Raw genomic sequence first — 72089 nt, 5'->3', positions numbered from 1 at the left:
TACACTAAAAATTGTTCCAATGACTCCATAAGTGGCTAAAAGCATGAATAGGACAATAATGGAGCATGCAAGGAGGATGTAGTTGCATGTTGGGATGCCCTTAAACATGTGGGAAAAGGTTGTAAATATTGTTGTTTATTTAATTAATAGAGGTCCCTCTACTCCTTTGGGTTGCAGTATCTAAGAAGAAGCATGGACAAGCAAGAAGGTGAGATATTCTTTTCTAAGAACCTTTGGTTATGAAGGTTTTGCACATGTAGATTATGGAAATAGTACCAAGCTAGAATATGTATCAAATCAATGTGTATTTGTTGGATGTGAAATTGATGAATTTGGCTATAGACTTTGGGATTTTGAAAATCATACATTTGTAAGAAGTAATTATGTCATATTCAATAAGAAAGTGTTGTACAAAGATCTATTGTAGTAGCATGAGAAGAAAGAAAATTATTATGTAGTGATACATGATATTCCATAAGGTGATGTGTCAGTGGTCCCTTGTGATGTGCAACAACAACAACAACAACAAATACTATAAATTTCAATGAATGTTTGATGGTCAACAAGACTAAGTAGACCTCCTGAAAGATTGTATCCTTCATTGTATTTTATTTTATTAACAGATACAGGTAAACCAAAATGTTATGATGAATTTATGAAGTTAGATACCAAGGTTCAATGGGAGCATGGAATGAAATAATAAATAGTCCCCATGCTGAAAAATTAGACTTGGGCATTATGTAAGTTGCCTTTAGGTAAAAGGGCTTTACATAATAAATGGGTTTATAGGATGAAAGAGGAGGATGGAGGTGATAAAATATTTAAAGTCAAGTTAGTTGTAAAGGGATTTGCACACCAAAAAGGCATTGACCTTGATGATGTATTTTCTCTAGTTATTAAAATGACTTATATGTGCATTGTTTTAAGTACTGTGGCTATTGAAATTTTTTATTTGGAACATCTTGATGTTAAAAAAAAAATTCTTCATCATGATGTGGATAATGAGATATATATGGAACAACCACAGGGATTCAAGGTCAAAGGTGAGGAGACTTTTATTTGCAAATTGAAGAAAAGTTTAAATGGCTTAAAGCAAGCACCTTAGAAATGGTATATTAAAGTTGATAGTTGTATAAATTAGCGTAGATAAAACCGATTCCATTAGGCCATTGTGTTAATATTAAGAGGTCGAATGATAATTGTAGTGCCTGCCCCTAGTTTACATTTTCTAGTTACATTGTTGTTATCATTGCAGAACTCTTTTAAGCCAGTTTTATGTTGATGGTTAGTAGCATTATTTTGAGACTATCAGATATTGTGTTTCAAATCCAGTTGATAAATGATGAGATTACTTGGACTCTACATTTCATGTATGCATGATGATTATTACATTATTCTCAGTGACTGATAATGTTTAGCTAGATGGATTATTATATGTGTTGTCTTATGGATACTTACCCCATACTGCATATGTATGGTGTGCGTGTTTATTTTTCTTTATGTATGGCATTTCTAATGTGGTTAAGGAAGGGAGTCATAGTCACCTACTAGTCGGGATCTACACGATGCACCACTTCCAGCCATTGCCTATTTAGCTTAGCATATATATATTATGTATGTACATGCATGGTCTTTATGTAGGTTGCAAGTATCGGGTATCGACTTCCTGAATTGCCAGGATGAGCATACCCTATCGCATTATCTCAATGGTAAGAGAGGGAAGATAAATTCTCAAGTCCAAATCCTAAACCCTTAAACCATTTGGGACAAGTATCTGAGTTGTTTTACCTTTCGAATGCGTCAGATGACGTAATTCGTGATTTTAACCCCTTAGACTGATTTTGTATGGATTTTTCTATGATGGGTTTTCATATTTAACTTTGGAGGTCTTTGGTGAATTTTCTATTAATTAAATCTAAATTAAAATATTTAATTATTTGGGAAAAATTAATATGATATTATGATATTTTGATTTTTTGATTTTAATTAATTAAATGGGAAATTAAATAATTAAAAGAATTAAATAAAAATAATTAAATAATAATAATAATAATAAGAAATAATAATAATAATAATAATAATAAAAGAGAATAAAAATAAAAGTCATAAGTCTACCTAGGAGTATGCACACCTCTTTTATGCACGTGTGTCTACAACACAGGAGTTAGCGCACAAATTAAGCACATGGTGTCTACAACCTTATCATTCTCGTGACTCATCTAGAAGGTTAGAAAGGGCTTGTGCTTAGTTGTCAACAGTTATCTTATCTTCTGGTTGTTTCTAGAGACATTCTAGGTGCTTCCTGAGAGGTCCTTATATTCAAGCACTCCTAGTAGCTCGATGTGCATTTTTGGTGGAGCCGTGAACGTTGGAGAAGGAAGGGACTTTGCTCTGCAAATTTTGAGGAGTAGTGAATTAGCATTAGTGTCTAGGTAGACACTCGTGATTTTCGCATATACTATTTCACTCCTTTTTACTTCCTGTCTTCTTCGTGTCTTCTGAATGCTTTCTGAGGAATTCTTGAGATGAATGTTTTCAGTTGTATACATTCCTGTTGTGAATATTTAATTTTCTATACGGAAAAGAAAACCACAACATGTGTATAGCTCTCTCTAGTAGATAGGAGAAATTTATTAGGATAGGGTGTAAATGTTATGGATAAATCTTCTCAAAAGGAATAAATAGATAAATTTTAATAAAAGGAGGACACGTTGTATTCATGTCTAAGATTTGAGCTTGATCTTGATATATATATATATAAACCCTTTAAAAATAAAATTTGGTTGTGCAATTTTGTAATTTAAATTATAAATAAAAGAATTTATATTAAAAATACATTACTGTGGAAAAAGCTTTAAACTTGGTCAAGGGTCTCTATAAAATAAAATTATTTATAAAAATAAAAATGTTTTATTAAAAATAAAAATTTAATTGGGAGGGATGAACCCATACCCCAGTGACTCCACGGGATGGCAGAGTACCTATTGTCGTAGGTACTACAATGACAAGGGTACTTTGTACTCACTGTCACCGCAGGCCCTGCAACAGCAAGGTACTACGTACCGTGGCAGCGACCTGCGAATCACAGGTAAAGTGTGTAATTTTATATTATTGTTATTGTTATGTTATAAATCAATTATTCATATTTTGATTTTTAATTGTAATGTTATTAAGAATTATTATTATTAAATATTAATATTTTTTAAATATTAATTATTATATATTTTTAATATTATTAATTATTAATTATTATATTTATTATAAATGAAATTTATTAAGAGTTTTTCTTACTTTTAATAAATAATTATCTCATAGTAACTTAATTGTTAGATTATTAATATAAATTTAATTCAATTGCTTAATTGAATTTAATTTGTTCTAGGATGAAGGATAGATAATAATGAGGAAAAATTTGTAATCCCTCATATTAAAAAAAAAAAAAGTGTCCTAGTGAAACACGATGGGGGTTATTTTCTATATACGTATATATAATTTATCCTTTGGACACTTTAAAAAATTGTTTCAAATGAGTTAGGAAGGGAAAAATCTTTAACCTATTGAAACTAATACATGGGTTAGTTATAAGGAAAATAGACAATGTTCCTTCACTTGATGTCTAACTCTAAGATGGAAAATTGAAACCCCATACTTAACTCAACTATGAGATTTTAACGAACCAAAACATGTGCTTACATTTTGTGTTCTCGCTATGCTATATGTTTTGGGTTTTTTGGGTTGACTAGATTATTGACCAGTTATAAGACGTCTACCAGAGGCTCGAGGGTTATGAGATGTGATGTCATGCTGATATTTTATTTAATCTCAATTTTTTTAAAATCCAACCATGGTAATGCGATGGCATGCTCTATGATGTGTGTGGTTTACTGATTGTTATTGCTTTCCAGTCTTCTTGTGTAAGCTGCGGTATATGTATGTGAGATACTTGACTTAACCACTTTTGAGTCATTGATCAGTTATACATTTGCATTACTTTCCAGTCACCTTGATGGGACTGAAGTGTTTGTTTGATCTTGATGATTTCATGTATGACTTGACCATTTTGGAAGTCTTTGATCAGTATTATTTGAGATATTTTTTGGTTGCTCGTTGAGAACTGATGGATATTGTGATTTATCATTTGACGCTTTTTCAGTTGCTTGTAGAGAACTAATATGATATTATGATTAGCTTTATGATGCTTTCTAGTTGCTTGTATAGGATTGAGGTGATTATATGATTTTGTGATTTCATGAGCTTAGGGTAGGTTATCTACATGTAGTGCCAGGAAGTGGCTTGCAAAGGGGGTCAGGGCCCTAATAATTGTATGTTCTCGCCTATGCCTCGAGTACTAGTACAGACTAGGATGGGAGTAGAGAGAATGTTTGGTTGCGACCTTGCATTCCGTAGTATACCTTGTTAGTATGAGAGGATACTAGTGGCTGCATAGGGATCACAAGGGGGGCGAGGTCTATTGAGAAACTACCATGGTAACTCTAGCGTGATTCGTGTGATGACACTTTCCCACTTACATAGTAGGTTCCCTACGTGTCTTGTGTGCCTCTAGGTATAGATGTCAGTCTATGTTGGAACCTTTGAATTAGTATACTTTTAGGATTCCTGGGCTTAGAGAGTATTTGAGCTATGTGATTTGATATATTGTTTGGGATTTGAGACTATCTCCTTAGCACGGTGGGAGTGGGCCATTTAGGTTCCACATGGTCAGGTGGTAGTGCTTTTTCACTCTTACCATTTGAGATCCATCTGAGACACCGTGACTGGAGCATTCTTTGTTGACATTTACCTTCATTCTGTTATTGGATCATTATGATGGACACGTATCCTTATATTGATGATTAGCATGTGATGGATGATTTTATCTACTTGTAGATTCATCTTATGCTTTATTTTTGCATGTTAGATTTCTTTATGCATATGTCGTAGCATGTTAGATTTCTTTCTGCATATGGTGTAGTATGTTTTAGGAGTGACATTCCTACTATGATAATACCGATGATCTCTTCGGTGACTTGGGATGTTACGTGTAAAGGGATGGTTGGGGCCCATGATGATCTAATGATGCTATTGACGGTTGAGAGGAACCGCGCACCTAGTTAATTATATTTTATGATATATGGTTATCTTTTACGATGGATACTATATCTTTTATGATGATGGATGTCTTATGTATGGTATATGGTTTCATTTACTTTATTGCACTTGCATCATGGATTAGAATAGGATGATGTACTTTATTTTCACATATGTATATTCTTCTAAGCCTTTCATACCTTGTGATATGTACAGTGGATGATTAAGCATTCTGAAAATTAATTTGTTACGAAACATTTGGAACAAATGTATATTGCTTTAAGGACATTGGACTTCTCATTATTCTTTCATATGGATGTGGTATTTGATGGACTTAGTATTAGTTAATTTAAATGTGATTCAGTGTTATGGGATCCTTAAGGAATGTAACTTGTTATGTATGTTTATGTATACTTTCAGTTGAATAGATGTTATTGCTTCCGCTACTATGTGTTTTATGTGAATGGTTTAATTGTCATGTTTCATTATTTTAAAAAAATGCTACCAAACTTAGAGAAACTTTAGGTTAATTCTTTTGGATCCCTTGGCGGGGTGTTACAATAATAGCTACATTATTTTATGTTTATATATTAATGATATGCTTGTGGAGGGGTCTAACATGGATCATATTAATGGATTGAAACAATAGTTAGCACATTAATTTTCAATGAAGGATTTGGGGGAAGCAAAAAATCCTTGGTATGATAGTTTGCAAATATAGGAAGAACCAAAAATTGACTCTATCTTAGGTTGATTATGTTGAAAAGGCCTTGCAGAGATTTGATATGGATAATACAAAAGTTGTCAGCACACTTTTGCCTAGTCATTTGAAAGTGACAAAGGACATGTTTCCAAAGACAAAAGAGAAAGAAGATAAAATGTCTAAGGTACATTATCCTTCAATTGTAGGTAGTTTAATATATGTCATGGTTTGTATTGGACCAAATATTGCACATGTGGTGGGATTCGTTAGTAGGTATATGATTCATCATGGAATGGAGCATTGGAATGAAATCAAATGGATTCTTAGATACTTGAGGGGTACATTTAATAAATATTTATATTTGGAGGTTCTACTATTGATTTAAAAGGTTATGTTGACTTTGATTTGGAAAGGGATCTAGATAACAAGAAGAGTACTATAGGATATGTATTTATTATTGGTGGGACAATGGTGAGTTGGATTTCTTGATTACAGAAGATGAATGTTTTATCCACTACAAAGGAAGCATATGTTGTTGCTACATAGATGACCAAGGAGGTGATATGGAAACAATGTTTCATAGAAGAGTTGGCACACTCACAAACTAAAAATTATCTATATAGAGATAGCTACAATGTCATTTATCTTTCCAAGAATTATACTTTCAATTCCAAGACAAAATACATATAGTTGTGGTATGATTTCATCCAGTCATTTTCGGATGATGGACAATTAAAGATGGAAAAGATACATATAGATTAAAATACAATAGATATATTTATAAATTAAATGGCAAGGGAGAAGCTGAAATTCTCTTCAACTTTGATTAGTCTTCTAGATTGAAAATAATAAATGAACAATAGAGTCTAGGGAGCATCAATCTAGTTGGAAATTCAAGGGTAGCAGTGTGTCTACAAGATCGGTCTCCAAGTGGGAGGCAATTTAGTGTAGAGCTTGATGAATTCCCAAGTGGGAGATTATTGATTTGTGGTGACTGATGAGACAAGTACATTGCACACTTTTCACTTTTCATAAGTTTTAGGGTTTAGGGCCTCGCCCCCCAAAAAATGGTTAACTCATCAAGCATTATCGAGTTGACTCGTCAACCATTTTCCAAGGTTGAGTCATCGAGTATGTTTAGGGTTAAATTTTTAAGTCAACATAAGTCATTTAATATTGGCTTAGGGTGAGGTTTTCTAAAGTGGATTTTATAGCTTCTTGCAGCAATATTGAGTTGTAAGAGAGATTGAAGATTGCAACAGGTTGAAGTTAGTGGATAATAATATTGGACTTGTTGTTTGGTGGATGTAGCCAAAGGATTGGGTAAGCCATGTTAAATATTTGTGTCTTATGTTTATTTAAGTGCACTTTATTCCATTGTGATATTGGATATATTTTTATTAAATTGTTATTTTATGTCTAACTACTCCTAACAAAGGCTTCCTACATGTATTTTTCTCATGTTTGGATATTTGTGCTCTATTTTTAATGTCAAAAAATGATAGTCCTTTTGTATGTGTTGTAGTCAAGATAAGTATATTAAATTATTTCGAGAGATATGATTGAATTATTAATGGAATCTTAGGATCCATTCAAGAAGAAGTAATGCACAAGAATATGGAGTGGATATGACTTCGAAAAGGCTTATTTCAAAATAAACAAATGCATTGGTCTCAATGGAGAATAATGAAATATTAAAAACTATCTTAACTTATTGAGCTTCTCTTAGTTTCAAGAATAGTTTAATATTCTCTACTTAATAGGGCTAACCACATGAAGGTGGAAGCTCATTTTCCTCCCCCTGCTAATATCAATCCAAATTCCTCATTACCATCTTTCATTCTTGAAGCATCTTCATCCAACATTAGGGATCCATGTGCTTTCTCTCTTTACTGGAATTGGGTGTGGAAAATTTTCTTATCTTCATTTCAATATGCCACTCAATTATGTAGTGTACGCAATCGATGAAAAGAAATCTCTGCACCCAACTCCAATATTCAAGAGAAAGGACATTGGTCCCCTTTGGATAAGGATTTTACACAATTAAAATATGATATCCTATTATTTCTCCCTAAAAATAATTTCCAAGGTATCGTATACACTCTAACCTATGATCTATGAAGGTGATTTGTAACTCTTTGTGAGATGTCTAATATGTGTTACGATGGATGTATGAGTTACATGTTTGAAGAGATTACAAGATTACAAGATCCTAGGAATGACTCATTTTGGATGAGAATTATGCATTGTAAGGAATTTATTCTTAGGTACAAATAGTAGGATACCGTCTTTTTGTCTTGAAGCATCTTTGTCCAATATTATGAATCCATTTGCTTTCTCTCTTTAGTTGAATTGGGTGTGTTGGAATTGTGTTGCGAATATACCACTCAATTATGTGGTGTACTCAATCAGTGCAATACAACCTCAAGACTCAAATCAATTTAACATAAAGGAATTTGATCCCCTTTGAATAAGGATGTTTCACAAAAAAGATGGTTTTCCAAGCCAAGGTTTTCCTCAGACTATATTTCAATCATTAGATTAAGAAAACATTGATTTAAAAAAGCTATTGGCACACAAATACAATTCTATCTTACCATATTACACTAAAAAACTCAAAGATATTTTGGGAAAATTGTTTAGGTTGGGAAGAGTAGATGAGAAAGTGGGGAACTCGCACACTAAACCATGCTCATTGAAGGGGTCTGATGCAAGAACAACTAATCATATTGAGAAAAAGGGTCGCAATAAGGTCATTATTTTACCATTGCAATTTAACTGGTCTAATACATGTGTATTCAATATATTTTGATCTATTTGTAAGGCCATGAGCCATTTTGGTCAAAGTTGTCGAAAGATTGCTCAAGTTGTCAACTAGATCCTTGAATAGGTCCATATGGTCAATAATTACAAAATGACCCATGAAAAGGTGACAAACATGTACAATGAAATTAAATGTCCATGATGAGGTATTAGAAAGGTTATATGCAACTTTTAAATTTATCTTGACAAATATGTAAAAGTTGGTCATAAAAAGTTACAATTGCAACATTGCAAAGTGCAAGACTTTTCAAGTTGCCAAAAAGGTTTATGTTGGTCCACAAGGTGGTTACAAGTTGTAAACTTCCAAATACCTTATGAAAGGTTGTACATGGTTGATTTAAAGGAGAGGTATTTAGTTGGAGACATGCATAGTTGCAAACTAGAGACACCTCAAATTGTCAAATAATGGTTCCTATAGGAATAGGAGGTAATAGTCATGCATTTTGGATAATACCTTCATTGTATAAGTTTAGGAAGTCAAGGAAGGAAGGATGGATCCCATCCAAAATTAGTGTAATGTACTCATACAATTTTAATAAGAAATTTTTGTGTTTGAGTGTAACTTTTTTCTAATTATTATTTTTAATTATCACGTTCATCTGGAATTAATTGCATTGTTGAATGGATTGAAATGGTTGTTATAAGGATTTGATAAGTGGAATAATGAACAAATTTTCATTTTCAATGATCTAGACATATAGATATGAAGAGTAGACAAAGATTTATTGATTTTCTTGTGATGAGAAGAGTCATAGTTGTTGAGTTGACAACTTAGTTGTCAAGTTGACAACTTAGTTGTCAAGTTGACAACACGATATGCCTTAACTAATAAGTCTATCAATATTTATTGTTGGTTTAAGACTAGTTTTAGTTATTTCAAAGGGTAGTTTTAGGAAGTTACTCGACCTTGGATCAATGAAAGGTTTTATAAAGCATGTAAAAACTTGATCCAAAGAAGTGGTGGTCAAAGTAAGAAGGTTTTGATCAATAGAATAGTATGGATTTTCCTATAAATTGTGTACATTACATACCACAATCATTTTATCAAATATTTTTTGCAACCAAATGTTTTTTTTTTGGGTCATTAAGAATACTGGTGAACTATCATAGTGAGGAAGAAATAGTGATGGAGTTTGTAAAAGGGCTTGTCAACACAAGGCGTGGTTAGTATATGTTAAGTACTGGTTAGAAAGGCATCTTGGAATATTGAGAGTGGTTGACAATGGTTGGGGGTCTAAGAAAGACCAGTGAATTAGTTTGCAGTAGAGATTTGTTTAAACTATCACAATAGGATAATTATAAGGTGAGTTTTTTGTCTAATTAGAAAAAGTTGCATTTAAGGAAATGTGTGTGTGCGTGAAGAGTATGGATAGGACCTTGTGTGTGTATGGATGGTGTCTCAATGCATGGGATGGATGGGACACAATGATATAGTGTTTACATAAGTGGATATTTTCATTGACTATCATAAGGAGAGTGGACATTTAATATGGTTTGTGAATCAAGTGGGGAGTCAAGCTATTGGGTGTTTTATAATCCAATGCAATATGGAAAGGCTCTTCTCATAGTAGAGTGTAAGGAGGACCTAAGGCAAGTGATGATCCAATCTAGAGTCTATGAGTGAAAGGATAGTAGTTTCATATAGTCATCATGAATAAAAGTTGATTAAAAATATGATCAAGGGTTGTGTAGTCAATAAATGGGTATGTGGGGCATAGTGAACATAGGTGTAATTGACCATTAGAAGGCCTTAAAGTGTGAGATTGGATAGTGGATCTAGGATTTGATCCTATTGATGAAGTTTATAGGGTGTTCTTAAAAAAAAATATAATGGAATGTCCTAATGAGATTGGCTTGGGGTCCACCATTGCTCTATATCAATTAAGTTAGAATGCCTTTGGAATTGGTTTAGGAGCAGTAGGAGGTCATAGAACACAAAGGGTCACCATGAGGCCCACGTGAAAGATATATGAAGATATTAATTTTATAAGGTATATATGGCTATTTTAAGATGTAATCATGGCTAATAAGACTATTTGAATTCATGTTGAGACATTATAATCATTTTTGAAAAATGTTGTTATGTTGAGCAACCTAAGCCTAATAGGCTATGTAAGGGATTAAGGAAGTATGTTAAGGGTTCGATCAGTCATTTATTCTTATAATTTATTTCAACAATAAAATTGATTTAATAAGGATGGTACTTAAGTATTTGATGCGATAGAGTCAAAAAGTTGTTAAGTTGACAACTTTAGTTGTCTAGTTGACAAAATTGTCAAAGATGGAACCAACCAAGATTGGTTGGATGGGTAGTTAGGGGAGTTTTCACTGGTTCCAGAGAAGATGATGACTCCAAAATATGTGATGTGATTAATTGAAATAATCTAATATTAATAAAATTTTGGGTTCTTGCATTTTTCTTTATTTTTTCACAACAGTAAATTTGATTACAAACATTTATTTCATGTCATATCTTTGTTACATGGCTCTTAAACTTTTTAGATTCTATGGAGATATGAATCTACTTTAATTTTTCTTTTGAATAACTCAATTTCATTAGATATTGAGCAAGATATTCTATTTTTGGTGATTGGGTTTAAAACCCTTTAAGTAACCAAAAAGTTAATAAAAATGTAATATCTTCATATATAACATGAATAAAGCCCAAAAAAATAGTTGATAGATGGGGTTCAACATGTATTTTATCCTCTCAAAGTTGCAGGTCAGTATGCAATAGGCTTGCATGTGTTTTGATGGAGGGATCAATTGTAAAACTTGTCTCAGAATTGATAGAATTGGGATAACGATAAGTATTTGAGACTTTGTCTACATAAAGTTATTGGAAAAATAATTAATGCTCATGAAAGGAATATTGGAGAGTCTAGATGATGTCTAAGTGTTTGGAAGAGGATGTCTACCCAAGATATGATTGGGTTAATGACTATCTATAGAGGTAACCCATTATATTGTTTTGACAGTAATGAATGCTAAACTGTGGTATTGGTCAAGTTTTGCAATTGGATAAGGGTAATAGGTATTGGGAATAGTGTGGGAAAAGTAGAGATTATTGTGAGGGTTAGAATCCCAAGGGCTAGGGGTTTTATTGAAGGTAATACCTATATGTAATGACTAAGGGGATGGACAAATAATATTCCTTTTGATGATAGAGTTAGCGAGTACATTATAGAAGCCTTGGTGTAGGAACATCAAGACTTGGATGGTACACCTAAGGGGTCACATGGATGACCTTAAGTATTTGAAGGCTACAATGACCTATAAGGTCCTAAACCATTGTATTTGTGGCCATTAGTTCCAACAAGTTGTAATTTGAGTCAAGTTGAGTCAATATATTCAATATTGCTAATGTGTAAGACCTCTCCTCATATGTAATTATTTAAAAATGAAATTCTTTGTTAAATCCTTTATAGGATATTTGAATGGATATGAAGTAACATTTTATGGTTTAGGTTTCCTAATGGAAATTGAGATCAGTTGATATGTTCATGTTTTAATAATTCGTGATTCAAGACTTACTACATTATCTCAACTATTTAAACATTAATTTGCACTAATGATGATACAATGTGTTTCACCTTATGATGTTGATGTTGATTATGGTACCTTGATGATTAGGTTATATGCATTCAAATAGTTCAATATGCCCTATTGATGATGTTTATGATGTTTAGGTATATGCATCCTTAACGATGATTATTCTAGTATTTTAATTCGAATTGATAAATATGGTATGTTATATTGATTATGCAATTACTGATGATTAAATGTGTGCAACAATGAGAAAGGATTATTTAAATGAAAGTCTGATATTTTGATCAATGTGATTATGAAACTTGGTTTAAATATATGAATATGATGTTATCGAACTACGAATGTGCGAATTGAGTGTGTAGGATTATTAACCAAGTAATTTATTGGAGAATCGATAATTAGCCCTATGTTCAATCTATGAAACTAAGGTTGAGTCTAATGAAAAGACACAGACTTCATTGTTTAGTATTTTATTTGTCACCCAGTCAGTTTTGGTTCTCCATGGTTATCTTGATGTAAATTTGCAGATTGTGTGGTTGATACCTTGATATGGAGCCAAACTGGATTCTGAGTTTTGGTGTTCTTGAGTCAAATGTTATGGAGAAATATCCTCAGGAAAATGATCCTAATGTAAAACTCATTGTTAACTTTATATTTGTAATGATAATGATATTGAGTTTTCTTTCCTGATTGAGTCTTTGAATCAAATTCTTATATATATATATATATATATATATATATATATATATATATATATAAGGAGGAAATATATATATTGACTTAAATGTTGAAGCTTCCTTCCTAAATTACTTGATGTAAAATGTTCCAATCGTGGGAGAAAGAAAAGAATGTAAATTTCATGTTCCTAGTGTTCTCATTTAGTTACTAAATCCAATTACAGATAGGACCCTATGGTTCTTGATTAATCCAATGTACATTCTAATACATGTATTTAATTGTTCATTTTAAACTTAAACATGGTGGAATAGACCCACTTAATAAACCCCTAAGTGCAAGAAGAATTAGAAGAACTAATATATTTAATCTGTGGATCTCCTGGTTGTTGAATTGATAATCTAATTCCTAAAAAATTAAATGGGGCATATCAAGCTTTTATTATCCTTATGCACTTCTCAATTCTTATAAATTCAAAAGTTATGTCAATGCTATCTAGGAAAGAAAATAAAGAAAGCAAGAGAAAGTTCCTCAAAATGCATACTTCCTATACATTTCTAGGAGAACACATTTGCTCCCTAGGAAATGAATGGGAAAATAATATTGCTTTCAAAAGTGGAACCATTGAATATTCTCTAACATATTTCCCTCTTAACAAAATAAATATATTGGAAAAATGAATAAATTTAACCTGGGCATATACCCCTTAATTAATCAATATTCAAAAGAATTATGACATGATGACATAGAGAAATATATATATATATATATATATATATATATATATATATATATATATATATATATATATAAGCAACTTGAAGGGAGGTGAGTGGGCCCTACACCACCCATCACCCTCAATCATCCTAAAATCCATACAAGTATCCATATACATGTAAAAAGGTCAAAGAAAAATAAATTTAAAATAAATAAATTCAAACACTCAAAACTTTATCCTAAACTAACCACCCTCCTAACTTCCACCTACGCATCCCCTCCTTCATATTTAAAGCCCAAGTGAGATGGCCGCAGGTGTGGTAGGAAATTTTAAATGAGATTTTTTCTTGCAAAAAAAAAAAGAGTTAAGGAACTTTAATGCATTACCTTTTCAAACCAATCACCCTTCCTTATGTTGCATTCAACTTACATGCCCTGTCAAGCATACCTTGTATGGGGGAGCACTCACAACACTTGGACAGAGAGCCCAGCCTTGGGGAGAACCCAGTGAGGATGACGTCAGCTTGGCAAGAGGTCAAGTGGGTGGGTGCTTAGGTAGTTAGTTGTCGGAAGATTAGTGGTTGTTTAGGAAATTAGTAGTTAAGATAGTAGGATTTTGAAGTTAGTAAAGTTTTTTTATTATTATTATTACTTGTTTTTAAATTCTTAGGTTGTGGGCAGTATTTAATATGGACTATTCATGTGTTAAAAAAGATGAGTAGACTAATGAATTATTAGATTGAAATGTTAGTTGGTAAGTAAGACTTAAGAGATTTTTAGGATTGATTAAATGGAAGTTAGCAATTAGTGCTTAAGTTTTATTAAGTAGTTCTTGCTTGTGTTATTCGGATTGGTATTTTATGATTGTAATTAGAATTTAGAAGTTTAATAAAGTTTAATAAGAGTTATTGGTCTTTAGATATTTAGTGAGGTGATAGAGTTAAATAGTGTTGAAAGAAAAGTAAAGTAACTTATGTTTTCTATGTTTGAATAGATGTATATGTATACATGGTAGAGATTTATTTTATTTATTTTTCATTATACTATTCTTATTAAAAATTTGTTTGATTATAATTTTATTGTACATTAAAGTTTTGGTTAGATGGTATCATTAGGTTAGCAAGTGCTTCTATAATAATCAAAAGTGTTATAGGTTAGAACTTGACTAAACACTTGATAGTTGTGTTAGGATTAAGTTAGATGATTAATTGTAAGTCACAGTCAAGCTTATGATTAGTATTTAATATTTTAATTGGTTCTATTGGGTCATGTTGATAATCAGTATCAACTATTAAGGTGAGAGATCAGCTCAGTAAAAAGTGCAAAATTAGTTCCCCCTTAGGGGATTGAACTATTGTCATGATATGGGTGTTAAGCGTTGAACCAACCTATTATAGCTTATTTAAATAATCAAATAAAATATTTTGAAAAGTATTATAGAAAAGTAAAGTTGACTTAGTCAAAAATTAGAGTTTATTCAACCAACCTGGTTAACTCGAACAAGGTGTTCTGGTAGCACCTTGAGTTGAGTGTTTCGAACTCTTACAGTATGTTGCGATGTCAACTCTACCTCTTAATGAAATGTAAATGAAACTCACTTTTAATTCTTTATCATCTTTCCATAACATAATTAATGTAGCATGTATTAACTTAGTGGATTATTAATCTTTAAAATAAATAAAAAATGTTGGTGTGTTTTTGCCCTGAATTTATGGGCATGACATAATGCGAGGCAAAAAGACCTAGAAGGGTCACCATGTTATAGGGTAATAGTTTGTAGTTTTTGAAGGGTTTTAAGGGGTGAAATAAGACCTCTTAGGTCATTCATAATGTAATAAGTTAAAAAAACATACTATATAAGCAATCTTCTTAATATGAGAAAGAATGGCCTTAAGGGCTAAATGGTAGGTTACTAAGTAGCATGAAGGCTTTTAGAAATAAGCATGTTGTAGGGTTTTAATAAGACCATTAGCAAGGTGTAATAGGATGAAAAGGTTCATTGTTGTCAAGTTGACAACTTGATAACATAATATTCCTTAAGCAATAAATATGTCAATAGTTACAATCAGTTTGGGAATGGTTTTAGTAGGTTCAAAGAGTAGTTAGGAAGTTTGTTGATCAATAATCAATGAAAAAGACTTTGTAAAGGATGTCAAAAGCCAATCCAAAGAATTGGTGGTCAATGTAAGAAGATTTGTCTTAATAAAATTGTGTGTTATGTCTTGCAAATTGTGTTCTTTGCATATAACAATCATCATTTTTGAGTAATTTTATGCAACCAAATGTTATTACTTTGAAAGATCATCATTGAGGACTGATAGTAGCATGTATTAGGTCCATTTTGGATTTTGAAAGAACTCATTTGGTTAAGTTTAGTGAAGGTTGTCATTATTTGAATCAAAACTGTTTAATCCCCACCTAAGGTTAAAAGAGAAAAAGCAAAATGTGATTTCTTTTTGTTTGCACGTGACAATAACCTCCACTCTTGGACAAGATGTTGGAGATTGTATATATTAAATATAGAGAAAATCCGATATAAAAACTTTTTTTTAATTTTTTTTTAAAAGTCCACAAAAATATACATAGACTTGTAAAAAACTTACCAAAAACCCTTTTATGATCTGCTCTCACCTCCTAGCATTGTCCTTGCCCCCTATTCTCCACTGCAGTTTACAATGGACATGCACAAGCAGATAATAAATAATAAATAAATAAAAATTGCATGCCACGTGACTTATCTACACAGAGATGATTTGATTTTTTTTTTCCACAAAGGCCTTATCAAGCCTTATCAGTCATGTCTTCTTTTAAAAAAATTGCATGCATTCATCAGAATTGTGATGATGCATTGGCTTCACAATTCCAACAAATGTAGGCAAATGTTTTTTTTTTTAATACATAAAAAGTATTGTTCGTTGGAAATTGTTGTTAGAATTAAACCAAATGTATTAGTGGGAGATACCAAAGATAGAAGCATACAAGATTTATTATCTAATAACATGAAAGAATGACTCAAAATTTATTAACATTATTTTAGGATATAAAATACTTATTTTTTATTGTCTAATATTGTAACCCTCAAACAATTCTTCCACTAAACTAAGTCTCCCTTGTTTGTGCACAAGAGAATATGAACAAAAAGGTTAGAGAACTTGGGAATGTGGCATGATGATCCTCGGTAAGTAGCAACACAACCAAAATACAGAGCATTTGATAGCAACTTCTATTCAGATTAACCATCATCTCAATGATCTCTGCCCAAATTTTGGCCATATGAAATAATAAGTATTGCCAAAATATATATATTCAAATGTTGGATGAATGCCTCTTGATTATCCCTTGAATATACATAAAACTAAGAAAAGAAAAATCATTAGCAACCTGATGGTCAACCATAATATATGTGATACTTTCTTAATCAAATATTGACAAATAAACTTTACTCCCAACTATGTACAAAATATAGTACTTCTCATCAATGGTCAAATTAAAATATTCAATATACTTGTAAGCTTCAATCAACAACAAATATATTAATCGGCATGATGTCTCCAATAATAAGTGAATCAACCTACTTTAGTGTTATTGTTGCTATGAATATAATTAGGTTAGATTTCTTTTCTCTTGACCTCCATTGGAAGACCAAGAATGTATTATTTGGCAATTTCAAGCAATATCTTCACTCCAATCAATATCACTTGCTAATGTACTTATATGTGGGAGCTTTGCTCCCTAATTTTATATAATTTTTGTTAGGAAATTGTCAGTCCCATTTGTTAAAATTTATTTCCGACTATTAGAACTATTTTCAAACTATTTGAATTATTTCTCATGTTTTCGTTTATTTATGTATATTCTTGTACCACATAAATTATAGAAATAAATTAGAATTGTAGAAATGTTTTAATTCTATCTGTTTCCCTTTCTATTTCCATTAGATTTATTGTATCACAATCCTTTATTCCTCAAATTTTTAACACTTATTTTTTGTGATCATCATTGTCAAGGAAAATGTCAAATGCATTAAGATCATTGTAAGGGTTTTTTTATTATTAGAATTTATTTCTATGTTTTTTAATATGAATTACAATGTTGGTTATCTTTAGAGCTAAGAGAAAATGAATCTCAATTATTTTAATTGACAAGAAAGTTTTGTTTTTATATGTGCGGCAAAGAGATTGTATTATGAACAAGTATAGATATAGTGGAGCAATACTTATAGTAGTCGGTTGTATTGTTACTTGATTAAGTGAACTATCTCCTTTTGAATATTGTTCTTCATTCTTACTATTGCCAAGTTCTTAAAATATAGAAAATAATACATCCTTGTACTGAAATTTTTTTATTGAAAATAAATATGGCAAAAAATCTAGTTTTGGATTTCACCAGATTTTGATATTGAATGAGGCCTCTCTTCTTGAATTTTTTCCTTATCAAACGGTTTGCATGCATGCATATTTTATTTAATTCTCAACATATTTATATTTAATAGATTATATGTGATTAGATTAAAGAAAATACAAATATACAAACATCCCATTTGTTTCTTACACTAAAATTTGTCAAAAAATATTAAGAGTAGATTTATGCTTGTGTTTGACTCATGCAAATAGTAATATTACATATCAATTTACATTTAAAGATAACAATATAATTTATATAGAAAAAATCTTTGAAGCTCTAATTATATTGAAAATTCTTATCATTCCAGATAAAATTTATAGATCATAATATTCAAGATAAAATCAAACAAAAGCTATAATTAAACAAAAATTTATTACAAATTGAAGAACAAGGTACAATATTAAGAATGATTTTTTTATTGCTTGTTCCTCAAAATGTTCAATTTTAAAAAAATAGACAAGTAAAAACATAACTATGAGTATGATATATGTTGAATTAAAATTAATTAATGTTCTTCTCAAATAATTCATCTTTCATTGTGTGATGTCTACTAGTTGTTTTGGATGCACACATGCTCCTAAAAAAGGTTAGGTAAGTTGATCAAGAACATGCAAGCTATATCCTAAATCTTTGGTATGGTATAAAAATCATTACTATTTACATTTTACTTTCAAAACAAATAAAGCTTAGGTAAACTTTCTATTTTTATTAATTTGAGAAAATTCTCTTTCAATAAGAAAATGTTAATACATTATATTAATATTATATTATTTAAATTCAATAGTATTATTTGATATTAATTATAGTATTTTTTTTTTATAAAATGTTAATAATACTATTATAACCCTAATTCTAAACAAAAATTAATTTATCAATAATATTATTTTTTAGATTATATTAAACTAGTATAGAAATATTATTTTTAGAACACAAGATATTATATTTTAATTAAATTTATTTATATTTTTTAGTCCATAGAGATAGTTTATGGTTAAAAATGAAAGTGGACAAATTTTGCATTAATCAATATTATGTATAAGATTAAATAAATCATATTTCTTCAAATTATCAAATAATAGTTAGCAATATTAACAATAAAAAAATTACGCATTCCTAAAAATATTCAATTTTTTTTTTTAAAAAGTAAAAATAGACAAGTTAACCTAATTATAAATATTATATATGTTGAATTGAAATAATTTATGTTCTCAAAGATCTCATCTTTCATTGTGTGAGAGTGTTAATGGTTATTTTGGATACATGCATGCTCCTATAAAAACTTGGGTAAGTTGATCGGCAACATGCAAACCATAATACCATAAAAATTTTGTATAATATAAAATTATTTATATTTCCAATTTACTTTAAAAACAATGAAAATTTAGGTAAACTTTCTATTTTTTAAGTTTTTATTTTGACAAAATTCTGAAGAATCGTGTTTTCTCCTTCAAATAATAATAATATGAAATACTTTTTAAAAAGGTTTAGAAGGAACCCTGTTTTGGATGGTCCATACTCCATTATATTCTTATATGCTATTATATTACTATATAATAAATAATATTATATTGTTATTGTAATCTCAACTATAATTTTGGTGTAACTTGTTGGTAAACTGATTTGTCATTATGTTAATGAAATAGAACCTGTTTGCCCTATGAATAGTGACAACTGTACCAATAATTAGATAGATTGAAGTTTGATCAATATCAAGCTACAACATTCCTCTACATTCGAGAGGCGCATCTCCCTTGTATGATAGGTCTATTTGTGATTTTTGTGTACTTTTCACCTGAAAGCACAAATGGACAAAAAGCATAAAAGTAGATAAAGTGAATAGTAGAACCATTGATAGACCTACACATATAGAATCAAACTTCTGTAGTGGGTAATTGGTAACAAGGATATTTTGAGAAGATAAGTATAATGATGACAATAAAACACAGATAACAAACCTTGACATACGTAAAGATATGTTATTTCAATATATTCATAACAAGGTACCATGAAATGAATATGTTTTTGTGAAAAATAACTATTGCAATTATTGATTATTAATCTCCTATCTTGAAAAATTATTTAACCATCAAAAACTAATTCACAGCCAAATATTGAAAAACAACACAATTAAAACTTCACAAATATTTTGCGGAAAGAAATTTGAACATGATGACACAATATTTTCAGATAAAATTGCCCCTAGAAAAACCCCTAAGGGAAAACTAGTTCTTCATATGAGGAATTATATTAATCTTCAACAATATAAGAGTTACAAAAGAATTTCTTGCCTCTCACTGGTAGAACTTTGAAAAACTCCCAATATTTCCCGTTGATATCCCTCACTGCTATCCCAACATTATCACTACACCCTCGCTCCCACTGCAAGATTATTTGCTTTCATTGTGAATACATTTTCTATCACTACAAATGATTTCACAAAACTTGATCAACCACTTAATCTACTAAAACTACAAATATATTTACTATTACTACAAACGTGTCCTGACTTTATCTCTGAACTTGATGATTACAAATGCCCTCTAGCCCCCCTTTTATAATACTCTAGTTGAAAAGAAAACAAAGGTTGACATTGGCTAAGATAAAATAAATCTTAACAACCATAATTAAATTGGTTATAAGCATTTAATAATTAAACAAGGTTCTCGATAAAATAAATAATTATTTAATTAGGGCTAGACAACTTTCTTGGTACAAAAATTGACACTTCCTCTTAGTGAGTAAGTTGTTATGCATGACACCCAACTTATCCCTAAAGAAGATGAATTTAGCCTTCCCCAATGCCTTTGTCAAAATATTTGCTACCTTCTCATCTGTAGGTATGTATTGTACATGAACAACCTTTCTCTATACATAATTTTTTATGAAGTGATATCTGATGTCTATATGTTTAGACCTATCATGAAACATTGGATTCTCAGACAACTTGATGCAACTCCGATTGTCACAATGTATCATACTAGTTTCAACTCTCTCAAGAAACAAGGCTACTAGCAACTTCTAAATCCATATAGCTTCACATGTTGGCATTCTAGCTGTTATGTATTCTTCTTCTGCTGAACTCAAAGCCACAAACTTATGCTTCCTACTAAACCAAGAAACAACTCCTAATCTCATATTGAAACAACACCCTGAAGTGCTTCTTTTGTCTTTCGTACTGCCCAATCTGCATCAATATAGCCCATCAACCTTATACCTTCACCTCAAACATATATGATCCCATACTCAACTTGATGTTGTACATCCTCCTAATAGTTGGAAGGCTCATTGTCTATCAACTAACTAACTAATGCCACATAGTCATTGAACTTGGTTTATTGTCTCTGTTGTCTAGTACTCTTCCTAGGAGATCCCACAAACTCTTGAGTATCCCTTTGTGTCTCTTGAACCTCACAATTCCTACTGCCAAATGTAGAGGATGAAACATCAACCTCTAAGTCTTCTAGATGTATTTCTTGTTGCTCCATACATTGTGAATCTTCAGCACCTGAGTCTATGCTAGTACTAGTAACTATACTTGAGTTTTGTTTCCCTTGACTAGGTCTTGGAGCTTATGTTGGCTACTCACTCTGATCATCTACTAGAAAATCTCTAGACCTTCTAAATGCCTTGTCCTCCATGAACTTAAATATCACACCTGACTATAATTATTTTGGTCCTTGGAATAAAACTCATATATCCCTTTGAAGTTTCACTATACCCAACAAAGTACCCCCTCTCTTTGGTACATGTATCACCTAGAATATGACAATATGCCAAACTCCCGAATATTCTAAAGTGACCAGCATCTTGTTTCTTTCCTATGAAAGCTTCCTCTAGTGTCATCTTTCCTATCACCTTGTGTAGAATCCTTTTTTGAATGTAAAGTGATGTACTACACACCTCTTCCCATAAGTAACGGGGCATGTTTTGGTCATGTAGCATAGCTCTTCCTACCTCTAATATAGAACGGTTCTTCCTCTTAAAAATTTCATTTTGTTGTGGATTGTAAGGAGCAATCCACTCTCTCTTGATTCCTTCCCTGGTACAAAACTCTTGGAAGACATTTTCTTTGTACTCACCATCATTGTCTGACCAAAGAACCGTTATCTTCCTTCCTATTGCATTCTCCACAAGAGCCTTAAACTCTTGGAATCAATTGAAAAACTCATCCTTGGTCTTCAAGAAGTATATCCAGGTCTTCCTAGAGAAATTATCAATAAAACATATCCTCTTAGAGAATTTTTTGACATCAATGCACATACATCTAAATGTACTAGATCAGGAACACCCTCAAATTTTTTATCACTCCTTAGAAAAGATGCTTTTGCAAAATTTCCCAATACACATACTTTACTTACATCATCATGCTTAGTGCTCACCTCTAGAATACCTATCACTGTCTCACGAAGCAATATAAGTGCTCTATTATGAATATGGCCCATCCTCCTATGTCATAGCTCTTCAAGATCTCTAGGATTATTGTTTCTTATGAGTGCCTTAGGAGTATCAAATTGCAACCTATAAAGGTGACCACTCCTAACTCCAATAGTTATGGGAGATTTCCAATCCTTATGCTTAAAACACACAAATCCCTCTGAAGAGTACATTATACCACTTATCCTAAAGAACAAATATAGAAATCAAATTCATGCCTAAGCCTAGCACATGCAACACATCATGAAGTGGAATTATCATTCCATTCTCCCCTTGAAATTGAACAGTCCCTTTCCCAACTAGGTTGAGTTTGGACAAGTTTCCCTTAGAAATTTGGATATTGGTTTTGACCTTCTTATAACTCAAGAAGTACTCTCTAACTCCTCTCATATGAAATGGTGCCCCACTATATATATACCAAACACACTGCAAGTTTGAGCTAACCATACAAGCTATGAGTGCAAACTTGCCTTCCATTCTACTAAAGAGATCTTCTACACTTGTTGAAGTTGCTACCTACTTCTTTGCCTTCTTCCTTTGTGGGAAATCACTGACATAGTGACCATACTTGTGAAAAAAAAACACTTGACCTTAGAAAGGTCGTTATTCTTCTTCTCACTTTTTGAATTTGGTCTTTTGCTAGACCCCTTCTTTGCTTTCCCTTTTCCTGCTAGGGAAACGTTTTCCTATTCCACATCATTTTTCTAACTCTTGTTGGCTTGACAAGACATTTTAAACTCCTCCTCAGTGAAATTAGTTCATAGTCAACCCCAACTTGGTAAGGTGTCTTGTCCATTGACAACTTGAACAAAGATACTCCACTTCTTAGAAAACCTATTTAGGGTTATTCTCACTAGCTTGTCATCGCTAGAGCTATCTCCAGTAGCTTCTAACTCATCCTTGAAAAGTCTAAGCCCGGTGAGGTAACTTGTGACATCTTCTCCCTAGTTCATCTAGTTATTCTTCAACTCCTCTCTAAGAATCATCTTCTTGTTGGTGGTAGCATTCTGGTACATACAGATTCAAAATGGCATCCCACATCTTCTTTGTTGTGTCTAGCTTCGAGATATGTGGAACAATATATCCTTGACACCATCAAGGATTATCCTCCTCGCCTTGGCGTTGTCCTTCTTATACATTGCAAGTTGTGTCGCATCTATAGGTATAGGTACAGCACTAGTAACATAATCCTTAATACAATTCTCTTCCAACAATAAAAAAAAGTTTAGTCTTCCAGACACCAAAATTCGAGGCACCATCCAATCTATCCTAATCTCTCAAACCAATTGAAGCCATCTCAAGGGATTAAAGCAATAATAAATCTAAAGAGATCAAAGTAGGTTTTAATAAACCCTTAATTTCTTTCTTAGGGCACAACTTCTTTAGCCCCAACATTGCTCTAATACAATGTGAAAAATAACTATTGCAATCACTAATTATTAATCTCCTATCTTGAATGATTATTTAACTGTCAAAAACTAATTCACGTCCAAGTATTGAATAACAACACAATTGCAACTTCACAAATATTCTACGGAAAGAAATTTGAACATGATGACACGATCTTTTCGAACAAAATTGTCCCTAGAAAAACCCTTAAGGGAAACCCAGGTCTTCATATGAGGAATTATATTAATCTTCATCAATACAAGAGTTACAAAAGAATTCCTTGCCTCTCATTGGGAGAACTCCGACAAACTCCCAATATCTCCCGCTGATATCCCCCACTACTATCCCAACACTAACTCTGCGCCCTCGCTCCCACTACAACATTATTCTCTTTCACTACAAATGCATTTGCTATCATTGTAAATGATTTCACAAAACATGATCTACTAACACTACAAATACATTTTCTATTACTACAAATGTGTCTTCGAGAATTGATCTCCAAACTTGATGATTATGAATGCCCCCTAGCCCCCCTTTTATACTACCCTCATTGAAAAGAAAACAACGACCAATATTGATTGAGATAAAATAAATCGTAACAACCATAATTAAATTGGTTGTAAGCATTTAATAATTAAACAATTATTTAATCAACCAAGGTTCTTGGTAAAATAAATAATTATTTAATTAGGGGTGGACAACTTTCTCGCTACAAAAATTTATAATTTTTCCAAATAGGAAGACCATAAGATTGCATCAGTACAAAAGAGATCACTAACTCAACATATGAGAAGCGAGTGACTCAATAAACAATGAACACATTCTGACATACGACTGAAATACTTTTTCATTAATTTCTTGAAGATATACAAATCCAAGAACATCCAATGCATAATGCGAATCTAAAAGTTCCTTTACAAAATTCTCCAGCAGTTCCCCTGCACAATCCTTAACTTTTTACAAAATATAGCTTGAAAATATCATGTTTTAAGGATAAGGTTGAATAGGTAATGTGGTTGAAGTGGTCACTCATTCCTCCCTTTCTGTGAACAGTGAAGAAGACAAACTCGAGCTTGTGTTAAGTTGGTGAATACAATATTCTTCTTTTCTATTATCCTTTTCTATAGCCATTGCAATAATAGCTTAAGCTAAGAAGAAATATATATGCTACGCTTTTAAGATAATGGTAAAGTATGTTGATTTGACTTCTCTGTAGGCACATTTTGAAATGAGACAAATATTCATCATAGTAAATATAAATAATTCCCTCATTCATATTCATTGATCCCCTTCATGATGGCTATCCCAATATTAATTGTCCAAAATCCATTTTCAAAGGAGATCATTTTCTTTCTTTTTCACATCAAAATATGAAGGTTTGGAATCTCACCATAAGTACTCACCTAAGATATTGTCCATAATTAACCACTCATCTTGATCTTTAAGCACTCTATGAGGAGGGTCAACTGTAACTTCATTCTTTGTATGTTAAACTTTCAATATAAAGCCCGTTTGGTTGCAGGCATAGGAATGGAGAATAGGGATGCAATGTTGGGAATAGGAATGGCTATTCCAATAACAACTATTTTTTGGAATGGGTGTAAGCCCATTTTAGAGGTAAAAATGGAATTATGTATTCCTATTCCCTATTCCATTTGACGAACCAAATGAAAAATACAAAATGTATTCCTATTTCAGCAACCAAACGGGTCCTTATTGTCTTCATCCAAATACCAGAAGCAAACACACACTTACTAACCTCAGCTCCTAAATGGACACGCATCTTTAACATCATTATATACTTTCCATTGTGGCACAACTGTGGAGGATATTTGCACGATGTATTGGAGTTTAATTCAATATAAACCAATTTCATTTCTTTTAAAAGACACGTTCATATCTGATGAATTGAATCCAATCCTCCATCTTTGTAAAGATCTCTCATTTTTATAGATTTGATATGTTTCTTGTACAAAAACATGTGCTATTTATGGCCACCTACTTGATCACATCTAGGCATCTTTTAGCTACAACTTTACACTAATACGTATGGATCTGGTTGGCATTTACATATAATGATTATGAAATCATGTTTCCTTTTGGAAATTTGGTCAATTATTTCACACGTTGATATCCACTCTTGTGTGCATTGGTCGTGAACTTCTCCATCCATGTTTCCCTCTATTCGATCTATGCATTTCATGCCTAGTCTTTGTGCTTCTATATTCCACATGCATATTTAGCTAGGCATGTCTAGTTATGCACCATGATTCCATATTTTAAAGCATATGGTGTTGGGTGGTTCTATGCACTCCCACACTTCCACAATGACCCATGGCTCCTATAGGCGGAAGACCATCTGATAAGCATACATTAAATGATAAAGAGTTTTGATTAAACAGTGAAATAGTACTCTGCGGATATTCCTTATACAGTTGTCATGTCTTCATGAATCCAACAGTCCCTATTTGCACTTTAGCAATTATTTCTCTTATGTCCAACAACTCGCTACCCTTCTTATATCCCTTACAGACTTTAAAACTACACTTTTCCCCACCGATGCCTTAAGGATTATCTGTTTGGTGAAACGCAACAAGCAAGTGTTTTGGCCTTCTCTTGAATGATGTCTGATATGTCTTGGCTCGTCATCTTCAAACCATCAATTCCATTTCTATTTGCACGTTGAAAATATATAAGAAAAATGTGCAATAGTGTGGCGACTTTCTGCCAGAGGGAATGGATGTGTTTGTTTCAGAATCCATTATCAATATATATATTTCCCATCTCACAGACGCCTCTTTTTTATAGGTAATTTAATTAATATTATGTGTTAATCGAAAGTAGATTTGAATCCAAGATCTCTTTCGATGAGAAGCTCACACTTTATCGATGCTTTGTAGGCTTTTGCTGTAATGTCCCCATTTTAGCAGTTGACCAAGTGTGTGTGCATTAGCCTTGTTCTACATGGTCCCGAGGGCTAACGAAGGGTTTAATGGAACCCTGGAGTGTTTTGGCCTAGTCATTTCCAGTTTGGGCTAAAACGAAGTTGATTTACTTAGTTTCAAGCATACTTACTATTTTTAGTAAACCGGCAGGACACAGTGCAGGTCAATTTTGGTGATTGGATTCGATACTCCTCGGTGAGAGCTTTCCGATGAGCTATCACTCGCATTATTCGGAGTCCGATTGCTAATACATTTTAATGCCTGAAGTTTTATTAAAGTAATGTCTAATTTAATTGTAAAATATTAAAGTGTTACTTTAATATTTATTTTATGGTGATGTGTACCCAAGGGAGACATAAGGGGTATTTTAATATATGTTTTATATATTACACATCTTTTATCCCACATTGCCCATATGAGTTGAGCGGGCCCTTGGAAATAGAATAAAAGGAAGCATTTGTGGCTTCATTAAGCAGGTTGAATATGAGAAGAAATTGGTGTGTGAGTTGTAGCTCCATTCTTAGCATTTGAGGACGTCTATCCTCTTTTGTAACATTCTAGACGTCATTCCCTTGGGGTTTGGCCATTGGAATTCTTTTTTATTGACTTCATTATCAGGTAGTTTAGTTGCATTTCCGGCTACAGGCAGATTTGGTATTTTTCTCATACCTTCTTCACTACTTGTCCGATGCTTATGCCGCTTTGAGGAAATGGTATTATGAAGGTAGTGGACTGATTGAAGGACAACATATTGTAGCAGCAAGTTTGAAAGCATGGGCTGGAGTATTATGTCAATACTGTTGAAGTAATTAGTGAGTTGATAAATCTACCATGTATTTGGTTTTGTGATTGCTGAAAATAACATTTTATTAGCAGCAGTTCATTTCCACTTTGCATATTATTGTAGTTTCTTTCTTGTTTATGTTGTATGATACCAATTCCATGCACGAAACACAACAAACAAATAAACGTTTGATTTTCGGAGTTATAAGGGGTTTAAAATATTAAACGAAGAAATAAGAAGTTGAATGCAAACTGTTTGACATAATTCCTTTCAGAATTTGGAACAGCCGGATAGAGGGAAAAAGTGTTTGATGAAATGTCAAAACACTAAAATCGGAAATAAGTAAAAAACACAGGCTAAGCATTTATATTTGAGCATGCGACAGGGGTCTTATAATTTCCGCGATACCAAAGCAAGACAAAATAGGATTTCAGACTTGCAAAGCAAACAATCTAGTACGTCCGTGCAGGTGGACATTGAATCCAACCATACAGACACAGAGGAGATATTTTTTTATCAGGACAATAATATGGGTGATCGAGATGACAGGAATACAGGATTAGGCGGAGGCGAAAATGCTGGTCTAGATCAGGGGGAGGTACTATTCAGACAGCTACTGGATACATTAGAGCAGGGGCAGCGTATGCAGCAGGAGCAGAATAGGCGAATGGACATGATGTTGCAACTCATGGCTAGACAGATGGGTGTCAATATTAATCTAGGTGATGCCAACAACATAAACGATAACAACGAGGGAAACAACAACAACGGGGTTAACAATAACCATGGAGACCAAGTCAACAACAATGGTCCTCAGAATAACATTAATGGTAATAATGGACACGGCAACAATGGGAATGAGGCTGATAACTTTAGACACGTTGCACTCCCAGCACGGACTGCAAGCTCGAGACCTCTTCTACCCACTTTTCCACCCAGAGATCCGGTTCAACCAGTAAATGAACCACAGATTATCGAGTTACAGGATCAGTTTAGGAGGGACTGGGAGGCTAGTGGACCGGAGTTTCAGGCGGATATTTCTCTTAGAGATTATATGGACTTGAGGATGAGACACATGCCTAAAGCAGGAGGGAGGAATCAAAACTTTGAGCTGAGGAAGAAAGTTGGAAAACTTTCTTTACCTTATTATGATGCTTCAGGGAAGATGACTGCACGAGCTTGGGTGCAGAAGGTAGATACATACTTGCAGCTAAATCCTATGCCTGAGGAGGAGGCTATCAAGTATGCGGCTATGCACTTGGATGGCGTTGCACATGAATGGTGGCATCATGGCATGGTGACTTTGGGGCATAATCAAATTACATCCTATGAGGAATTCACCGAAACATTGATTGGGAGATTTGACACTAAGGAACCCGAGTTACATTTCAAGGAGCTAGCACAGTTAAAACAGTCAGGTTTTGTGGATGCTTACATTGCCGAGTTTCAGCGCTTGTCTGTACTTGTTACTAATATCTCTCCTAGGAGATTGGTGGTGTTATTTTGTGATGGTCTTGCTGATCCATTACGAAGTTGGGTGAAGGGACATGATCCACTCACCTTAGCTGAAGCAACTAAAAAGGCATGAGATTTAGCCCCTTCAGTATACAAAGGAAAAAACCATTCAACAGATTCTTCCTACCGCAAGGACAAAGACAAAAAACCGTTTCAAAAAGAGTATAGCAAACCCAAAGAAGGATCAAAAGGACTAGACAATGAAACCTTGAATGAACTTTGAAAGAAGAAGCTGTGCTTCCATTATAGAGAGCCTTGGGACTTATCTCATAAATGTTCTCTCAAGGCTAAGGCAAATCAAATGGAGTATTTTTCAGCAGAAGAGTCAGAGTCAAAAGGGGAGGATCAACACTCCAATTCAAATGAGGGTAACACTATAGAGGAGAGCAACATTCTTAAGGATGATAGATCGTTGGCATGCTTGACAAGGGCCCAAAAGGCAATCACATTTAAGGTCAGGGGTACTATCCAGGGGCAGAAAGTGATATCTCTTATTGACACTAGGGCTACACATAACTTCATAGATGCACAGTTGGTAGCCAGGAGAGGGTTACAGACAGAGGAGCATGATGGGTTTAGAGTCATGGTGGCTAACAGTGATAAGTTATTATGCACTCGGAAGATATCTAATCTTCGCATCAAGTTTGGAGATGGCTACGAGTTGGAGGATGAGTTCTATGTTGTGGACATGGGAGATTATGATGTCATCCTCAGCATGACATGGATGGCTTCACTAGTTGAGTTCACACTCAATCTAGCAAAATTGGAGATGAGATTCTAGCATGAGGGCAGAATTGTGGTACTTAGAGGACTTTCAGATGGAGGTTGCAGAGTAGTGTCCTTGAGGAGAATGCAGAGACTTTTTCGTCATGATGACATAGAGTGGGCGGCAGAGTGCTACATTATGCCAACTTCACCAAAGCCACAAGAAAAGAGTCATCCACCAGATATCCAGAAGATACTTGATAGACACACTAAAGTATTTAGCAATATTCCTCATGGGGTTCCTCCTGACAGAGGGATGGAACATGTTATTGAGCTCAAGGAGGGAGCCAAACCAGTTATGATTACTCCCTATCGTCATCCTAAGAAACACAAGGATGAGATAGAGAAGGCGATTAAGGATTTGTTGGAGATGGAGCATATCAGGCCCAGTAAGAGCCCCTTTGCTTTGGCAGTAGTATTGGTAAAGAAGAAGGATGGGACGATGCGCATGTGCATCGATTACAGGGCACTGAATAAGAAAACAATTAAAAACAGGTATCCCATTCCTAGGATTGATGAGCTGATTGATGAGTTGCATGAGGCATGCTTCTTCACCAAAATTGATTTGCGATCCGGATACCATCAGATCAGGATGAGAGCAAAGGACATTGAGAAAACAGCCTTCCGATATCACTATGGCCACTTTGAGTTCATGGTTATGCCATTTGGTCTAACCAATGCACCTGCTACATTTCAAAGTTGTATGAACCAGGTATTTAGGAAGCAGCTGAGGAGATTTGTCTTGATCTTCTTTGATGACATCTTGGTCTTCAGTAAGACCTGGGAGGAGCACTTACATCATCTAGAGGAGGTGTTATCTATTCTGGAGAGAGAGTCATTGTATGCCAAGGAATCTAAATGTGAGTTTGGCATGACCGAGCTCCTTTACCTTGGGCATATCATTAGTGCAGATGGCGTTCGGGTTGATTCCGAAAAGATTAGAGCTATTGTAGAGTGGCCTACTCCCACAAACCTTACACAGCTTAAGGGATTCTTTGGTTTATGTGGTTTTTATAGGAGGTTTGTTAAGGGATTCTCACAGATTGCTACACCCTTGACAGATCTTACCAGGAAAGGAGCCTTTGTGTGGACAGGGGCAGCACAGAGATGTTTTGAGCATTTCAAGCAGGTAATGTCTTCATGTCCATTTCTAGCTCTACCGAATTTCACGAAGCCTTTTGAGCTTCATTGTGATGCATCAGGTGATGGGATTGGAGCAGTATTGATGCAGGAGAAGCATCCCATTGCATTCGAGAGTAGGAAGCTCCGGGGAGTTGAGAAAATTTATTCTATCTATGACCGGGAGATGTTGGCCATAATGCATGCATTGGCCAAATTTCGATCATATTTGGTAGGTGGACGTTTTGTGATCAAGACTGATCACAACAGTATTAAATACTTCATGAGCCAGCGTGATCTTAATGACCGGCAACAAAAATGGGTGACTAAATTGCAGGCTTATGACTTTGACATAGAGTTTGTCAAAGGCAAGAAAAATGTGGTGGCTGATGCCTTATCTCGGAGACCTCACTTATGTGTTCTGGCAGAGATTTCAAGAGATTGGAAAGATCGGATTATAGCAAAGTATGTCGGAGATGCTTGGGCTTCTGGATTGATTTTAGGTACCATACAGGATGATCGCTATGAGGTGATAGATGGGTTGATTAGAGTTCAGGACAGGGTTTATTTGATTCCATCATCACATTTGAGAGAGGCAATACTAAAGGCATTTCATGATGCACCACAGCTGAACATTCGGGGGTCTTCAAGACCTACAAGCAGATCCGAGAGCAGTTTTCATGGAAAGGGCTCAAGGATGATGTTCAAAGTTATGTTAGGGAGTGTGTGATTTGTCAACAGAATAAGGGAGAGCACACATTTCCTGCAGGTTTATTAGAGCCCTTACCCATTCCTGATAGGAAATGGAAAAGTATTTCGATGGACTTCATCACTGGTTTACCGCGAGTGCAGGGAAGGGATTGCATCTATGTGGTGGTGGACCGCTTGACGAAGTTTGCTCACTTCTTTGCTATTCCGTCCACTTACACAGCAGCACAGGTGGCAGATCTTTTCTTTAGAGAGATATTCAAGTTACATGGGCTGCCCAGATTCATTGTCAGCGACCGGGATAGTAAGTTTATGAGTGTTTTTTGGCAAGAGTTGTTTAGGTTGTGTGGTACAAATCTTACACCTAGCACTAGTTATCATCCGCAAACAGATGGGCAAACAGAGATTGTGAATAAATGGGCGGAAGGATATTTGAGGAACTATGTAACTACACAACAAAAGGCTTGGATCAGATGGTTGCATATGGGAGAGTATTGTTATAACACCACTTATCATATGTCCATCAAGATGACTCCTTTCATGGCACTCTATGGTTATGAAGCACCTAGCTTCATGGATTCAGTTTTGGGGGACAATAGAGTGCCCAAAGCCAAAAACTTATTGCAGGATAGTCAGGACATCCTGAAAATGCTCAAAGAGAATATACAACAGGCCCAGAATCAACAGAAATTGTATGCTGATCAGCATCGAATAGAGTGTAGCTTCAAGGTAGGGGATATGGTTTACTTGAGGCTACAACCATATAGACAGTCATCGCTCAAGAAGAGCGAAGCTGAAAAGTTGAAACTTAGATTTTATGGTCCCTACAGGGTGATTCGCAAAGTGGGCAAAGTCGCCTATGAGCTTGAGCTTCCAAAGGGCAATCGAGTGCACAATGTGTTTCATGTGTCTAGGCTTAAGAAAGCCATTGGTCAGAGTGTAGTGCCTTTTGCAGATTTACCCCCTTTGGATGAGGAGGGGAAGCTTGTGTTAGTACCCGAGGCTATTCTGGACACCAGAGAGAGGAAGCTTAGAAACAGGATAGTGAAGGAGTATTTGGTCAGATGGAAAGACTTGCCAGAGGAAGATTCTACATGGGAGAGTGAGCAGGTTATTCAGCAGGCTGGACTGAGATTGCTTGAGGACAAGCAATTTCAAGGGGGGCGGACTGTAATGTCCCCATTTTAGCAGTTGACCAAGTGTGTGTGCGTTAGCCTTGTTCTACATGGTCCCGAGGGCTAACGAAGGGTTTAATGGGAGCCTGGAGTGTTTTGGCCTAGTCATTTCCAATTTGGGCCAAAATGAAGTTGATTTACTCAATTTCAGGCATACTTACTATTTTTAGTAAGTCGGAAGGACACAGTGCAGGTCAATTTTGGTGATTGGATTCGATACTCCTCGGTGAGAGCTTTTCGATGAGCTATCACTCGCATTATTCGGAGTCCAATTGCTAATACATTTTAATGCCTGAAGTTTTATTAAAGTAATGTCTAATTTAATTGTAAAATATTAAAGTGTTACTTTAATATTTATTTTATGGTGATGTGTACCCAAGGGAGACATAAGGGGTATTTTAATATATGTTTTATATATTACACATCTTTTATCCCACATTGCCCATATGAGTTGAGTGGACCCTTGGAAATAGAATAAAAGGAAGCATTTGTGGCTTCATTAGGTAGGTTGAATATGAGAAGAAATTGGTGTGTGAGTTGCAGCTCCATTCTTGGCATTTGAGGATGTCTATCCTCTCTTGTAACATTCTAGACGTCATTCCCTTGGGGTTTGGCCTTTGAAATTCTTTGTCATTGGCTTCATTATCAGGCAGTTTAGTTGCATTTCCGGCTACAGGCAGATTTGACGCTTATGCCGCTTTGAGTGAATGATATTATGAAGGTAGTGGACTGATTGAAGGACAACGTATTGTAGCAGCAAGTTTGAAAGCATGGGCTGGAGTATTATGTCAATACTGCTGAAGTAATTAGTGAGTTGATAAATCTGCCATGTATTTGGTTTTATGATTTCTGAAAATAACATTTTATTAGCAGCAGTTCATTTCCACTTTGCATATCATTGTAGTTTCTTTCTTGTTTATGTTGTATGATACCAATTCCATGCACGAAACACAAAAAACAAATAAACGTTTGATTTTTGGAGTTATAAGGGGTTTAAAACATTAAACGGAAAAATAAGAAGTTGAATGCAAACTGTTTGACATAATTCCTTTCAGCAATTTGGTTTAGTTTTTTTGGGACATCCAGGGGTGCCCATTACATTTGCCTCATCATGCACACGCCTCTTATCATCCCCTTGAGGTAATTCATTTCTCGATTCTTAACCTCCGTCAACTAGACAAGGAGGTTGATAACCATCTCCAAAACACGTATTTTGATCTTCAAGCTTAACCTTTTTGGTTTTTGGAGGTTAAGGTTTGGGGTTCAAAATGTGTTGCTTTTGGGGTGGGAGGTTAACATTTCGAATGCAAACACATATTTTGACCCTCATTTCTTAACCTCTTAAATTTTAAAAGGTTAATGTTGTCATCAAAAACACATGTTTTGGCACCTTTCATTTACCTGCCATAATTTGAGACTCAACTACCAGATTTCGGAAATTCGAAGTGCTGGGCGAAGCTAGAGACAAGTCAAAAGCATTAAGATCACAACATTACTTTAAAGGCGATAAATTGCGAGCTCTTTTAAACTTTGAATTTTAACACAGTTGGAGTTCCTTAGGCTGAATAAAATGAAATTTTGGCATAATTGGCGATTAGGAAACCAAGACAACATCTGGCTCTATCTAGGGACAAGAATTGACAAGGACGAAGCTCGAACCCATAACAAATAGAGCAATACTTTATCAAAGGCTATAGAGTCACCCAAAAGGAAATAAAGGCGACCAACCAAAGAAACAAACAAGCCAAAAATGGGGCACACACCAAAAACTCCTAACTAAACTATGTACAAGGAAGGTGTCCCTACCTCTAGCGAGTCAAAGTACAATCATGCAAATCCATTCACTGACAAAGCAAAATAAATTCCATGTTGCAACAACAAGTTGTAACTTCGAGTAGGTGTGGCATCATTGGTACTCTTGCTTCTTGAATTCTTCTTTTGGTATTTTTATTATGTACCATTGCTTCAAGGAAAGCAACATATCCAAATAAACAAGCCTCATCAAAAACCTCTTACTTTAGAGTCAAAACACTCTTTTAAACTTTGAATTTTAACACATTTGGACTTCCTTAGGTTGAATAAAAAGAAATTTTGGCATAATTCGCGATTAGGCAACACAACTTTAATTTAAATTTGTTTTATGGTATATAATAATATATTGTGTTTTGATTAAGTAAAAACAAGTTTTGAAAGAACCCGAAACCTTTTAACAAAAGGTCTGAAAGATATAACAATGAGGATCAAAATACAACTATGGAAAGCCACCCGGCAAAACAAAGGGACACACCAAAGTCCCCAACAAAAGGGCAAACAGCCCAAGAAGTAATAGACCGTCAAAATTTACATTTTGGTCCAATCTTTTGAGAGCGTAAAGACATATCAAAAGAAGGAACAGAGGATTTGCCTTTTTTTCCTTTGATTGATGTCCAACCATCCTCTACCTTCCCAGCAGCCTTCTACCAGCCCCAACTGACCCCCAACAACCCCTCATCGACAAAGTCAGTAACAGAAAAAGGGACAGCAACAACATTTTGATCCAGAGCTATCAAAGTGACATCAGCCATTAATAATATATTGTGTTAATATCATAATAATCTTATATTATTAATTTTAAAGTATTGTTTTATATTTAATTATAGTATAATTTTTCCTATAAATGTTAATACTACTATTATAATCCTAATTCTAGTATAACATTAATCTATCAATTATGTTACTTTTTAAGTTATATTAAACTAGCATAGAGATATCATTTTTAGAAAATAGTATATATATTTTGATTAATATTTTATTTTTATTTTTTCAGTCAATAGACTACTTTAAGGTTGAACCATAAAGGGAACATTATTTGCACTAATTAACAGAAAAAAGGACAGCAACAACATTTTGATCCAAAGCCATCAAAGGGACATCAGCCATTAATAATATATTGTGTTAATATCATAATAATCTTATATTATTAATTTGAAAGTATTGTTTTATATTTAATTATAGTATAGTTTTTCCTATAAATGTTAATATTACTATTATAATCCTAATTCTAGTATAACATTAATCTATCAATTATGTTACTTTTTAAATTATATTAAACTAGCATAGAGATATCATTTTTAGAAAATAGTATATTTTTTTTATTAATATTTTATTTTTATTTTTCAGTCAATAGACTACTTTAAGGTTAAACCATAAAGGGAACATTATTTGCACTAATTAATATTGTCCATATCGTTGAATCTCATTTTTTAAAATTTTCAAATAATGATTATATTCTGCAACAACCTTGTTAATGTGTTTTATCTCTATTTTTTGTTATTTTTTAGAAGAGGGTATTACTATGTAAATATACAATTTTTTGTTACTTAGGGACAATCTTATCTCCATCTTAATTTTTACATATATTAACTATTTTTTCTTACTTCTATATATCATTAATAATTTAAAAATAAAAATTCTTATTGGATCATCGTTGGAGTGCAACTACTAGTACTAAGAAACAATTTTATTCTTGGTGAAGATCACCTCATTGTTTATCCTCTTTATAATAACTTAATCATTACTCTTGTCAAGAGCAACAAATCTATTCCTTGCAACAAACGCAATCTATCCTCATTTTCCTCTTTTTTTATTCACTATTATTTTTTATTTTTTAAACTATATCACTTCTACCAAGAGTATCCCTCAGGACAACACAAAGTTCATAGGCGCCATCATCGACATCTGAAAATATAAAAACAACATTCTCTATACAATTGTATGACAAATATCTTGGCCCTTGATTTAGGCCACTAAACTAGGTTCACGAATTGGTATAAATGCATTGTCTTTGTTAGTTCAAAATTTGTAAGTATGCAGAAGATGATTCTTGATATATATAGTAGCAGGCCTTGAGAGACAACATAGGTAGGTATCTCTCCAATTTGAAGACAATTGTCCCATAGTTATTCCTACGAGATAGTTTAGCTTCATATAATAAAATTAGTTTATCATACTCCCTTCAAAAATTTGGCAACCTCTAAATATTAAATTAAAACTCAATTCTTACCAAGGGGATATTTAGTTCTAAATACTAAATTAAAACTCAATTCTTACCAAGGGGATATTTAGTTTTTCTTTTCAGACTTCCTTCTTTATGTATTACATTTTAGTTTAAATTTTAGCTAATACCTAAAATACTAAGTGTTCCATTTATTTTCATGAGAGATGGATTCATGTTGAATCACTATTCATGAAACATGGGTCAATGAGTTTGACTCAAAAATCACACAGTTAAATCCTGATAGCAATATCACAATAATACTCAAAAAGTTGCATTAGGATAAATCCCAGAATTAGATACTTCTATTCTGATGTACATAGATAACACGAGATACATCATTGATACGTTCTCTAGAGTTCAGCTTCCATAGCCTCTAAACCATTCATCTGCTATAGGTCGTCTGCACCAGAAACAATAATGCGGGCCTCACATGATATGATACAAGACAAGCCACATTCAATGTGAAACTACCTCCAAATCAAGATCCTAAAGCCAAGGACAATATATGAGATGCAGATTATAAGGCACAAAGTAGAAAATGTCAATAATCTCATTGCTAATCAAATTGACTGAAGTCGAACTGACAAGAAAAGTACTCTCTAGACAAACAAATGCTAAAACAATTACATTAAAACAGACAACCAATGGGAGCTCCTTCCCATGGTAGGTGTGTACTGAAAAAAAATTGATGAATGCCACTGCAATAAGATATAGAAAAACAAATGTAGATTACAAAATTCAAAATGGCTACAAGTAGGGCATTGGAGATGAACATATAATCTCATAAATGAGAGAGACACAAATATTTCACTATGCCACTGCAAATACAAGCCTCCTTATACAAGTAATTTCATAGTTAATGAAGATCGAAAAAATGAGGAGGTAGACACGATGGTGTAGAAGCTGCTAGAAGAAGGAAATATGGCCTCGACAAGATAATAAAACAAAAGAATGGCAGTCAGTGATCCAATGCACCAATTATTAAGGTTGCAAACAAATAAATTTGAAAGGAGGTGGATGGCCAAAATAAGGCACAATATTAGAGGAGCATAAGTTTAATAAACTACAAAACATGTAGGGGTTGCAAAGAAAATGCAAACCTAAGAAACCAAGAGATGAAGAATTTATCCTTTGACAAGTGTGTGGCTGAACACAAGTAAAAGCTTCGCTGACAATAATGTAGTTATCACGATCCTCCAGATTTTTTCACATCTCCAGATAAGTTTTCTCATCGTTATTTACATGGTTCTTCAACTTCTCTGACATAGCCTTTAACTAGTTCTTCATCAGTCTCCATCACCTCCTTTCATACTATGTCGATAATTTCAGAATGTGTAAATTTCTATATTTCTTAGAGGAAGATTTAATCTTCCGATATATATGTTCACATGCCTTATAACTAAGAGAAATCACCTTTCATTATGGAATTATTATTATTATATAATATACTTATTATTAATATAATAATTATATTTACAATTTTCATATAATATAATTATTGTCAATATAATAATTATATTACTACAACCTTTACATTATATATTTCAATTTGAACGAATCCGACCACAATACCTCCTTTTCAGGTCTCGGATGAATGCTTTATATCATTTTGTATCTACCTAATAATTTTTATCGGAACTTCATTTTCTTTTGGAAAAAAAGTCAAATAATACCTAATAGATTATTTATTACAATTATAAATTTGGTTGTATATGGGAACCACTTAGGTAGAGAAATCCATTCACACCAATAATTTCTAACATTTCTATAATCAAATACATACACAAACTTGGCATAACAACAAATCAATTTACAATAAACAATGATATCATGTATGAGAAGGTTGCATAAAGATTATTTTGCTTTGAAAGGATTACAATATTAATTATAAACTTGCTTTAAGCATGAACAGTACCTAATTCATACCCAGGATTGTCATTCTCTAATGTTATATATCAAGAATATCAAGCAACATGTGATACCTTAATGATAATCCATACATATATCTATCATAGGCTCCATTGATCATGAAGATGTTACCTTATGTTTAAGTACATGAAACATAGTGTTGCTTATAATTGTGGACATATCATGACATATTATATTCTACAATGACCTCATGGACCTCTTATTGTGACTTGTACAATCATATTGTGTAGCACAATATATTGTTTACAAGTAAATATTTTGAAAAAGGGATAGAGATATATTTAATTGTTCAAAACAATATATCTAAAGCATTGCATTACTCACATTCTAGTAACTGTAGAATGAGCACAACCATTTATTTCATATATTCCAATATAGAGAACATTCTATTACATAATCAATTCTTCATACTAATCATATTTTCTTGTAACACTTTTATGGAGCTTATTAATCCAATAGATTTTTTTAATTGAAATTCACATCCATTAACATATTCTTATTCACAAGCATGGTATTGATTAGATAAGCACGTGAAGGTCTCAAATTCATTGTAGTTCAGCCATCAAGGCAAATAAAGTTAATCTCACAAGGCAAGAAATTGAGAAACCTAAACTACTAACAAGAGACTAAAACTTTCAATTGGAGAAGAGAACCAATGGGAAACAATTATGTCAACCATATATTGAGGGGTTCTCTTTTGTAAGAACCCCAATACTATGGGAGACTATAGGAGACTCCCTCACTGGGGAGTTAGCATCATCGAAAGGGGGGACATCAAGGTGTCCAATTAGGAGACAAGCAAACAAGGCTAAAGCTGAGAGGAAGCAATAAATAGAGTCAAAATTTTATTAGGACAATCCATTATGGAGGATGTGAAGACAAAGCAAAATTTCACAACTAGAGCTACAAGGGACTCAGTGTTGCAAAAGACAAATGAAAAGCATGAGGCATCTCAATTGGAAGATCAAGGAATGACAAACCCACACCCTAAATAGGAAGCTCAATAGAGTTTGGGCAAAGACATTCTCAAAGAAGGTAGGAACCTCAATAATTAAATGATCTTCCTTAGTATTCGTCCACTAGATATTTGAACCTATTTGATACAAATGAGAGAAATTTGGACTCCCGTGATCAATAGTGAAGTAGTGCTGACATCGAAAAGGGAGAACTTCATAATCCAACTTTTGGATCAATGTATGTCCCCCAACACTTAAAATCGCATCCTCGTGAAGAGGTTTGGATATGCCAAGTCAATTAAAATGTTAATGAAGGTATAGTGAGCCATGTGTGAGGTAGAATCAACAACCTTCAATTAAATGTTGATGCCCTCCCAAAAAAATTCCTCCAAAAATTTGGTGACAAAGATTCAACAATAAGTGCTCAAATAGTGGTTCAGAGAGGGAATTGAAGGAAGCAGTCTACAGTTTGAGGGAAAGAGAATGCTCTCCCTAAGCCTAATTTTTTCCATCAACAAATTCATGTCTTCAAATAAACCAAAAGATGCAATGAAATTGCCTTAGCATAGGAAAAGAGTTCAATCTTGTTGAACACAATAAGCTTCCAAGTGTATAAGACCTAGTTGTGCATGTTAGGCACAATAGGCCAAAGGGGCAAGAATCAACACAACATAGCAAGCTTTGGTAGATATGATCATTATTAGCAATGTCCTCTCCACAAACTATGACGGCAAAAGATTTAGCACAAGAAAGTAGCCTAAAAACTCATGGGGTGAGCAAGGCCTAGATGAATAAAATGGGCATAATTACGAGACTTTGAAGAGGATTCCAAGGGAGGCCAAGGAAAACAATACCTCACCCTAAATCTTGTATCAGACGAGTCACAACCTCAATAATAAGGGAGCATAAACCAAAGGGGAGAATTAACATGCCTAGAAGAGTAGTCGAATAATCATCTATAGGTTGCCAAGAGAAGTGACTTGTATCAATGGAGTAGTCATTGCAAAAGGGGGATCAAATGAGTCAACAATGAGAGCATGAGAGGAATTTCAAATCTCCTTTTGATTGTTGCTTTTTCTACTAGCATGCATAGTTATATCAACTTGTTGAAGTGAACACAAGAGCTAATGTAATACAAAAGCATCCAACAAATGGAATCATATTTTCATCATGAACATATCTATTGTTATCTTTTTTATCCCTTGAGATATGTTATTGTCACACCCTTCATGGTGAATAGTCTAAAAGGACCCATGAATCACCTCTACTCGCCTTCTTTCTTTGCAAAAACTCTCATTACTTCTAGCATTCTTTGTGCCTAGCATGAACAATAAAAGAACCCAAGGATACTAATTTAAAATAAGGCCATAATCACAAAGATTAACTGAACCCTAAGTGATTATGGAGACAACTATATAGAAAAGACCAAAACAATGGTATTGTCATTGGTCAAGAACTCTACTACTAACTATGACAAGCCACACGTCACTACAAACCAAACAATTTTCCATGTACTAAAGTACATTATAAATTAATCCACAAGAAAAATCTTTCAATGCCACAACTTAGACTAAATCATCATAAGTGTTTATCTTCCCTTGTAAATCCATGAACCATATAAGGGTAAAAGCGCAGATTGGTGTCACCTTTTCGAATACCAAAACTTGTTTTGGTCAAATATCATTTTTCTATCAAAACTCTTTTTTTTTTCAAAAACTAAAAATACCCTTTTATAGATCTTAGATTAAATAATTTTTGGAAGGTTTTGATGAGTTATAATATGTTACAATTTCAAAATATAATATTTTATAATTTCAAAATATTATAAGTTGATATTTTAACATTCCAGAAGATGCTCCCTCAAAAAAAGAAAAAAAAAAAGTAGATTATATCAAAAAAATTTAAAAATTGTATTTATCTTTAAAAAAGTGAGGCCTCTTTAAGAATATGTTATTTTTTTTCAAAAAGGTGTAGATTTGATAAGAAAGTTTTGACAAAAGGAATAAACTATTGGATTCTGATAAGGTCAACCTTAAGTACTTATAACAAATAAGACACATAAAATAAAACGTTTATTTTTTTGTTCCCTAGCTATACATCTCATCTATAAGATATTATAAAATGAGAACAAAAAATGATGATTTGCATATACTTGTTTGACAGAAACTACACTCTATATTTTTAATAGTTAAAAAAAGGACATTAATTTTTTTTTAAATGAATAAATTCTTACTCAAAAATTATAGGCATAAAATCCATCCAATTCTACACATTTCATCAATTTACATCATCTTCAAATTCTAATCACAAATACCATTTTTTATGTCATTCATGTTGAACAGTCGCATTTTGATATCCTTTATCTTTATAAAAAGTGACACAAGTTTGTGCTTTTACACATAGACATTAAATTAATCAATGAAGCACAATTATCAAAAGACAATATGGCTCGCATCTCCCTTTGGCATTCATGTCAACTTGTGCCCAAGCAAACTCTGAAGTCACATCCTTCTTAATATACTCTACCTACAAGATTATGAAATCTAAAAGACATACCTAGACGATTAATGTAATTTGCCATCTCTTTCAATAACAATTTTTATTTTATTTTGGATAATTCATTTTTGTTGTAGATCAGTAGACATGACATACTACTACTACATATACCATGCCACTTGCAAAGATTTCAAAAATCACTTATTGTTCTTAAAGCCATAGTCTACTTGAAGCATGCAACTCGAAAATCTAAATTACTATTCTACTAAAAAATTCAAATTTAACATCACCTTACGCCCATAAATAATACCCTTAATTTTATAGGAAAGATGTCAATCATTTTCTATTTTTTTAAAACCTCACACATACAATGACTGAGGTTCTAAAATGCCACTATGAATAAGATGCATAAGATGTCATGCTATTTGAGTATTTTCCAAGGACAACCTTAAATGATGTCATCTATGAAGACCTGAACTATAGCCAGGCACAAAGAAAACTTATACTTAAATACAAAAAATAGACATTTTAATTACTAAAAAAATTAATATTGTTCAAAATTTGAGGGAAAAGGGGTCTTAAACTCTTTCAAAAAAAATTAAAAGATTCATTCTGCTGTAAACTTTAATATTGAAGTATTATAAAAAGTCATCTCAAAATATTAATGCATATACTAACAAAACCAAATTTATAAACTACAATAATTTTGTTTCATGTTTTATAAATTGTACTTCATAACTCTAATTTTCAAAACAATATAAATTTCAAGCTTGCCAATATGAGCAGATCCCAGACTTACCGCTGGATTGATGGAACCCCATTGCCCCTTACCAAAGCCGGGTTCATTTATAATCTTCTCACTGCTAACAATGATATTTACTGCCACCTTTACCTATGTTGGAATCTTTCTCTTAGTTGTGAAGAGTGGAAGTCTATCTTTGATAACCTATGGCACAGACCCATTGAGCCTAAAAAGCTCGGTTTCCTTTGATTCCTCTTTTTGCACAAGCTTCCTATCCTTAAACCTGACGGTGACATTAATATTTGTATCTGTTGTAGGAAACCTGGAGTGTATCTTTGCTAAAGAAGCGTGAAACATCTTTGGATTTCAATTGCATTAGAACTTCAGCCTTAATAGCATCATTACAAGGAAAGTCCTAAATCCCAAGAATAGCTGCAGCTTTTTTTTTTGGTCTATTATCTCAGTTGAAATCTTATGGCTTTTGTGGAAGAAAAGAAATGATAACATATTTTCTGCTATTGATAGGAATCTTACTGGGTCTCTCAGAAGACTCATATATTCTAACATCTCTACGCTGGTTACTCTTGTCATGAACACAGATGAAAGGAAGTTCAAGGAGTTATTACATGAGGGAGCAACTGTCATGCTGAAAAGAGAAGTTGCATTTGGATACCTAACAGAGGACAGTACAGGTCCCCTATGCACCTTTGATCAAGTGCTGAGAAAAACACATGAGATGATGAGAAACAAGGGACCCGCAGTCAATACAGCCCCACTTGCTGTTTTGCCTCCTCCCATGATCACAGTCACTAATCCAGGCTCTCAAGGATGGACTGCTGCTGCTTCTAGAGCTGCTGTCCTAGACTAAGAAATTTAAGTATAAATAGTACAATTTTTTGTATAAAACTCTACAAATTGTATATCAATTTTGTAAAAGGCTCTATATATGTCCCTGCATAATTGCAAAACTTGAAAGTTGTAAAAGAATCTATATATGTCCCTGTAAAAGGCCAAGTATGGTGCTATCAAAAACTTTAACAGTTGCAGATGTAATTCTTGTTTATATATTATACTCAATAGACAAAATCAACTGCAATAATTTTGTTACATGTTTTATAAGTTGTACTTCATAACTCTAATTTTCAAAACAAATTAAATTGCAAGCTTTAACACCCTTCTAAATTATTGGGAAATAACATATGGTACTGATTTTTGTCCATCTATACAAAACATGGTCCAAGTACTACTCAAAAACTATACTTCAAAATTGCAATTTTCAAACAATATGTATTAAATTATAAGCTTCAATTTTTTAATCTCTTAAACTATTGAAAAATAGTCTTAATTTTATGATAAATATAACCTATTGTAAATTTGATCTTACATTTATTATATATGAATGTCATTTTCCTATAAGCATTCAAATCATATTCTGGATCTGTAAATTCCTTGTTAATTAATGATGATACAGACACATAAGGTCACTATTCTTCTACTTGTGAGATATGAGTACAAGCTACATGTAATTATGGTCATATCATGGTCATCGTCAAGACAGGCTCACTCATTCTCTTAACTGTCACATTGTTTATGATTTCAAGATTTTAGCTATACCAACGTTCAACACAAGTTAATTTTAAATAGTTCCCCAACAAACTGGGGTATGATTAAATAGAATGCAACGAGCTTAACAGCTTCTCATTTTAACATGTTTGTATTCACTATCTTGATAGCCACTGTCGAAAAAATGACTGCATTGCATCACGTTGAGTTGAACTACCAATGTTAACTGTTGGAATGATCTTATTTGGTCGCAAGAACTACCCAAAAAAAAGTAGAAGATACATCAGAAACATCTTCAGTTAAAATGATGGCCCAAATAAAAATAAACTAACTTGATGAAGTAAACTAACCTGAACAAATTCTTGAAGTTCTAGGAAGCTTGAATGCTCACTGTATGGAACTCCTGCAAAAATAAGGTAGGTATACACCCAACATAACTTTATCACAAGTATAAATTGACATTTTACAACCATTATTAATGACATTTTATTGAGAAAGTGCACAATATAAGCCCAAAAATCAAACATGAAGATGTAGAGGAAACAAAAATTTGTGTCCTTAAAAAACTTTAAATGAGACAACTCAATAGGAATAAGCCATATGTAGCATGTGAAAAACCTATAAAGCACTCCAGGGAGAGTACTAGGCTAATCTACAACACAATTTGGAAACTGTGTAGATGCTCCTTTGGTTAGAGACATTTGTGCGACAGAAGCCTCTTGGGTTGAAGTGATTCACAGATTATATTCATCTCTCTTGTTCACTGTAACATATTTTCTTAACTATGATCTATGTGAGGGCATGTGTCACATTGCAAATTACGAGGATTGTATTATCTCCTTGAGATAGTTAAACAATACTAACTATTAATCGGAGGAAAATATGAACAATAACCCATCCTCCTATATTGCATTAACAAAAAAAATGTCTCAAGCATGATTTATGTGATGTTCCAGTAATATTTTCAATAAATGCACCATTTTTTGCCATGAATGCATTTGTTTATGTAAGGACTCTATGGACGAATTTCAAAGCCCAAGTTGAAACAAATTGGAAATTTGTGTGTTTTCAAAATCCTTTTTGATACATTTGATTCTTATTTTTCCCTAGTGCATCAAGTTCACTATTCTCCTTAAAAAGACCAGGAAACAAGAAATAATGCCCTGCATAAAAAGAGGAAATGGTAGGCAGAACAATCCATGTCAATCCACCTCTAGCCTTTAAGTCAAGAACATAAGGTATCCATGTCATTGCATGATGTAACTTCAAATCAAATGATCATCTCATTTGTAATATTTGTTTACCATTTATATTGTTCATTCTAAATCAAGTCGCATTAAAAACAAAGAGAACCTTGAATCACAGAAATCATTCTTGGCTTGACATCTACAACTCAAACTCGATATCTCTATTTCAAATGCATTTCCTCTCTTACCATGAAAATAATCTTTCAACTATGAGTGGTTACAGCCTACACACTAATATCCTATGGCAATAACTAGTTCTAATGCTATGTTTTACATTTTGATTTCCTATGGTTGCAACTTTTTGTTTAAGGTTTTTCTTACAAAATAATTACATAATAGCATTCAATGGTATACAATTTTGCACTAATATAATAGTAGCATGTCCAAGGGTCCCACTTGAAAACATGGTAAATCAGATACGTTGTCAAAAACAGGTATATACAATTATTATAATTCTCATATAAAAGGAAGAATCAATTGATTTAAATACCACCTTCCACATATCACTACCACAGATTTGTGTTTGATTATTGCAATGTAGCCTAAAGTTACACATGAGATGAATGTTCTCCTTGGCCGAAATATTACAAGCAGTTTAGAAAATGATAAAAAAGATCACTGCAACTTTGATAAATTCCTTCTAATTTATTTACTGAAATAGTAGGTTCTTGTCTTGGTCCACAAATGTATTGCTCATCCATTAGAAAGAGCTCCAATTAGTTGCATTCATGAAGTAGCATTTTTCCTTGAAATACTCTTAGCAGAACCTTGGCTCAAAGGTACTATGTTGAACCAAGAGGAACATTAGTAAGGATACCTGGTGAAGATTTTTAGTATTATAATAACATACCATTCCATGTAGAGAGAAACCCATATTGGTAGTCACTGCTCAATGTGTGACTATTGCTGGCAAAGGATTGGAGGCAACTAGTTTGCATATTAAGCAATCCTTTGTTTGGGTAAGCCATGAAAACATGAAGGCATGAGCAGATGAAAACCCAAATGTGCAAATAGGGCTACACTACAAGGCGCGTAGTTTGCATGATTCAAGTGGTCTTCACTGGAAGAAGCCATGAAAAATGTGGAGGTAATAGTAGATCATGAAAGAAAATGTCCTAAAAGACATGGCATTCTGTCTGATAGGTGGAGCATGTCATCCAAATCCTGAAATGCTAACTATTGTTATATTCTATAAATAAGTCAAATTCGAATGCAAGTGGAATGCCAAAAATATTAAGTGGGTAGAAAGTAAGAAATTAAGGAGTGGGTAGTTCAAAATTTCTAAGTGGGATTAGAAATCACTTAATCGCTAATGCAAGATCTTACTTTTCAATGGATGGTAAGAAAACTCCTTTGGGACAGTGTTAGCATGCATCACAAAAGAAAAGCGGGTAGGACAATTGCCACATATGCATTATTTTTAATATGTACAATTAACAAAATGATTCAAGACATGTATAGAGAGAGGGGATAATACCATAGATTGTAACATTGTCCTGAGTAATGGGCTTAATAGAACTCAGCACACTCCCAACTTTATTAGAGTATGTCCACCCTACAATCAAGGAACATAGAGGAAAAGAATTAGAAAACATAAACAAAAATATCTTAGGCAAAATGTTAGCTTACCATGAAAATTCATTGGATGTGTCCAAACCATTTCTCATGAAAGTTACATGTCCCAATTTACACAATCTATAAAACATGCATAAACCCAGAGGAGCTTACTCATAATAATTCAAAATGGATCATTCGAAAACAAGAATTATGCATAGGCATCCCTTAAAGATGGTACAGCAGAAATTGACTGAAAATGTGCAAAGTTGATAAAGACACAGAATACAATGCAGGAAAGTGTCACAGTCAACCAGTTGTCTCAAGTCAATTTTATTAATAGAGGGTTCCATAACAATGCCAACCCAAGTAAAATAAATTGGGTTTATAACAGTCATTAGCAGAACCCAAAAAGCTATCGGAAAGTATTTCCATGGACTTTGTATAGATTTCCCTGCAACAAAGAAGGGGCATGATTACTATTTTGTACTAGTTGATTGTCTGAGAAAATAATAATAAATGTGTTTGAAAATCATAGAAGGTCAGCAGGCTGCTGATATATATTTTTCCTAATCTTAGGGTACACTTTGAGTTGGCTGGGACCATTGTCTCATTGAAAAATTCAATCTGCTTGTGCAAATTTAAAAGCCCATTGTGTCAAAAAACAAAAGCCTAGTTGAAGAGGTCCAACACTTTCTGTCCACAGCCAGATTGTTGAACAAATAATTAATGTAACATTCATGTGACTTAAAGATAAAATAGAAGGCATCCAAGAATGTGTTTCAACATTCATGCAATCGAGCAGTGCATATGACCACTGACAAATCTTCCTTTGAAGCATATTTTTGCTAGTTATCTCTTTACACTTTTGATGTTTTTATGTACAACTGAAATTGAGACAAGAACAGAATTCTGAGATAGCATGGACTAAAACATCTGTTAGCAAGATCAAGAAAATTTGTCTTAACTGAAAAAAAACAAGGCATTTCAAGGCTTCAAGCCAATAATAAAGATAGCCATAACAAATGTCAAAAAATGAATCCATTTCAAGTTGGGGATAAAAACACAACTTTATTTGAACAAGGTCAAGCTAAAAGTCCTAAACCTTTGAGGCATGGAAAAGTTGGGATGATATATCAAACTGATGATAATGCTTTCAAATTCTACCTCCTCCATGTATTTAATGCACTCAACCTCTCAAATTGAGGTATAGTACAAAATTTCAACTAAGTTGAATTGCTATAAGAGTTGACTATCTCTTTCATGTAGTTCAATAACATAACCTGTAAATTTAGTATCATTAAGCACAAGACTTCTATCCTATTTGATACATAAAAAAACACATTCCATAGCAGCAGATAATAGGCAAATAGAATATTGTTTCCAAATATGTAAACATAGTATTAGAAGTGCAACATTCGTAATCAAAATGTTAAAATGAATAGATTTAAATTAGTTAATTAGAGCTTTGTAAGAAATCAGTTATTTAAAAATGAAGTACGATGTTGTTGCTCTGTTCTGCTCTTCTGCTCTGGCAGCTAGAGTTTTTCTGCAGAGGCGGGAGAGATTAGCAGGCAATAACCATTGGATAAAACCTGCAAGCTGGGCATTGTAAAAGTACAATGCCACAAAGGGGATGGAGAAAGGGAGTACGGAAGAATGGTCGACTGGGAGTGAATAGGGGAAGGATGGGAGAAGGGATTTCTGTGGTAATGGCAATAGCTGGCAGCCCCCATTCAAATTTGATTTGTAGGCAAACAATTAATCCTCCAGGCACCAGAGAGAGTGGGTGCTCCACATGGGTATAGAGGGCACAATTCGATTGTCATAAATCTAGAGAAACAAAAGGGAAGAGTAGCATGGGATTTGTGGAGCAGAAGAGGGTAGAAAAATTGGTGAGCTTGAGATGCCTAATCAAAGTATCCCACACACCACCAAATCTGTAATGGTTGTTTTAGATGAGGAGCTGGAAAGCTAAGCGATAAAAAACAAGAGATATTTTTGCAGAACTAGACCTTATTGGGAGTTTCAAAGGGTTTTGGCTGAGCCTCAGTGAGTTAAATGAGTGGATCACAAAAAATGGGACCCCATTCTGCAAGGAGATATTCAAACGTATCCACAACCTCGAGGAATTTTTGTGGTAGTTTTTGATGATGCGCGGAACAGGAACGAGATCGTTTGGGATTACCAATGAAGCTGGGAGAATAAACAGTGACACCTACTAATGTTAAAACCGTGGTACCCAAAATTCCAATCTGGGTGAGAATTCCAAAACTTCCTCTGCAATATTGGTTTTGAACATTGCTTTGAAGTTGTCAGTAATTTGTTGGACAAAGGGTCACTTAAATTTTTTAAACGCTACTTACGCCCATCTCTTAATGGAGCTGGACATGATGAAGACATCCCAAAGGAGCTCCCATTAAAAATTTCAAATAGATGTTGGCTGCGATCATTGGATTGCAAAGGGAATCCTTTTAGATGTAGATGATGCTTTCAAAAAGTACATTACTGCTCACTATGACAAGAGTAAATCGGATTGAATGGCTACCTGGTGGAAAGAGCTTTCCCAACTCCATTATTCAATGGGAAAAGAAGATAAGAACCAAGAAGGCACCCCAAAGATGTTGAATTAAAAAGGAGGATGTAATGGAGCACTACTCAATGAGCAGGACTCCAACAGACCTGAGCAGCACTTTGAGCAAGAAAAAGGACAGTCTTAATGCTATATGTGGCATAGTGACAATGAAAGCTGATATGACTAAAAAGTCGACCAGTATGTATATGGCTGAAAGGAATCCAACCTGAGATAGTTCTGTGGAGTTTAAGAATCCGATTTGTGGATTTGTGAATATTTTATTCCCATTAAGATTCATAAGGGTTCGTGTGTGCGTGTGTGTGGCTTTGAGTATACTTATTCCAAGTTTAGCCTGCGGGTCCTTGGGGATTTGCGTCGGAATCCCCTAAATCCGCGTGGATTCATGACAGATTTGTGCAGGATTCGTACAGGGTCTGGATTTTACCTTGTAGATTCGTACGGATTTGCGGTCTGTTAATCCAGACAAATCCGGACCCTGCACAAATCTGGCACAAACTGGTTCGCAAATCCGGACCCAATACGGACCTGGACGCGCAAATCCAGTAACTAAGATGGAAAGTAGTGTCAAAGAAGGGGGACAAGAGTTTAAAGGATGAAGGATCTTTTAATATGCATTCATGCCCTTACCCCAAAGATGATGCAAAGTTGCAGTGCTAAACTGTAATAACATGTTAATGGGTTTTTCACAGTGGTATTATGTTTCTTCGGGGAGGTGGCTCCCTAACTATAGCCCCACCTCGTTCAAGCCAGGCATAAAACTCGGTCTCAATAGGATGGCAACTCTTTTACCAATCAAAATAAATAAATCAATTATTGAATACATTGCAGTTCAAGCAATTGCATTGAACACTAACATATTGAATGCATTCCTATGTACCTCAACCGCATCCTCTCATCACATAAGTATCAATTATTAGAAAACCAGCTATACAGTTATAGATGATAGATGAAAAAAGCAACATTTCAAGGTTATAGAAATAGCAAGACATGGAAGTGAATTAGAAAGTTGCAAAAGCATTTTGGGTGACAAACTACAAATCCCATAAATGCCACCGTAGCATTGGACTCAAAAGACTTGAGCTTTTAATGAGGGAAATAGACAGACGTGCACTGCCTTGTTCTTTACGATTTTCTCACCTTCACCCTCCAAATATTGGTATTGTTAAGAGAGACCTAACTACATCTAATCACTTTTCATCCCCTCATCAGATAAGCATTAATTATTCAAAATCAGTTTTACATTTAATAGAGTATCTAGAAGAAAACAAGATCTCAAGGTTATTGAAGTCTAAAAAGATGTGGGACAAATACAATGTCGCAAAAAACATTTTGATTGCTTAACAAAGCTCAAAATGCAACTGTGGCATTAGAGTCAAAAAAACATTACATTTAATAGAGTATCTATAAGAAAACAAGATCTCAAGGTTATTGAAGTCCCAAAAGATGTGGGACAAATAGAATGTTGCAAAAAACATTTTACTTGCTAAATTAAGCTCAACAATGCAACTGTGGCATTTGAGTCAAAAGACATTGGAATCAGTAAAAGAGGCCTACATATGCTCAATTATCTTGTTTGAATGTTTCCTCTACATTTGGTCACATTCTAATACACAAACTTTTTGCATGCTTTGAGCTGGATCGTACATCTTCATGTTAAATTCTTCAACAATAAAAGGTTTCTTCCTCTAAGTTACAAAAGGGTCCTTTTTTATTGGCATATTTTCTATATTAATTATGCCAAAAAGCATTCTATCGTAGTAGCAAGGAGTCTCATGGCATAACTGTGTACATTAAAACAAAACATGGCCAACATTTTTTTGAGACTTGAACTATTAAAAATATTGGTGACCATAATTAATATATATAAAGAACATATGAAATAAAATAAAAATTAAAAATTAAAAATAAGTTATCTTACTTTGTCAACAACAAAAAAGAGTATGATAAACTAAATAATATTTACTTAGCAGAAAAATAAATATTTATTATTTTAAGATGAAGACATTAAAATTTAAAAATATATTATTCCTACAAATGGAACTATTAAACACAAAATGAAAGAATAATTGAAATAATAGATGGTGGCATTTCCAAAAGTAAAATTAAGAGTTACAAATAAAACTAAACTAGCTCTTCAAATAAGAACAAAGTAACTAATGTACATAAAACAAAACAATTCTTAATTGAAAACTAAAATTTATTTATAAATGTACATGCAGTAAATAAAATAGTTTCAAAGTAAAATACAGTAAGTTTAATAAGTAGAACAGCTTGAAATTGATGTTTCTCAACATTTTTCAGATAGATGAATTCAAAACATCTATACTAATAGATAAATTCAATTTAATTTTTTTAGCAAGGTTGAAATTTTCTAGATTCTATAAACCAGACCATATTGTAGTATTGTAGATACAGTTGATCATACCCCAGAAGCAAACAGGCCATGCCCTCTAGTTTAAGGTTGAGTATGAAAAAAATACTCACAAGAGAGTTAATACAGAACTACAGGCCGAAGACTTCAAATGTCATAAAAATTTGTCCATTTTGCTTACCTGTAGGTCGAAAGGCCAACACTGATGTGAACTGAGATCGGAAGGTTTGTGTGTATTGCTTTAAATTCTGCAAATAATGAACACATACAAATAACTTTGATTAATGATGTCAAAGACCAATATGTAGGTGCATATCTACTCTCCATGCATTCAAAGGTATTGAAATCAGTAAAGCTCAACAGCTGCATACATAAAAATGAGCTTATAATGAAATTTTTTAAGGTGAACAGCAGGTATAGGCTTTAATCTACCTTGTCTACTTCTATCTCATCCTCAGTAGAGTTTGCCAATATTACATTTGACAAAACTAACCTTGTTTGCAATCAACATCATCCTATCAAAAAGAAAACCAATACTGGAAAGACCTTTTAACTATCCAAATAAAATCCATGATCTTAAAATGAACACTCCCATTACAAAAAATTCAAGAACAGCACCCAAGTTCTATTAAGTGTTAAATAAGAAGTTCTTCTGCTGATAAAAGTAAGCCTTCATCATAACACAGAAATGCAAGTCTTGGATCATCAGAATAAAAATTAACTATGAGTTTACTTAACCTAACCTAACCCTACTTGAACATGTGTTGGCACTTTCATGCCCTAAAATCCTGGACATAATTCAGAGGCATCTAAAAATTTCACACCATAGAATGGAAAAAGATCCTTTTCACATGGTTCATTACAGTAGAGCACGTGATGGACTGTCTTCAATTTACATTTTCTTATTCAACAGATGCTGGTAATCATTTTCATATGGTAACCAAACTGTCATCACTTTATTTTACTATGATACATTGTATCATCTCCATTCTCCTTCGTGATCATGAAATTCATAAGATGTATTAAACCGCTGTTTTAGACCTATAAAAAACAAGTTCGTAACCATTGATGAAAAAGTGGGCAAACCTTGAGAACTTAATAACAATTAAAATTTATTTGTGCTCAAATAGATGCTCAAAATTGTTCCTCATATCTCCAACAAAGTAGCACTAACCCTGCTGTCATTTACTACTCTCCCTTCTAAAATACCACCACTCATGTAAAGCAATCTTAGAAAGCACAGAATATAAAAAGCTAACCTTAGAAAGACCGAGATGAGATTCTCAAGCATTTGCCCATTAAATCTTTTGACTAGGTTTTCTTTTTTTAAGCATGGTCAATTGTTGTGGCATTCTTTGTGGGTTTTTGTTTTTGTTTCATTTCAAATAACTTAGCTCTCCTTAAATATTGGTAACCATAGAAAATGGGCCTGGGTAATATGGCAGATAGTTTCACATTACAAGAAGTGAGTTTGACAATAAAACACTATAATTCCAGAGTAGGTATAGATTGTGTTTCCTTGCAGGAATATGGAACATAAGGATGGGGCAGGAAACATAAAGGAACATGGAAAGACACCTAGATAAGCATGCTAAAACTATTTGGTTTACCGTACACCTGGTTTCACAGGGATGCATCATGCCCCCCCCCCACCCAAAAAAAAAAATTTCCAAAATGGTGAAATTCTTGAGAGGTGCAAATGTCAGGGGAACATCTCAGTTTTGAGGTTTCTAAAAATAATGTCATTGTTTCTTGCAGCATCATTATCCTTATGAGTTCTCACAGCATGTGTGAGGATAAGGGTCAAGGGCAGGAAGCTGAATAAAAATAGAAATTGAAAATGAATCATCCAATGATTGTAGCATGGAAACAATGGGGGGTGACACTAACATTCAAACTGAAACAAGAAGTTCTAGTCAAAATTATGGCTGCCGTTCTCGAGTCCTACAAAAATGGATCTAACAGCCTTTTTGATTTGAAGTCACATTTAAAATGATTTGCAAAGGTACCAGCATAGCCTATGATAGCTGGGGGTACTAGAAAATGGAAGTGCAACATGCGTGTAAACTTGAATGGTTTTTTAGCATGACTAGAACTAATGTTTACTTCCTTCTTATCTGAGGAAAAGATCTATATGCATGTAAAAATGTGGGATGGAACCTGAAATGTAGGGCTGAAACATTAGATTAACGGGGTTGTAATGAAGCACCTACATTTGCTACTTTGTCACCAAAAGGTAAGGATCATCAGAGGTCTATAGTTTCCTCTTTTACTTTGAAGACTGTAAGGCCCACTGAATCCATCCAATTCAAGGGCTGCAAAGCCTAAGGGAAAACATTAGATGACTAGTCCCACATCTTCACAATCATTGGTAGATTTATTCAATGTGCAAAAACAAAGGATTAGGCAGATGATGCCATAGGAAAATTCTTGTTTGCCAATGGTACTCCATTCCATGTAGCTTGCTCTCCATATTATGGTAAGATGATGATTATGAAGATGCCACCCAAATTGATAAGGAAACACGAAAGGAACTAGTTGGAGTTCAATTGGATGAGGCAATCACTCCTAGTGGTGGCAATGGCTCAAACTCAAACTCCAATTTTAATGCAGTTTTGACAAATGCCAATTAGGGACAGCCTCGTACTTTCTATCACTATGTTTCTGTGACTTTGTCAGTTTGTAGTTCAAACTTGCAGCCTTAGAGCATTTTGATGTATTTTTTAAATTCATATCATATGGACATCAACAATGAATTCTGGAAGCAATTAAATTTTGAGTTTTGGCACGTAGTAATTTCTTCAGCTATGTGCATTCACAATTCAACTCTGATGTTGTGTATTAAGGATCTATAATGGATATAATGAATGCCTTATCAATGTTATCATTAAGATATTTGAAATTTTTCTATTTTTCCATATAGCTGTCTACTGCCATCCCCTAAATAGCCTCAATAGAATCTGTCCTAGAAACACAACAGCCCAACCTCTAAAATCCTCATTCCACAAAATTGGTTGAACATAGATTTTTTAGAGTTTATGGGTGAGGTCCCCAATAGAACCCTCTCTAAATTTACCAACTGAATAAATTATATACATTATCATATTTCATGATATTGTTTTTCAACATAGAAGTGTCTATGGAAGATGTAAAGTTGCCTAAGAAATGGCCTTCATTATGATTTTTGCATTGAGGGAAATTCAAAATGCAAAATGTCTGCTAAATGTAACAGTTCTTGCAACAAAGGCACCTTCGCCACGGATTCCAGCAACATTGTAAGCATTAAATATTAATCAAAAAAATACTTGACAACCTTATAAATAGATCAAGTAGCAAACCACCCTAGCAGAAAAATCGTTTTTTGCAAGAAATGCCCATTTTAACTGATAAACTACAATAGAACCATTTATTGAGCAAAACAAGCAGTGATCAACAACTTAGTACAACTTAAACAGTACAAGATGCAGATCAAAGTATTCAATCATTATCCCATTATGCATCACTTGTTCACTTTATTTATATTGCGGTAAACAATATGTTTTAAAATAAACACCGGATTTTAGACTGGACAAAAAACCAGTGGCATAGAAAAATGTCTCTTGCAAGGTGCAACCACTGATCTGACAGACAACCATTAGAAAATAGTTTATTGAGCAAAACAAGAGGTAATCAGCAACTTCATACGACTCTGTTAACAAACCATGCAGATAAAAGTGTTTAATGATAAATCATATTTCCAATATTTACCATTACTTACAAAACAGCAAAAAAAATTGTATTTTAAATTGAACACCCTGAATTTTTTTACTTCAAAATCAAGGCCAATTATCCCTGAAAATGGTTTCCGTGACAACAAAAATTCAGTTAGATCATAGAGCCTACATAATATGAAACAGACTCAATTTTCATAATCAAACAGGAAAGAAGGATGTACAAGTGAATTATACAAAAAAGGGGTCACCCTGCCAATAAAAGACTCTTTCTTTGTTTGCAACAAGGAAGGACTAAAGTATGTCCACAGAAAATAAAGCTACCAATCCATTGGAAAGAGATCACACACCTCAGGACGCAAAGATGACATGGGTAAAACATGCAAAAAAGTGCGTTGTGCATCAGAACAAAGCCTCTCAGACAGTTCAGGCCAATCTAAACATGTCAAAATGCGCCTCCGTCGAGTATCAGCGTAGACCTGCACCTGCATAGCTCAAAACTAAGCAGCTGCTTTAAGTCAGCTGATACAGAAAACAAAATCCTAAAAAATACCGCCGCCATGTGTCATACAGATCTTCCATGACCAAACCTATTCTATAGCATAAGAATACAAACACAACTAATTCGTTTCAAAGAAGCAGACAATGTTGCTACTCTTACCCCAAGTGCCTTTGCAATACCAAGAAAGACACGTTCCTTTCCAATGCTGTATGCACCAACCACAACTAGAGTTCTTGGGTTCTTAGAAAGTACATTCTTTGTAACTTCAATAACATAATCTATGACATCTTTCTGGCATGGAAATCTGAACAAAGATCACCATCAGATTCCTTTGGAAGCTGAGAAAACAAACATAGGTGACTGTACACCAAATATTTAAAAATAAAATAAAGAACAATGCTTGCTTAGCTGCACCTGTATTTAGGATTACAATACGTTGTATCCAGGTACAGAGCATCGATATGCACATCTCTAAATATAGGATAGCCATGCATTTCTTTGCAGGCCCGAAAGTCCCCTGTATGGAGAAATCGCCTCCCATCACTAAGTTCAAAAAATATTAAGGCTGCCCCGGGACAATGGTTGGCTTCAAGCATCAAGACTTTAGTCCCATCAATAACATGCATATTGTCTATTTTTAAGGGATGAATATACCTGAAGCAAAGAAAATTCTTTTATCATCCAGCAGAAAACATTTAACACAATTATTATTTAGTCAATGCTCAGTTCAAGACTTTCTCAGGACTTAAGCAAAATGCCTTACAGAATTATATTAGTAAATAACAAATACTAAGTGTGGGTTAAGAAAAAAAATAGACAACCATTCCACTTCCCAAGATAGAAAGACACTCCGTCTATTAGATCAGAAAGAGAGAATTAAGGCGTAGGCCTAAATGGAACCTCAGTACATAATGCACTGTGAAGACTAATTTGAATTCCGAAACTCAGAATTCTCTATTCAGAACTCACTTTGAATCTACAGAAAGACACAACTTTAATAGGCGAGAAGTAGCCGGTGTGCAGTATATTGGACCATGTGTCCATCCCTTGCTTAAACCACCATAATGATCAGCATGAAAGTGTGTCAAAAAGTATGCACTACAACCATCTACTGATCCATATCGAAATGCATCAACCGTAAAGGATGTACCTGTAAAAAATGATAATAACTTAGCATCAACAAAATCACCTCAGGTAAAGTAGGCTATTTTGAATGGATAGCAACAATGAAATACAACAATTTCACATTTGGAAACTGTAAACAAAATAAAAATACTCGGATCAAAAAGGAAGAGATTTAGCTATAGCATCCAAAATACGTGGTTCAAGTCTTCCCACTTTTATATCTATTTCCAGGTGAAACAAGATAAAAATGCCCCTCACCCATCCTCGTCATCATCCTTACCCTCACCCCTCACCCATCCTCATCATCCTTACCCTCAACCTTGCTCACCCTCACACTTGCTCATCCTTTATACAAGTGTGAGGGTGAGCAAGGGTGAGGGTAAGGATGATGAGGATGGGTGAGGGGTGAGGGTAAGGATGATGACGAGGATGGGTGAGGGGGGGTGAGGCATTTTCTATTTGGGAGCAAAAACCAATGAGCTTTGTCAATAGATATTTAAATTTCAATGCGATGGTGGTAGTGTAAGCTAACAAGAAGACAGCCATAAAATAGAATGACCGTCAATTGGATAACTGAATAAATAACTAATAGAAGAGACGCCATTAAAAGAAATCATTCACCAGTTATGGAAACTAAAAGACAGGGCATCCATCTGCCAAACTGTATCACTTTAGCTTTAAGGGAATGGATGATTGACAATTGGAAATATATGTATTTCTAAGCATACATATCCTAAACTTTAAGGGAATGGGTCACTAATAATTGGAAATAGATTGGAAATATGTGTATGGTTGTGTGGAGGTCATAGAACAAACCAACAGAGGTTATACTGTTAGTTTTGCAACTAACAAAGGCAAAGAAACTAAATTCCTAGAAAGGTCTAGTTCTAACTTAGTCAGGTATAGTTACGAATTATTGGAAATCAGGTTTTATCCATCTTAATTCAATGAAAAAAATGCCCTTATTATATTACCCTAGTTTCAATCTGCCACTCTATTGCTAGAATTCTTGATGTGTTCGTTGTTCAGGTGTCAGGACAGATTACAAATTTGTTTCTGTGCCAAAGCTGCCAATTCACAACACAGAGGTAGGATATGCATGTACAGGAGAAGCAAGTAAAATAATATAGAGCTAGCAACAAATCTTATAGTTGGAATGAGGATGAGAAAGTCCAGCTTAACTATAATTCAACCCCTGAGAAGCCTACTTTGCGACATCCCACATCAGCTGTGACAACTACTGCAGACTTATGCTTAAAATCAAGTATCTCAAACAGGGTGGCAATGAAATAAAGTTGATGCAAAAGCCAATATTTGTATATCAGAAATCATACTCAATCGCTGACTGAACTGTAAGCGACATATTTATCTAGAGAATTCAAGGAAGTTATGAGCCCGATATTTTTATGCATGTAATAAATTAACATGAGTCTTAATCTCCATGACCGTGTTAAACAATAGCTAACCCAAAGCCAAAAGTTTTTGGTGCATTGGAAATCAAAATAAATCTGCAGTCCTAATTTCTCTCCCTTTTGGCAGAGATATGCTTAATTGATTTTCAGAACCAAGATTGCTTGTTCAGAATATGGTCAATATTGACTGAGATCTCCACCGCTTGGCTAGCATCTATGCTCATAAAAGTTCTTCTAGTGCACTGAGCTCTGGCAATGAATGGCTAGTTAGCATCTTAAAAGTCACTCAATGACTTTGGGGGATTCTTAAATGCGTGGAAGATCTAGAGATCAAATTTGCATCAACACAGATACAGATATAGATACAGCCAATTTTAAAGAACCCCAAAATGGATACAGCTGGATATAACATATATTTAACAAAATATTGTAAGGTACTATAGTAGATTTTTATTACTTCAAAAGCAATATAGACACATAATTGCCACATAAATAATTGAAGTTGATTTCACAATTTTTAATACATAAAAATAGTAGAGTTGCATAGGAAGATATCCCCAAAAAAATGGGAAGCTAAATAGAAAAAAAATTCATTTGTCTTTCTTATTTGGCGTTGGTTTTGTTATATCAAAACAATTTTAAAAAATTGCATGAATGAAGCTCTTCAAAATTAAAATTAGGAAGATTTACGTCAATCTTTAAGAAAATCAATTCACACAGTATCCAACACTATTGGTAAATCAAGGTTTTCGGGCCGTGAGTGTGTACAATATCTGATTTGTATCTGGGCCGTATTGGATACAGGGATGCACGTGCCCAGGAAGGGAAAGAGGTGTTCCAGCTACTCTGCTAGAGGCTCGTTTTGGCTGATGACCCAACTAAAGTCTATATGAACCCCAATATACATTAGAAGAATGATTGCACAAACTTCTTTACTTGGAACAATTTTCACAAGGTGGAGAAGAGAAATCTAAAGCAGCTTGATTAAGCATTGCTCTCAGATCAACAGTGACAAGTCAGAAGATTACATTTTTTACTCTTTTCCTATCACTTTCATTTCCTCAGTTTGCACACATTTTTTCCTCTTTTCCATTCCTTTTTATCTCCTTTTCTCATCATTTCCTATCTACCTACTCCAAAGGCAACCTTGCTACCAAGATTCAATGTCTTAAATATGTTGGAATAGACTCTTTTCACAAAGAAAATAGCAGGAAGCTCAAATCGCTTATTTATGTGTTTACCAATGTGATTAACCAGTAGAGTGTGACCTCTTATATCATCCTGCTGATTACTGCAGGAAGAACGTTTGTATCTATTACAAACCAATAAGACTCCTGGGGCAATTCGACAGCAAGGAAACATGTATCTGATAAGCACAGAACTCAAAGAAAAACAAATTTGCAGTTGGACATTATATGTTTCTCCTGCAGCTATTGCAGGAAGACTGACAGCTGTAATATGACTAAGACATGTGAACGGCAGTAACAAAAACAACTTCCAGCTTGTGTGTATTACCATCAGCCTATTGTTAACAGTTGTTCTATGGCTGACTGCATAAAGGGAGGAACAAAATGTTATAATTGTAAATAATCAGTTTTCATATCTTGCATATAAATAAAGTCAACTGGCTAAGTAAAATATATAGAACAAATAAGAAAAGACACGTATTATATGCATTTTTCTTGCAACAATCTTTAACTGCTGCATGTTTTGTACGATTGTTTGGATGAATAAAGACATTCTGTTATTCTAATTGGTAAACACTGTTGGTCCCAATTGGTACTGCGCAGAAGGGGGGGCGGGCGGGTGGGTGGGGGTAGGGCGCTGTTGAATCATTACGAACTTTCAAACCAGTCACTACAGCTACTTTACTCACTCTTCTAACTACCAGTTTGTTTAACCAGCAAAATTATGATAAAAGATATGCAATAGAACCATGCAAGATCACATAAAAGAGCAGACATCAATGACACAAGTATTTATACGTGGAAACCCTCAATGTGAGGATGGAAACCACGGTGGGAGTAGTATACCCACTAGCCTTTCCTTGCAAGTAAAAGGGTGCCCTGTTAAAGACTATAGTTGTTCTTTCTAAGAACACATCCTGTTAGGAATGTATATAATCCGTTATGATTACATAAGCTTGCTAAGGCTACCTTGTTAGAGGATTTTAGATCTCTTTCTGAGAGATACCTTGCTAGAGGATTTCAAAGACTTACATACAAGTCTGCCCTGTTAAAGGCTTACAATAGTTGCAATGATAAGAATGCAAATTAAGGTTAAGATCTAAAGTGTGGCGCACCTTGCCTTGTAGATCCTCTGTGTTTATCTTAAAGGTTTCTTGATTTTCTCCTGTTCTAGCTTGCCCCTATGAATTGTCCTCGTTCACTTCCTCCTCCTTTGTGCTTTTGCACCGATCTGCTCTCTGATTTAGCTCTATGTTCTTCAGTGCTCAGTCTACAGTTACGCTCTCCAACAACAACAACTTCAGAATGAAGTTTGTACAATATATATATACCCTCTTTTCATCTGGGCACCAAAACCTTATAATATCTCACTCAAATCTTGAATTCAAAATTTGAATTCCATAGACAAGTTCGTCACAAAATACCCATGACTACCTATACATAGGTGCCTATTCACGTAGGCCTGTCTGTCTTCCAACAAGTCTACACCTATACTTGTGTCCTTGCGCCCTTCAATCTCTTCTTCCTGCGTGCATGTCACATCATTCACAGACTGTCCTTTTGTCTTGTTACATCCTTGATGACTCTTCTCAGATGATCTGTGCTCTACTGTCTTATGTGTCTATCTGCCAGTCGTAGCCTTGACTACACCATTCTCCTTGTCTTAACCAATATGCTAGTTTAGCGGTGGTTGCATTGTCTTGCAAAACTTCATCCTTTATCAACCGGTTGCCAATTAATGACAATACTTCAAGTCTTTGTGATGCAAAGTATTAGTCGTCACCTTTTGCCTGTCCAAATGCCAACGTGACTCTTTTCCAACAAATAGTTGAGGGGTGGATAGCAATCACTGTTAATGAAATAGGGCCCACTCATGGGCAGATTAGTTGTTTTACTTCCCTTGTTACATTTCTCTGTGTTACTTTTTGTTTTATTATGCATTAAATCTCTATGAGTAATAAATATAAACATTGTTGCAGGGTGTACCAATTTGATTGATAGCAAGAAGCTTAATGAGTGTATTAAGGTGCACATAGAATAGCTTAACATTATGTAACATTTATGAGTGTTTCCAACAATTAAGACAGTTTATTTCCAGTTGTAAATATTCGTTCTTTCTTATCATTGTTCATTGTTTTAATGTCTCTCCTTGTTAAGAACTGCATTCACTCAGCCCACTTCATTCAATACCTGTAGCTCACAGCATTTATATAGATATTTCATACTCACGCAATCACATCCTGTTTCAATAAGAGCATAATTGAGCCCAAACATTTTCGTGTTATTGTTGGGAATGGTGTCAAGGACCTACATATTGATTTAATTAAGTTAGGACTAGTGCTCTCACGAGGAAGACCTATGATTCCTGACCCCGCTTTTTAAATCCCAATTTGTGTTGTTTTAGGTAAAGATCCTTTAAGTGTATGAATCATCGACATGATAGTAAGAAATATTTTTCCCAAAAACATCTTCTACTATGATTGTTGCAAGTATAGACAAAGAGAATAATAATTTTGGAGGCTTAGACAAAGAATATACTACTTAAATTATAGAACAACACACTGTTGAAGCTGCTGAGAGCTTCAAAGGTTTCCCAGAAAACTTGTACTTGGCTTTAGAAAGAGTCTTTGAGGACAATTTGCAAAGGCCAAAGTTTGTCTCTAAATAGTTGTCATTTGATGTCTTGGCGAGGCCAAAGCATGTTCCTCAAATATCTTCGGTAGAAACTTATATTAAAATAATGTAATGTTTCTTTAATGTTCATCTTGGCCTTGATTTTATTAGGTAGTTTCTATTTTTGACTTTAGTTCACAATTGTGTCTTTTAGAAATATCATCTTTGTAAATCTACATAAGGAGTTTCCATCTCCTTTGTTTAATATAGCATCAATTTTTACTATAACATGGTATCAGAGTGTGTTGGTCATAAAATTTGAGCCTCTTATGATTAGGAGTTTTTTCACAGATTTGTTTTTCGATTTTTTTAAATAAAAAATAGCTGGAGATATTTTATGAAAACTTTGTGGTTTGTCTTTGAAGATTTTTGCTGAAAATTGCAAGCCTGGTCAAGGGTTTTGATTGCGCAATTTCCTGATCGAAGCAAAAGTGTCTAATTTTCAAATGTTTTCATGTTTGTTGCATGTGACCTGTCTATTTTTGCTTGTGCATTTAGTGAGTTGCATGTACTTGCATGTTGCTTGCATGTGTTGCTTTACCATGCAAAATCTCGTGGTATACCGCATGAAGATTTTTCTTATGGGTTTCATAATTTTTCCCTTTAAAAACAAATTATGATGGGTTTTCATATTTCATTTCCGTTTAAAAAATTCTAGTGGGTTTTAATAATATTTTCCACAAAAATTATTTGTCAGATTTTACTTGATTCTATAATCCATAATATTCTATTATCTATTATCTAGTGTTGCTTGATTCTTCACCACAATAATTGTGGTTTTTACAATCTATGTTGAGTCATAATACTCATCTGCAAAAATTCTTGGTAAATCATCTTGCAGTTTATTTTGGGGCATAATGCTTGTCTACAAAAGGGTTTGGCAATTTTCATCAAAAAATTGTGGTCTCAGTTTCGTCTCAATGTCTCTGGCCATAGGGAGCAATACGTTTGTTACCCAGCATCAAATTAGATGGCTTGTTGGTCATTAACATTTTGCAATTCCAGGCAGGGTCTTAGCAGCAGTAGAAGAATGTTTTGAAGAATTTGTGATCAAAAGATAGTAGTTATACAATGACTATTAAAAGTGGGTATTAAAATAATGTAATATTTTTGTAATGATAGTCTTAGTTAGTCTTTCGTTTATTAAGTAGTTTCTATTTTCATCTTTAGCTCATGATTGTCTTTTAGAAACATTGTCTTTGTAAATATGTATAAGGAGATTTTATGTCCTCTATTTAGTACAACATCATTAATTTACCATAAGAAATTTTAATGGCCTGACAAGAAAAAAAAGAGGAAGCTACATGAATTCTTGCCAATAATGATCAAGTCACCTAGATTTTCCAATTGCTTTACTTGAAGACAAAGCACTAATGAATAATATTTCCACATTAGGCTCTTCCAAATTTCCATGGGATTGCAAGTGCAGATCCACATATGGTTTTGTTTGATTTTGAATTGCTCTGCATAAAAATTGAGGTTGTTCTCAATGACCCTCAAAGACATCTTTGCACTAGTTCAAGGGGTTTGGAAGGAACATTGCTGATAATTGAACAGACATGAAGGAGCAATTCCTAAGAAATAAGAATATTGTAAGGTGAGCTACATACAAGATGAGATCTTTCACATGAAGTAAAAGGATGAGGAAGCACTTGAGGGGCACATAGAGAGACTCTCATTCAGCTTGCAGCACTCTTTAAGTTCTTCGAAAACAAGCAAAACCCAAAATCTATTAAGATGATTTTTCTTCAAGGGATACAAAATGACAATATGAAGACTCTATCCAGTGGAACAAGCTGATATGCCTCAACGTACATTTGAAGATATCAATAAACTTTGTAAGAACTATTCTTGTCCCATGTCCTGGACTACTTGTGAATACAAAGGAATCAGCTTTCAATTACTATGCTCAAATGTTGAAGTGACCTAGGGAGATCAGCAATCTCTCAAATTATCCAAAGACTGATCTTCTCTATTCCATGGCTACTCAGTCCCAGAACATTCTGCAAAAAGCCACGAATTTTATGGGAAAAAAGTGGAAAAAACAAACAGGATTTTTTAGATGAAAAATCAATCAAAACTAGACAACAAAATCGAAGACACGGATCAAAGAATACAAAGCTTTGTTTTTTAGGCAAAATTAGTAAAACTCAGCAGATATTTTTTTAGGTAAAAATTATAAACCCACAAAGACAATTTTGGAGGGAAGATTTATAAATCCACCAAATAATTTTCGAGGAAACAATTATAAACCCACCATATAATTTATTATTTACTTATTTTGAAAATTAAATAAATAAATATTAATTGTTTTTCTTATAAGTGAATTTTAATACTACTACTTTTTTAAGTGTAGTTAAACTCTAGTTGGATATAACTTATTATATATTTATTAATGCAAGTGTAGTTAGTTTTATATATATATGTGATTCGGCTTTATTTTAAGAGAAGTTATAGTGGAGTTCACTATATAATCATCCAATTATAATTATCTGATTTTATGGGTAAAATTATAAATACTCTATGTTCCCCTGAGTTTTCGAGACGAGGACTGGGGGGACGGCAAGACAAGTTTCTAGGATGACAAATTTTTTTGGCGATTTTGGGGACAGGGGGACAGCTATATATATAGGGAAATTTTAAAATATACACTGAAAATTGCAAATATACATGTCATTCATATGAAACTAAGCACAAAGAATGTCATTTAAACATTATAGAACCTTATCATACACCATTTGAATGCCATCTAGAAAATAATAACCAATTTCAATACTTAACTGTCAATATGCACATCAATATGTGAACAAAAATATTTAAATATAAGTTCAGCTGTGAACAACATCATAAAAATCTAGAAATCTAAATATGCCCAAAGGCTAGAGGGCTGCCATAAAGTTTCATCATCATGTTCAAGTTCAACATAGAAAACAAAATATAGAAAAATGAAGCAGACTGCTGCTCAAACTCTTGGACGCAAAAAAATCACCTCTTCTTGCAAAATGAAAAACCCAACCAGTTGCAACACACTCCAACTTCACAGGCAAAACCAAACAAATGACAAAACAACCACAATGTGGTCTTTTTTGACCTTTTAGGACATTTGGAGAGGCAAAGCCCACTGGACAACCAAATAGGGACAAACAAAAAAAAAATTATTTAAAAAAAAAAAAATTAAGCTTCACAAAAAACAAGGACGACTCGTTGCCCCCAGTATAGTTAAAGGACTTCTAGACATCCCCTTTCCGTACCAGGGACAGCTTTTTTTCTCCCAGAAGTCCCCAAGTACCGGGGACGTCCCATACCCATCCGCCCATCCCAGGGAAGTCCCCGTCTCGGAAACCTTGGCTTTTCGGGCGAGGATGCATCCCCAAGGTACATGGTAAATAATTTAATTACAATATAATTTTAAGTTTCCGTTACTTGAAATTATACTATGAATTAAGGAAAAGTAAATATTAATATTGGATTTAAATGGAAGTTCAAATTAATATTCTAGAAATGGAATTAATATATATTATTAATTAACTCATTTATAAATAAAAACCATTTAAATTAATAACATGATAATATGGCATGCCATTTTATATGCACAAAGAGATTTTACATTTAAATATTTATTTATTTAAATAAGTATATTAGCCTAAAAATTTATATAAACATATTTCTAGTCAAACTGGACATTAGTAAACACTTGACTTGTTTTATACAAATGAGATTGATTTGGTGTTTAATTTGTTTCGATGTATTCATTGTTCTATTTGGTATTGTTCATATGACAACTATGTCGGCTTTAAAAGTAGTACACCAGAGGGTTTGGATTTGTTGTCTATGTGACATGGGTATTTTTACTATTTTTGTGATGTTAAGTTGGTCGTGATTATTCTACCAAACCTGATTTCTTAAACCAATTATTTTGTGAACACTTTAAGAGAGTGTGTTTTATGATGATATGGTTTGAGGACCAACATGTATTTATAAGGTTTTGGTTTGAGGACCAATATGGGCTCCAATTATCTTTATATAGAACTGAATTGATTATCTTTCTTTATGTGTTTTTAGAGGGCATTTATGATATTTTGGGTTTGAGAACCAATGTGAGTTTCGATTGCCTGCTATGGAACCGAAGTCAATTATTATTCTTTCGTGGTATGAGAAACATTTGTGATTATGAGCTTAGGGGAGGTTGTCTTGGTATATCTTAAGGAGTGGCTTGCAATAGGGGTTCGAGGCCCAAATTGGTCAGTGTTAGGGTAACTCATTGTAAGTTGTGTAATAAGTGATAACATTGTAATTAATATATTTAGACACACATTAAAAAGATAAATAGAGATGTTGCCTCACCCATGCCTTGAGTGCTTGTATAGGCTAAGGATGGGAACTAGATGGTGCCTAGTGAGAGAGATGAATGATATTTCTCATCTTCATGAGAGGGTATTCTAGTTCTTAATGGGTCACATTGAACGTCCAAGGTCCAGAGTGACCAGTCTAGGGTAACTCAACACTTGAGGGTTTGGGGTCTAGTGAGAGACCAATCCATGGTAACTCAAGTAGTTTGACCATATGATGAGACTCCCTAATATGTAGCATAAGTCTCCTTCGTAGCTTTTGTACCTTCTTCTAGTCGGTGTTATTTAGTGTTGGTGGTTGATACTTATTGATGATTGTTCATTATTTATTGGTTATTATTCTTTTGATGTTTGGTATTTTGATTTAGAAGTTGATATTCTTTCAATGGTTGTTCTTCAATGGTTTTGGTACTTGTTGTGGTTGACTGTGCTATGTGGTTTTAGTTTTGCTTGATTGTTGTTTCAGTATTTGTTATCTTTCCATTATCAATAGGTTTTGGTACCCTTGAGGTAGAGAGAACCTTCAAGATATCTTGCCTAGGGTTTGATTTTGTAATTTGATATTCGTGTGTGGATCTTACATTATCTCCCCAGCACGATGGGAGTGGGCCTGATTAGGCTACCACAAGGTTGAGAGGTAGTGACTGTCTTACCATTCGGGTCCCCCATAAATTGGCACCGATGTGGGATATCCCATTGATGCTATATACCATTCTTATTCTTATATCGTGGAGACTTTCTATTTAAATGTTGTACCTATGTTTTCACATATCTTGTATTTCTATTATCATTACATACCTTGTGACATGTGCAATGGATGTTGCGTATTTGGATGTACTTCATTGTATTAGTTATGTACTTGTTTATGAGATCATGTATCTGATATTTTATTATGGTTATGGACATTGTACTTGTAGTTAAATCTAATTAGTAATAATTATTTAAATGTGATTTAACATTAAGGAACCCTTGAGAAATGGAAACTATATTTGTATTGCTTATGTGTATTTGATATTCTACATTATTATCTTAATGTTGCATAGGCTTTTACTTCAAAAAAATTTCAATAAACATTATAATATAATAGGTTAATTTCTCTTGGGTTCCCTAGCGGAGCGTTACAATCTTTGAGAAAAAAATTATAAGCTCAACTAATAGTTTGAGGAAATAATTATTTAAACCCATCCATAATTTTTTGAGAGGAAAATTATGAAAAGCCATCAGAAATGTTGTTAGCAAAAAAAATATGAAAACTCATCTAAAATTTTTAAGGGGAAAAATTATAAGAACCCATCAAAATTTTTAGAGGGAAAAAATTACAAAAACCCATCCTAAAAATCTTCATGTAGCAAAACATGAGACTTTGCATGGTAAAACAATATAGGTAAGCAACGTGCAAGTAGATGCAACTCACAAAATGCATGTGCAAGAACATGCAAGTAACCTTCAAAAACCAAATACTTTACTCAAACCAAGAAATCACACAATCAAAACCCTCAACCAGGCTCGTGATTTTAAACAAAAAATCTTCGAAGACAAACCGCTTGAAATTTCATTAACAACAAACATTTTTCATTTTTTTTAAAATCAAAAAACGAATTTCTAGAAAAAAATCCAGATCAAAAGAGGCTCGGTGTTTTCTTAAAAGATTCGCTGAATCTTATGAAATCCCATCAACTCGCTCTAATACCATGTTATGGTAAATCATTGTTGTTGTACATTTCTTAAAGAAACAATCGTGAACTAAAGATGACAATAGAAACTCCCTAATAAACTAAAGATCAACTAAGATGACCATTAAACAAACATTATTCTATTCTGATAGATAATAAAGTTCTCATTGTTGGTTTCATGGTGATTACTTTAAGTGTTTTGGTGCTTAAATGGTTTCATTATTCCCTCATTTAGAGTAGAGATATTTTTCAAGTACTTAGATGAATGTGATTGACAGTTTTGTATGGTGGAATCATCTTGCTCATTCCTTTGGTTTTTAAGTGATTCCTAAACACAATGTAAGGTAAATTTTGAGGCCTTGAGTAGATGCTTTACTTCTATCTTTGACGTTTATTCTTCGTTATAATGTTGTTCACTGGGATACGAAAATTCTTTGCACAACTCTTGAAGATTGCACTTTGTGTAAGCGTTGAACTTGGAGTAGGAAAATTTGGTAGATTTCATCATAGTAGTATTTATATTCCAAATTCTTAGGATTAGAATTGAACTCTTGAACACTAACTCATTTACTTTTCAATAAATATCATGAAAATCTCAATAAAGTACTTTCATTGCCATATTGTTTCAATAAACTCGCATAGCCAACATTGTCTGAATCACCTTGCAAACAATAATGTAAATCTCCTCGTAATACCAGCATATTACATCAACCATTGAGCTTAATCACAATCAAGAACTGACATTGAAGAACCTTGGAGTCAATCCTATGATCTTTTACAATCTTAGCATACACATGATTTTGCTCGAGAGAGGATAACAATCAAGATACCGTAGTATTTTATTCTTGGGTGGTGCATTCATATTAAACCCATCAACAAATCCCATGCAACTACTTATAGCTTATTTTGTCTAGCAACCACATTTCATTTTTTTAGGAGTCTTTTGTGGAGATAGTAATTCCACAACTATTTTGTTTTTTGGTTTATTTTAAGTAGTTATATGAATATAGATGAAGTACATGAATGTCATTAATCAAGAACATTTTGGAAGTGAAATGTGGACAGAAAAATGGGGAAAAGTGTAAAAATGGAAAAAAGAATACAATCATTATAATCTCAATTCCCAAAATGTAGTTGATACATTATAATAGGAAATTATTCTAAATTATTCTTCACCCTCTTATTTAAAATATTCATGGGACCACCTCTACTCAAAAACCTACTTATGCAATCATGCAGGACCATGACATTAGCTTCAAAATAGCTTATAATAGAAGAGAGCAGCTAGATATCAGACCATACTTGGAGGAAGGATTTTATCAACTTTTAATTTTTGTATAAATTTCCAGGAATTAGTGGTCTCATCGAATTATAAAGTTTTTTAATTATTTTAATTAGTTGATAAATGAATAATAGATATTTGTAATTATATGGGTGAACAAAAACAAATTGGAAGTAAAATTTAAAGAAAAATGAAAAAAAAAGGAAGAAAATCTGTAACTATGCGACATTTAAATTTTTAATCCATTATGCAACATCTGCATAATCTCGTCCCTCCATTTTTCACAGCTAATTTACAATATCTCAACCAAATGAACTACGTCAAAATAAAAGAAGATTTTACATTACTTCATTCAAAATTTACATAATATAATACCAAGACTTTAAAAGTAAACAAAAATAAGCAACTGCATGGAAACATCCTGTTGGACTACTGAAGCCCAACTCAATCAGAGAAAAGTAGAATATTAATAATTTTAAATTTTAAATGTTAAATTATTACTTACAGAATCCCTCTGGATAACTACAATAAAATAATGTTAGACTTACCCTTCAAAACTTAGTATCAGAGAGTTCCTAACAGTAAAATATTTAGACATATCCAACTTGCAGGGCGGATTAAATCAATATACTAATGAAATGGCTTTCATACCTTTCTTTCTATTCAAATAAAGATAAATACAAAGTGGAACACACCTGGGATTTTTTTATAGAAAGGGCACGGTCTGATCCCCTGCTGCTGACGCATTCCTCCGCGTCCAACCGCTTTGAAATTAGACAATTTCCTTTCAGCCGGGCGCACCGCTTCCTCCACCGACTTCTCCGTGCTCTTCAGACCCCACATCATGTGCAATTTGGCCTGAACAAGTTGAGTTTTCGCCTCTGTTTTTCCTTTTCCACCATCGCCATGGGAGCGAAGGGAGGTCCAATCGGCACCGCTTGCATAAAAGGACTGGGCAAAGCTAGGTGACCTACAGCCTTCATCAGAACCCTCGCCCTTAACCTCGCAGGGGATTCCATATTCATCGAGCTCGTAAAGATTTTCAGTTAACAAATTCTCCTTATCGCTAGCATTTTTTTCTTCTTCGTCTTCTGAGATTCTATCCCGCGAGCTGCCGATCTCCGAGGACTCACAATTGTCATCGGCCTGCAACTTTACGCGCTTCATGTGACCGTGGGCTTACGAGATGTTGAGACCAGCTTTGATACGCTAGTTCAAATTTAAACCCCGCCAACTCTTCAGTGGACAGACTGCGAAGCCCTGCGGCGGGAAAGAAAGACGAGGTTTTATTTTCCATTTGAGTGTTTTTTTTTTCAATTCAGAACCTTCGTAGACGGAAACAGACTCGCTCCATTCAATTAATCAAATTAATCAGATTCGAGGGTTTAGTGACGTGCTCATTACACTAACGACTATAAGAGGCTTAAACGGTCAATTTTCCTCAAATTGAAAAGTTCTTATCTTTCTAGATGAAAAAGTTTTTGCATCAAAAATTTTAATTAATTGGTAAATAATTGATTACTTAAAATAAACTTGGAAATAGAAATGGCCAATGTTTAGCTGAAAAAGTTTTTGCATTAAAAAAATTAATTGATTGGTAAATAATTGATTAGTTAAAATAAGCTTGGAAATAGAAATGGCCAATGTCAATTAAAATATTGGAAAATAATTGATTTGTTAAAATAAGTTGGAATCAATTGAGATATTTAGTTAGGTAAGTTTTTGCATTAAAAAATTAATTGACTTGTAAATAATTGATTAGTTAAAATAAACTTGGAAATAGAAATGGTCAATGTTCAATTGAGATATTGGAAAATAATTGATTTGTTAAAATAAGTTGGAATCAATTAAGACATTTAGTTAGGTCTTCAAAGGAAAAGTTGAAGTTTA

At 33.7% G+C, this 72089-nt stretch overlaps 1 protein-coding gene across 1 annotated transcript; it reads right to left on the bottom strand.

The window, feature by feature from the left end:
• Positions 1–44385: 44385 nt before the first annotated feature.
• On the bottom strand, positions 44386–71559 carry SNM1 (DNA repair metallo-beta-lactamase family protein). Its single transcript, XM_089801875.1, has 9 exons — positions 70895–71559; positions 57468–57648; positions 56913–57152; positions 56658–56802; positions 56347–56481; positions 52468–52534; positions 47243–47320; positions 44869–44921; positions 44386–44775 (listed from the first exon to the last, which is right to left on the bottom strand). Exons 1-9 carry the CDS (start codon positions 71364–71366, stop codon positions 44677–44679), a joined length of 1470 nt encoding a protein of 489 aa, XP_089658001.1. The 5' UTR covers positions 71367–71559; the 3' UTR covers positions 44386–44676.
• Between the last annotated feature and the right edge of the window lie 530 nt (positions 71560–72089).

This window comes from Cupressus sempervirens, chromosome 9 (genome assembly GCF_028749045.1).
Source record: "Cupressus sempervirens isolate cs-2001-9-10 chromosome 9, ASM2874904v1, whole genome shotgun sequence".
NCBI classification, from domain to species: domain Eukaryota; kingdom Viridiplantae; phylum Streptophyta; class Pinopsida; order Cupressales; family Cupressaceae; genus Cupressus; species Cupressus sempervirens.
This window is presented reverse-complemented; position numbering and strand designations above follow the sequence as displayed.

What these genes read in the sequence shown, in the direction of transcription:
- SNM1 (XM_089801875.1), bottom strand. Translation starts at nt 71,366, where the DNA reads ATGAAGCGCGTAAAGTTGCAGGCCGATGACAATTGTGAGTCCTCGGAG. An exon ending in TGTCATCTTTGCGTCCTGAG is followed by an intron (nt 52,535 to 56,346) that starts GTGTGTGATCTC and finishes CATTATTTGCAG; the next exon opens with AATTTAAAGCAATACACACA. An exon ending in AACTTCAAGAATTTGTTCAG is followed by an intron (nt 44,776 to 44,868) that starts GTTAGTTTACTT and finishes TTTTTTGGGTAG; the next exon opens with TTCTTGCGACCAAATAAGAT.